Source organism: Electrona antarctica, assembly GCF_951216825.1.
Source record: "Electrona antarctica genome assembly, chromosome: 13".
In the NCBI taxonomy this organism is placed as follows: domain Eukaryota; kingdom Metazoa; phylum Chordata; class Actinopteri; order Myctophiformes; family Myctophidae; genus Electrona; species Electrona antarctica.
Genome location: NC_136794.1, coordinates 40577906 through 40649994, shown reverse-complemented (window position 1 = coordinate 40649994; position 72089 = coordinate 40577906). Strand labels below are relative to the sequence as shown.

Genomic DNA, 72089 nt, shown 5'->3' with positions numbered 1-72089 from the left:
CGAAAATCACTCCGAGACCATGGGCTATAGTCCATTGTCTCGGAGTGATTTTCATCTTTTTTTCAAATCCTCAAAAATGATGAAAAACGGCAAGCTATAGTATGCCGTCCGAGGCCATGGGCTTAACTTGAACCCACGACCTGTGGTTCTAATAGACAGCAGCTTATCACAGAGGCCACCATGCTCTCTGAGAATCTCCTCAGCTTTCCATCTCTTTCCAGTTCTCTTCTGGATGTTATGCTCCAAAACATGCTGCAAAGTGAAAGTAGCAGGAACTCAGCTGGATTTGAACTAACAACCTCTGGCTCACATGGACATCATCTTAACAAGGGTGCCACTGGGATCTCAGTGATTTTTAGGTTGTAAGTTGTTCTTCTTGGTGTCACTTTTCAAATGGGGCCTTGGGATCATGTACAGAGCATTTGAATGGTGCTGTGCATCAAAGGTGTCTTTAGTGCTTTTAAGTGTTATCGTGGATGTTAATCAGATAATACAGAGGAGAAACCATGACAGGACACAGACAGCCTCCCCATTGGTGGATGTGATCCTGGCAGCCAGCCCAGGTGTGTTCTGGTCCTGTTGATTGAGCTGAGAAGGACTGAAGGTTTATAGGTCATGCTCAGCTCAATCAACAGGACCAGAACACACACTTGTTACTTTTCTTCCAGTTTATTATACTCGTCGTTTTATAGCCCATGGTCTCGGAGTGATTTTCGTCTTTTTTACAAATCCTCAAAAATGATGAAAAACGGCATGCTATAGTATGCTGTCCGAGGCCATGGGCTATAGCCCATGGTCTCGGAGTGTTTTTCATCATTTTTGAGGATTTGAAAAAAAGACGAAAATCACTCCGAGACCATGGGCTATAGTCCATTGTCTCGGAGGGATTTTCATCTTTTTTTCAAATCCTCAAAAATGATGAAAAACGGCATGCTATAGTATGCCGTCCGAGGCCATGGGCTATAGCCCATGGTCTTGGAGGGTTTTTCATCATTTTTGAGGATTTGAAAAAAAGACGAAAATCACTCCGAGACCATGGGCTATAGTCCATTGTCTCGGAGTGATTTTCGTCTTTTTTTCAAATCCTCAAAAATGATGAAAAACGGCATGCTATAGTATGCCGTCCGAGGCCATGGGCTATAGCCCATGGTCTCGGAGTGTTTTTCATCATTTTTGAGGATTTGAAAAAAAGACGAAAATCACTCCGAGACCATGGGCTATAGTCCATTGTCTCGGAGTGATTTTCATCTTTTTTTCAAATCCTCAAAAATGATGAAAAACGGCATGCTATAGTATGCCGTCCGAGGCCATGGGCTATAGCCCATGGTCTCGGAGTGTTTTTCATCATTTTTGAGGATTTGAAAAAAAGACGAAAATCACTCCGAGACCATGGGCTATAGCCCATTGTCTCGGAGGGATTTTCATCTTTTTTTCAAATCCTCAAAAATGATGAAAAACGTCATGCTATAGTATGCCGTCCGAGGCCATGGGCTATAGCCCATGGTCTCGGAGGGTTTTTCATCATTTTTGAGGATTTGAAAAAAAGACGAAAATCACTCCGAGACCATGGGCTATAGTCCATTGTCTCGGAGTGATTTTCATATTTTTTTCAAATCCTCAAAAATGATGAAAAATGGCATGCTATAGTATGCCGTCCGAGGCCATGGGATATAGCCCATGGTCTCGGATTGTTTTTCATCATTTTTGAGGATTTGAAAAAAGACGAAAATCACTCCGAGACCATGGGCTATAGTCCATTGTCTCGGAGTGATTTTCATCTTTTTTTCAAATCCTCAAAAATGATGAAAAATGGCATGCTATAGTATGCCGTCTGAGGCCATGGGCTTAACTTGAACCCACGACCTGTGGTTCTAATAGACAGCAGCTTATGACAGAGGCCACCATGCTCTCTGAGAATCTCCTCAGCTTTCCATCTCTTTCCAGTTCTCTTCTGGATGTTATTCTCCAAAACATGCTGCAAAGTGAAAGTAGCAGGAAATCAGCTGGATTTGAACTCACAACCTCTGACTCACATGGACATCATCTTAACAAGGGTGCCACTGAGCTCTCAGAGATTTTTAGGTTGTAAGTTTTTCTTGTTGGTGTCACTTTTCAAATGGGGCCTTGGGATCATGTACAGAGCATTTGAATGGTGCTGTGCATCAAAGGTGTCTTTAGTGCTTTTAAGTGTTATCGTGGATGTTAATCAGATAATACAGAGGAGAAACCATGACAGGACACAGACAGCCTCCCCATTGGTGGATGTGATCCTGGCAGCCAGCCCAGGTGTGTTCTGGTCCTGTTGATTGAGCTGAGAAGGACTTATAAACCTTGAAGGTTTATAGGTCCTGCTCAGCTCAATCAACAGGACCAGAACACACACTTGTTACTTTTCTTCCAGTTTATTATACTCATCGTTTTATAGCCCATGGTCTCGGAGTGATTTTCGTCTTTTTTTCAAATCCTCAAAAATGATGAAAAACGGCATGCTATAGTATGCCGTCCGAGGCCATGGGCTATAGCCCATGGTCTCGGAGGGTTTTTCATCATTTTTGAGGATTTGAAAAAAAGACGAAAATCACTCCGAGACCATGGGCTATAGTCCATTGTCTCGGAGTAATTTTCATCTTTTTTTCAAATCCTCAAAAATGATGAAAAACGGCATGCTATAGTATGCCGTCCGAGGCCATGGGCTATAGCCCATGGTCTTGGAGGGTTTTTCAACATTTTTGAGGATTTGAAAAAAAGACGAAAATCACTCCGAGACCATGGGCTATAGTCCATTGTCTCGGAGTGATTTTCGTCTTTTTTTCAAATCCTCAAAAATGATGAAAAACGGCATGCTATAGTATGCCGTCCGAGGCCATGGGCTATAGCCCATGGTCTCGGAGTGTTTTTCATCATTTTTGAGGATTTGAAAAAAAGACGAAAATCACTCCGAGACCATGGGCTATAGTCCATGGTCTCGGAGTGATTTTCGTCTTTTTTTCAAATCCTCAAAAATGATGAAAAACGGCATGCTATAGTATGCCGTCCGAGGCCATGGGCTATAGCCCATGGTCTCGGAGGGTTTTTCATCATTTTTGAGGATTTGAAAAAAAGACGAAAATCACTCCGAGACCATGGGCTATAGTCCATTGTCTCGGAGTGATTTTCATCTTTTTTTCAAATCCTCAAAAATGATGAAAAACGGCATGCTATAGTATGCCGTCCGAGGCCATGGGCTATAGCCCATGGTCTTGGAGGGTTTTTCAACATTTTTGAGGATTTGAAAAAAAGACGAAAATCACTCCGAGACCATGGGCTATAGTCCATTGTCTCGGAGTGATTTTCGTCTTTTTTTCAAATCCTCAAAAATGATGAAAAACGGCATGCTATAGTATGCCGTCCGAGGCCATGGGCTATAGCCCATGGTCTCGGAGTGTTTTTCATCATTTTTGAGGATTTGAAAAAAAGACGAAAATCACTCCGAGACCATGGGCTATAGTCCATTGTCTCGGAGGGATTTTCATCTTTTTTTCAAATCCTCAAAAATGATGAAAAACGGCATGCTATAGTATGCCGTCCGAGGCCATGGGCTATAGCCCATGGTCTCGGAGTGTTTTTCATCATTTTTGAGGATTTGAAAAAAAGACGAAAATCACTCCGAGACCATGGGCTATAGTCCATTGTCTCGGAGGGATTTTCATCTTTTTTTCAAATCCTCAAAAATTATGAAAAACGGCATGCTATAGTATGCCGTCCGAGGCCATGGGATATAGCCCATGGTCTCGGATTGTTTTTCATCATTTTTGAGGATTTGAAAAAAAGACGAAAATCACTCCGAGACCATGGGCTATAGTCCATTGTCTCGGAGCGATTTTCATCTTTTTTTCAAATCCTCAAAAATGATGAAAAATGGCATGCTATAGTATGCCGTCTGAGGCCATGGGCTTAACTTGAACCCACGACCTGTGGTTCTAATAGACAGCAGCTTATGACAGAGGCCACCATGCTCTCTGAGAATCTCCTCAGCTTACCATCTCTTTCCAGTTCTCTTCTGGATGTTATTCTCCAAAACATGCTGCAAAGTGAAAGTAGCAGGAACTCAGCTGGATTTGAACTCACAACCTCTGACTCACATGGACATCATCTTAACAAGGGTGCCACTGAGCTCTCAGTGATTTTTAGGTTGTAAGTTGTTCTTGTTGGTGTCACTTTTCAAATGGGGCCTTGGGATCATGTACAGAGCATTTGAATGGTGCTGTGCATCAAAGGTGTCTTTAGTGCTTTTAAGTGTTATCGTGGATGTTAATCAGATAATACAGAGGAGAAACCATGACAGGACACAGACAGCCTCCCCATTGGTGGATGTGATCCTGGCAGCCAGCCCAGGTGTGTTCTGGTCCTGTTGATTGAGCTGAGACGGACTGAAGGTTTATAGGTCATGCTCAGCTCAATCAACAGGACCAGAACACACACTTGTTACTTTTCTTCCAGTTTATTATACTCGTCGTTTTATAGCCCATGGTCTCGGAGTGATTTTCGTCTTTTTTACAAATCCTCAAAAATGATGAAAAACGGCATGCTATAGTATGCCGTCCGAGGCCATGGGCTATAGCCCATGGTCTCGGAGTGTTTTTCATCATTTTTGAGGATTTGAAAAAAAGACGAAAATCACTCCGAGACCATGGGCTATAGTCCATTGTCTCGGAGTGATTTTCGTCTTTTTTTCAAATCCTCAAAAATGATGAAAAACGGCATGCTATAGTATGCCGTCCGAGGCCATGGGCTATAGCCCATGGTCTCGGAGTGTTTTTCATCATTTTTGAGGATTTGAAAAAAAGACGAAAATCACTCCGAGACCATGGGCTATAGTCCATTGTCTCGGAGGGATTTTCATCTTTTTTTCAAATCCTCAAAAATGATGAAAAACGGCATGCTATAGTATGCCGTCCGAGGCCATGGGCTATAGCCCATGGTCTCGGAGAGTTTTTCATCATTTTTGAGGATTTGAAAAAAATACGAAAATCACTCCGAGACCATGGGCTATAGTCCATTCTCTCGGAGGGATTTTCATCTTTTTTTCAAATCCTCAAAAATGATGAAAAACGGCATGCTATAGTATGCCGTCCGAGGCCATGGGCTATAGCCCATGGTCTCGGAGTGTTTTTCATCATTTTTGAGGATTTGAAAAAAAGACGAAAATCACTCCGAGACCATGGGCTATAGTCCATTGTCTCTGAGGGATTTTCATCTTTTTTTCAAATCCTCAAAAATGATGAAAAACGGCATGCTATAGTATGCCGTCCGAGGCCATGGGAGGGTTTTTCATCATTTTTGAGGATTTGAAAAAAAGACGAAAATCACTCCGAGACCATGGGCTATAGTCCATTGTCTCGGAGGGATTTTCATCTTTTTTTCAAATCCTCAAAAATGATGAAAAACGGCATGCTATAGTATGCCGTCCGAGGCCATGGGATATAGCCCATGGTCTCGGATTGTTTTTCATCATTTTTGAGGATTTGAAAAAAAGACGAAAATCACTCCGAGACCATGGGCTATAGTCCATTGTCTCGGAGTGATTTTCATCTTTTTTTCAAATCCTCAAAAATGATGAAAAATGGCATGCTATAGTATGCCGTCTGAGGCCATGGGCTTAACTTGAACCCACGACCTGTGGTTCTAATAGACAGCAGCTTATGACAGAGGCCACCATGCTCTCTGAGAATCTCCTCAGCTTTCCATCTCTTTCCAGTTCTCTTCTGGATGTTATTCTCCAAAACATGCTGCAAAGTGAAAGTAGCAGGAAATCAGCTGGATTTGAACTCACAACCTCTGACTCACATGGACATCATCTTAACAAGGGTGCCACTGAGCTCTCAGAGATTTTTAGGTTGTAAGTTTTTCTTGTTGGTGTCACTTTTCAAATGGGGCCTTGGGATCATGTACAGAGCATTTGAATGGTGCTGTGCATCAAAGGTGTCTTTAGTGCTTTTAAGTGTTATCGTGGATGTTAATCAGATAATACAGAGGAGAAACCATGACAGGACACAGACAGCCTCCCCATTGGTGGATGTGATCCTGGCAGCCAGCCCAGGTGTGTTCTGGTCCTGTTGATTGAGCTGAGAAGGACTGAAGGTTTATAGGTCATGCTCAGCTCAATCAACAGGACCAGAACACACACTTGTTACTTTTCTTCCAGTTTATTATACTCGTCGTTTTATAGCCCATGGTCTCGGAGTGATTTTCGTCTTTTTTACAAATCCTCAAAAATGATGAAAAACGGCATGCTATAGTATGCCGTCCGAGGCCATGGGCTATAGCCCATGGTCTCGGAGTGTTTTTCATCATTTTTGAGGATTTGAAAAAAAGACGAAAATCACTCCGAGACCATGGGCTATAGTCCATTGTCTCGGAGTGATTTTCGTCTTTTTTTCAAATCCTCAAAAATGATGAAAAACGGCATGCTATAGTATGCCGTCCGAGGCCATGGGCTATAGCCCATGGTCTCGGAGTGTTTTTCATCATTTTTGAGGATTTGAAAAAAAGACGAAAATCACTCCGAGACCATGGGCTATAGTCCATTGTCTCGGAGGGATTTTCATCTTTTTTTCAAATCCTCAAAAATGATGAAAAACGGCATGCTATAGTATGCCGTCCGAGGCCATGGGCTATAGCCCATGGTCTCGGAGAGTTTTTCATCATTTTTGAGGATTTGAAAAAAATACGAAAATCACTCCGAGACCATGGGCTATAGTCCATTCTCTCGGAGGGATTTTCATCTTTTTTTCAAATCCTCAAAAATGATGAAAAACGGCATGCTATAGTATGCCGTCCGAGGCCATGGGCTATAGCCCATGGTCTCGGAGTGTTTTTCATCATTTTTGAGGATTTGAAAAAAAGACGAAAATCACTCCGAGACCATGGGCTATAGTCCATTGTCTCTGAGGGATTTTCATCTTTTTTTCAAATCCTCAAAAATGATGAAAAACGGCATGCTATAGTATGCCGTCCGAGGCCATGGGAGGGTTTTTCATCATTTTTGAGGATTTGAAAAAAAGACGAAAATCACTCCGAGACCATGGGCTATAGTCCATTGTCTCGGAGGGATTTTCATCTTTTTTTCAAATCCTCAAAAATGATGAAAAACGGCATGCTATAGTATGCCGTCCGAGGCCATGGGATATAGCCCATGGTCTCGGATTGTTTTTCATCATTTTTGAGGATTTGAAAAAAAGACGAAAATCACTCCGAGACCATGGGCTATAGTCCATTGTCTCGGAGTGATTTTCATCTTTTTTTCAAATCCTCAAAAATGATGAAAAATGGCATGCTATAGTATGCCGTCTGAGGCCATGGGCTTAACTTGAACCCACGACCTGTGGTTCTAATAGACAGCAGCTTATGACAGAGGCCACCATGCTCTCTGAGAATCTCCTCAGCTTTCCATCTCTTTCCAGTTCTCTTCTGGATGTTATTCTCCAAAACATGCTGCAAAGTGAAAGTAGCAGGAAATCAGCTGGATTTGAACTCACAACCTCTGACTCACATGGACATCATCTTAACAAGGGTGCCACTGAGCTCTCAGAGATTTTTAGGTTGTAAGTTTTTCTTGTTGGTGTCACTTTTCAAATGGGGCCTTGGGATCATGTACAGAGCATTTGAATGGTGCTGTGCATCAAAGGTGTCTTTAGTGCTTTTAAGTGTTATCGTGGATGTTAATCAGATAATACAGAGGAGAAACCATGACAGGACACAGACAGCCTCCCCATTGGTGGATGTGATCCTGGCAGCCAGCCCAGGTGTGTTCTGGTCCTGTTGATTGAGCTGAGAAGGACTGAAGGTTTATAGGTCATGCTCAGCTCAATCAACAGGACCAGAACACACACTTGTTACTTTTCTTCCAGTTTATTATACTCGTCGTTTTATAGCCCATGGTCTCGGAGTGATTTTCGTCTTTTTTTCAAATCCTCAAAAATGATGAAACACGGCATGCTATAGTATGCCGTCCGAGACCATGGGCTATAGCCCATGGTCTCGGAGGGTTTTTCATCATTTTTGAGGATTTGAAAAAAAGACGAAAATCACTCCGAGACCATGGGCTATAGTCCATTGTCTCGGAGTGATTTTCATCTTTTTTACAAATCCTAAAAAATGATGAAAAACGGCATGCTATAGTATGCCGTCCGAGGCCATGGGCTATAGCCCATGGTCTCGGAGGGTTTTTCATCATTTTTGAGGATTTGAAAAAAAGACGAAAATCACTCCGAGACCATGGGCTATAGTCCATTGTCTCGGAGTGATTTTCGTCTTTTTTTCAAATCCTCAAAAATGATGAAAAACGGCATGCTATAGTATGCCGTCCGAGGCCATGGGCTATAGCCCATGGTCTCGGAGTGTTTTTCATCATTTTTGAGGATTTGAAAAAAAGACGAAAATCACTCCGAGACCATGGGCTATAGTCCATTGTCTCGGAGTGATTTTCATCTTTTTTTCAAATCCTCAAAAATGATGAAAAACGGCATGCTATAGTATGCCGTCCGAGGCCATGGGATATAGCCCATGGTCTCGGATTGTTTTTCATCATTTTTGAGGATTTGAAAAAAAGACGAAAATCACTCCGAGACCATGGGCTATAGTCCATTGTCTCGGAGGGATTTTCATCTTTTTTTCAAATCCTCAAAAATGATGAAAAACGGCATGCTATAGTATGCCGTCCGAGGCCATGGGATATAGCCCATGGTCTCGGATTGTTTTTCATCATTTTTGAGGATTTGAAAAAAAGACGAAAATCACTCCGAGACCATGGGCTATAGTCCATTGTCTCGGAGTGATTTTCATCTTTTTTTCAAATCCTCAAAAATGATGAAAAATGGCATGCTATAGTATGCCGTCTGAGGCCATGGGCTTAACTTGAACCCACGACCTGTGGTTCTAATAGACAGCAGCTTATGACAGAGGCCACCATGCTCTCTGAGAATCTCCTCAGCTTTCCATCTCTTTCCAGTTCTCTTCTGGATGTTATTCTCCAAAACATGCTGCAAAGTGAAAGTAGCAGGAAATCAGCTGGATTTGAACTCACAACCTCTGACTCACATGGACATCATCTTAACAAGGGTGCCACTGAGCTCTCAGAGATTTTTAGGTTGTAAGTTTTACTTGTTGGTGTCACTTTTCAAATGGGGCCTTGGGATCATGTACAGAGCATTTGAATGGTGCTGTGCATCAAAGGTGTCTTTAGTGCTTTTAAGTGTTATCGTGGATGTTAATCAGATAATACAGAGGAGAAACCATGACAGGACACAGACAGCCTCCCCATTGGTGGATGTGATCCTGGCAGCCAGCCCAGGTGTGTTCTGGTCCTGTTGATTGAGCTGAGAAGGACTGAAGGTTTATAGGTCATGCTCAGCTCAATCAACAGGACCAGAACACACACTTGTTACTTTTCTTCCAGTTTATTATACTCGTCGTTTTATAGCCCATGGTCTCGGAGTGATTTTCGTCTTTTTTTCAAATCCTCAAAAATGATGAAACACGGCATGCTATAGTATGCCGTCCGAGACCATGGGCTATAGCCCATGGTCTCGGAGGGTTTTTCATCATTTTTGAGGATTTGAAAAAAAGACGAAAATCACTCCGAGACCATGGGCTATAGTCCATTGTCTCGGAGTGATTTTCATCTTTTTTACAAATCCTAAAAAATGATGAAAAACGGCATGCTATAGTATGCCGTCCGAGGCCATGGGCTATAGCCCATGGTCTCGGAGGGTTTTTCATCATTTTTGAGGATTTGAAAAAAAGACGAAAATCACTCCGAGACCATGGGCTATAGTCCATTGTCTCGGAGTGATTTTCGTCTTTTTTTCAAATCCTCAAAAATGATGAAAAACGGCATGCTATAGTATGCCGTCCGAGGCCATGGGCTATAGCCCATGGTCTCGGAGTGTTTTTCATCATTTTTGAGGATTTGAAAAAAAGACGAAAATCACTCCGAGACCATGGGCTATAGTCCATGGTCTCGGAGTGATTTTCGTCTTTTTTTCAAATCCTCAAAAATGATGAAAAACGGCATGCTATAGTATGCCGTCCGAGGCCATGGGCTATAGCCCATGGTCTCGGAGTGTTTTTCATCATTTTTGAGGATTTGAAAAAAAGACGAAAATCACTCCGAGACCATGGGCTATAGTCCATTGTCTCGGAGTGATTTTCATCTTTTTTTCAAATCCTCAAAAATGATGAAAAACGGCATGCTATAGTATGCCGTCCGAGGCCATGGGATATAGCCCATGGTCTCGGATTGTTTTTCATCATTTTTGAGGATTTGAAAAAAAGACGAAAATCACTCCGAGACCATGGGCTATAGTCCATTGTCTCGGAGGGATTTTCATCTTTTTTTCAAATCCTCAAAAATGATGAAAAACGGCATGCTATAGTATGCCGTCCGAGGCCATGGGCTATAGCCCATGGTCTCGGAGTGTTTTTCATCATTTTTGAGGATTTGAAAAAAAGACGAAAATCACTCCGAGACCATGGGCTATAGTCCATTGTCTCGGAGTGATTTTCGTCTTTTTTTCAAATCCTCAAAAATGATGAAAAACGGCATGCTATAGTATGCCGTCCGAGGCCATGGGCTATAGCCCATGGTCTCGGAGTGTTTTTCATCATTTTTGAGGATTTGAAAAAAAGACGAAAATCACTCCGAGACCATGGGCTATAGTCCATTGTCTCGGAGGGATTTTCATCTTTTTTTCAAATCCTCAAAAATGATGAAAAACGGCATGCTATAGTATGCCGTCCGAGGCCATGGGCTATAGCCCATGGTCTCGGAGAGTTTTTCATCATTTTTGAGGATTTGAAAAAAATACGAAAATCACTCCGAGACCATGGGCTATAGTCCATTCTCTCGGAGGGATTTTCATCTTTTTTTCAAATCCTCAAAAATGATGAAAAACGGCATGCTATAGTATGCCGTCCGAGGCCATGGGCTATAGCCCATGGTCTCGGAGTGTTTTTCATCATTTTTGAGGATTTGAAAAAAAGACGAAAATCACTCCGAGACCATGGGCTATAGTCCATTGTCTCTGAGGGATTTTCATCTTTTTTTCAAATCCTCAAAAATGATGAAAAACGGCATGCTATAGTATGCCGTCCGAGGCCATGGGAGGGTTTTTCATCATTTTTGAGGATTTGAAAAAAAGACGAAAATCACTCCGAGACCATGGGCTATAGTCCATTGTCTCGGAGGGATTTTCATCTTTTTTTCAAATCCTCAAAAATGATGAAAAACGGCATGCTATAGTATGCCGTCCGAGGCCATGGGATATAGCCCATGGTCTCGGATTGTTTTTCATCATTTTTGAGGATTTGAAAAAAAGACGAAAATCACTCCGAGACCATGGGCTATAGTCCATTGTCTCGGAGTGATTTTCATCTTTTTTTCAAATCCTCAAAAATGATGAAAAATGGCATGCTATAGTATGCCGTCTGAGGCCATGGGCTTAACTTGAACCCACGACCTGTGGTTCTAATAGACAGCAGCTTATGACAGAGGCCACCATGCTCTCTGAGAATCTCCTCAGCTTTCCATCTCTTTCCAGTTCTCTTCTGGATGTTATTCTCCAAAACATGCTGCAAAGTGAAAGTAGCAGGAAATCAGCTGGATTTGAACTCACAACCTCTGACTCACATGGACATCATCTTAACAAGGGTGCCACTGAGCTCTCAGAGATTATTAGGTTGTAAGTTTTTCTTGTTGGTGTCACTTTTCAAATGGGGCCTTGGGATCATGTACAGAGCATTTGAATGGTGCTGTGCATCAAAGGTGTCTTTAGTGCTTTTAAGTGTTATCGTGGATGTTAATCAGATAATACAGAGGAGAAACCATGACAGGACACAGACAGCCTCCCCATTGGTGGATGTGATCCTGGCAGCCAGCCCAGGTGTGTTCTGGTCCTGTTGATTGAGCTGAGAAGGACTTATAAACCTTGAAGGTTTATAGGTCCTGCTCAGCTCAATCAACAGGACCAGAACACACACTTGTTACTTTTCTTCCAGTTTATTATACTCGTCGTTTTATAGCCCATGGTCTCGGAGTGATTTTCGTCTTTTTTTCAAATCCTCAAAAATGATGAAACACGGCATGCTATAGTATGCCGTCCGAGACCATGGGCTATAGCCCATGGTCTCGGAGGGTTTTTCATCATTTTTGAGGATTTGAAAAAAAGACGAAAATCACTCCGAGACCATGGGCTATAGTCCATTGTCTCGGAGTGATTTTCATCTTTTTTACAAATCCTAAAAAATGATGAAAAACGGCATGCTATAGTATGCCGTCCGAGGCCATGGGCTATAGCCCATGGTCTCGGAGGGTTTTTCATCATTTTTGAGGATTTGAAAAAAAGACGAAAATCACTCCGAGACCATGGGCTATAGTCCATTGTCTCGGAGTGATTTTCATCTTTTTTTCAAATCCTCAAAAATGATGAAAAATGGCATGCTATAGTATGCCGTCTGAGGCCATGGGCTTAACTTGAACCCACGACCTGTGGTTCTAATAGACAGCAGCTTATGACAGAGGCCACCATGCTCTCTGAGAATCTCCTCAGCTTTCCATCTCTTTCCAGTTCTCTTCTGGATGTTATTCTCCAAAACATGCTGCAAAGTGAAAGTAGCAGGAAATCAGCTGGATTTGAACTCACAACCTCTGACTCACATGGACATCATCTTAACAAGGGTGCCACTGAGCTCTCAGAGATTATTAGGTTGTAAGTTTTTCTTGTTGGTGTCACTTTTCAAATGGGGCCTTGGGATCATGTACAGAGCATTTGAATGGTGCTGTGCATCAAAGGTGTCTTTAGTGCTTTTAAGTGTTATCGTGGATGTTAATCAGATAATACAGAGGAGAAACCATGACAGGACACAGACAGCCTCCCCATTGGTGGATGTGATCCTGGCAGCCAGCCCAGGTGTGTTCTGGTCCTGTTGATTGAGCTGAGAAGGACTTATAAACCTTGAAGGTTTATAGGTCCTGCTCAGCTCAATCAACAGGACCAGAACACACACTTGTTACTTTTCTTCCAGTTTATTATACTCGTCGTTTTATAGCCCATGGTCTCGGAGTGATTTTCGTCTTTTTTTCAAATCCTCAAAAATGATGAAACACGGCATGCTATAGTATGCCGTCCGAGACCATGGGCTATAGCCCATGGTCTCGGAGGGTTTTTCATCATTTTTGAGGATTTGAAAAAAAGACGAAAATCACTCCGAGACCATGGGCTATAGTCCATTGTCTCGGAGTGATTTTCATCTTTTTTACAAATCCTAAAAAATGATGAAAAACGGCATGCTATAGTATGCCGTCCGAGGCCATGGGCTATAGCCCATGGTCTCGGAGGGTTTTTCATCATTTTTGAGGATTTGAAAAAAAGACGAAAATCACTCCGAGACCATGGGCTATAGTCCATTGTCTCGGAGTGATTTTCGTCTTTTTTTCAAATCCTCAAAAATGATGAAAAACGGCATGCTATAGTATGCCGTCCGAGGCCATGGGCTATAGCCCATGGTCTCGGAGGGTTTTTCATCATTTTTGAGGATTTGAAAAAAAGACGAAAATCACTCCGAGACCATGGGCTATAGTCCATTGTCTCGGAGTGATTTTCATCTTTTTTTCAAATCCTCAAAAATGATGAAAAACGGCAAGCTATAGTATGCCGTCCGAGGCCATGGGCTTAACTTGAACCCACGACCTGTGGTTCTAATAGACAGCAGCTTATCACAGAGGCCACCATGCTCTCTGAGAATCTCCTCAGCTTTCCATCTCTTTCCAGTTCTCTTCTGGATGTTATGCTCCAAAACATGCTGCAAAGTGAAAGTAGCAGGAACTCAGCTGGATTTGAACTAACAACCTCTGGCTCACATGGACATCATCTTAACAAGGGTGCCACTGAGATCTCAGTGATTTTTAGGTTGTAAGTTGTTCTTCTTGGTGTCACTTTTCAAATGGGGCCTTGGGATCATGTACAGAGCATTTGAATGGTGCTGTGCATCAAAGGTGTCTTTAGTGCTTTTAAGTGTTATCGTGGATGTTAATCAGATAATACAGAGGAGAAACCATGACAGGACACAGACAGCCTCCCCATTGGTGGATGTGATCCTGGCAGCCAGCCCAGGTGTGTTCTGTTCCTGTTGATTGAGCTGAGAAGGACTGAAGGTTTATAGGTCATGCTCAGCTCAATCAACAGGACCAGAACACACACTTGTTACTTTTCTTCCAGTTTATTATACTCGTCGTTTTATAGCCCATGGTCTCGGAGTGATTTTCGTCTTTTTTACAAATCCTCAAAAATGATGAAAAACGGCATGCTATAGTATGCTGTCCGAGGCCATGGGCTATAGCCCATGGTCTCGGAGTGTTTTTCATCATTTTTGAGGATTTGAAAAAAAGACGAAAATCACTCCGAGACCATGGGCTATAGTCCATTGTCTCGGAGGGATTTTCATCTTTTTTACAAATCCTCAAAAATGATGAAAAACGGCATGCTATAGTATGCCGTCCGAGGCCATGGGCTATAGCCCATGGTCTCGGAGTGTTTTTCATCATTTTTGAGGATTTGAAAAAAAGACGAAAATCACTCCGAGACCATGGGCTATAGTCCATTGTCTCGGAGTGATTTTCATCTTTTTTACAAATCCTCAAAAATGATGAAAAACGGCATGCTATAGTATGCCGTCCGAGGCCATGGGCTATAGCCCATGGTCTCGGATTGTTTTTCATCATTTTTGAGGATTTGAAAAAAAGACGAAAATCACTCTGAGACCATGGGCTATAGTCCATTGTCTCGGAGTGATTTTCATCTTTTTTTCAAATCCTCAAAAATGATGAAAAATGGCATGCTATAGTATGCCGTCTGAGGCCATGGGCTTAACTTTAACCCACGACCTGTGGTTCTAATAGACAGCAGCTTATGACAGAGGCCACCATGCTCTCTGAGAATCTCCTCAGCTTTCCATCTCTTTCCAGTTCTCTTCTGGATGTTATTCTCCAAAACATGCTGCAAAGTGAAAGTAGCAGGAATTCAGCTGGATTTGAACTCACAACCTCTGACTCACATGGACATCATCTTAACAAGGGTGCAACTGAGCTCTCAGGGATTTTTAGGTTGTAAGTTGTTCTTGTTGGTATCACTTTTCAAATGGGGCCTTGGGATCATGTACAGAGCATTTGAATTGTGCTGTGCATCAAAGGTGTCTTTAGTGCTTTTAAGTGTTATCGTGGATGTTAATCAGATAATACAGAGGAGAAACCATGACAGGACACAGACAGCCTCCCCATTGGTGGATGTGATCCTGGCAGCCAGCCCAGGTGTGTTCTGGTCCTGTAGATTGAGCTGAGACGGACTGAAGGTTTATAGGTCATGCTCAGCTCAATCAACAGGACCAGAACACACACTTGTTACTTTTCTTCCAGTTTATTATACTCGTCGTTTTATAGCCCATGGTCTCGGAGTGATTTTCGTCTTTTTTACAAATCCTCAAAAATGATGAAAAACGGCATGCTATAGTATGCCGTCCGAGGCCATGGGCTATAGCCCATGGTCTCGGAGTGTTTTTCATCATTTTTGAGGATTTGAAAAAAAGACGAAAATCACTCCGAGACCATGGGCTATAGTCCATTGTCTCGGAGGGATTTTCATCTTTTTTACAAATCCTCAAAAATGATGAAAAACGGCATGCTATAGTATGCCGTCCGAGGCCATGGGCTATAGCCCATGGTCTCGGAGTGTTTTTCATCATTTTTGAGGATTTGAAAAAAAGACGAAAATCACTCCGAGACCATGGGCTATAGTCCATTGTCTCGGAGTGATTTTCATCTTTTTTACAAATCCTCAAAAATGATGAAAAACGGCATGCTATAGTATGCCGTCCGAGGCCATGGGCTATAGCCCATGGTCTCGGATTGTTTTTCATCATTTTTGAGGATTTGAAAAAAAGACGAAAATCACTCTGAGACCATGGGCTATAGTCCATTGTCTCGGAGTGATTTTCATCTTTTTTTCAAATCCTCAAAAATGATGAAAAATGGCATGCTATAGTATGCCGTCTGAGGCCATGGGCTTAACTTTAACCCACGACCTGTGGTTCTAATAGACAGCAGCTTATGACAGAGGCCACCATGCTCTCTGAGAATCTCCTCAGCTTTCCATCTCTTTCCAGTTCTCTTCTGGATGTTATTCTCCAAAACATGCTGCAAAGTGAAAGTAGCAGGAATTCAGCTGGATTTGAACTCACAACCTCTGACTCACATGGACATCATCTTAACAAGGGTGCAACTGAGCTCTCAGGGATTTTTAGGTTGTAAGTTGTTCTTGTTGGTATCACTTTTCAAATGGGGCCTTGGGATCATGTACAGAGCATTTGAATTGTGCTGTGCATCAAAGGTGTCTTTAGTGCTTTTAAGTGTTATCGTGGATGTTAATCAGATAATACAGAGGAGAAACCATGACAGGACACAGACAGCCTCCCCATTGGTGGATGTGATCCTGGCAGCCAGCCCAGGTGTGTTCTGGTCCTGTTGATTGAGCTGAGACGGACTGAAGGTTTATAGGTCATGCTCAGCTCAATCAACAGGACCAGAACACACACTTGTTACTTTTCTTCCAGTTTATTATACTCATCGTTTTATAGCCCATGGTCTCGGAGTGATTTTCGTCTTTTTTACAAATCCTCAAAAATGATGAAAAACGGCATGCTATAGTATGCCGTCCGAGGCCATGGGCTATAGCCCATGGTCTCGGAGTGTTTTTCATCATTTTTGAGGATTTGAAAAAAAGACGAAAATCACTCCGAGACCATGGGCTATAGTCCATTGTCTCGGAGTGATTTTCGTCTTTTTTTCAAATCCTCAAAAATGATGAAAAACGGCATGCTATAGTATGCCGTCCGAGGCCATGGGCTATAGCCCATGGTCTCGGAGTGTTTTTCATCATTTTTGAGGATTTGAAAAAAAGACGAAAATCACTCCGAGACCATGGGCTATAGTCCATTGTCTCGGAGGGATTTTCATCTTTTTTTCAAATCCTCAAAAATGATGAAAAACGGCATGCTATAGTATGCCGTCCGAGGCCATGGGCTATAGCCCATGGTCTCGGAGAGTTTTTCATCATTTTTGAGGATTTGAAAAAAAAAAGAAAAACACTCCGAGACCATGGGCTATAGTCCATTCTCTCGGAGGGATTTTCATCTTTTTTTCAAATCCTCAAAAATGATGAAAAACGGCATGCTATAGTATGCCGTCCGAGGCCATGGGCTATAGCCCATGGTCTCGGAGTGTTTTTCATCATTTTTGAGGATTTGAAAAAAAGACGAAAATCACTCCGAGACCATGGGCTATAGTCCATTGTCTCTGAGGGATTTTCATCTTTTTTTCAAATCCTCAAAAATGATGAAAAACGGCATGCTATAGTATGCCGTCCGAGGCCATGGGAGGGTTTTTCATCATTTTTGAGGATTTGAAAAAAAGACGAAAATCACTCCGAGACCATGGGCTATAGTCCATTGTCTCGGAGGGATTTTCATCTTTTTTTCAAATCCTCAAAAATGATGAAAAACGGCATGCTATAGTATGCCGTCCGAGGCCATGGGATATAGCCCATGGTCTCGGATTGTTTTTCATCATTTTTGAGGATTTGAAAAAAAGACGAAAATCACTCCGAGACCATGGGCTATAGTCCATTGTCTCGGAGTGATTTTCATCTTTTTTTCAAATCCTCAAAAATGATGAAAAATGGCATGCTATAGTATGCCGTCTGAGGCCATGGGCTTAACTTGAACCCACGACCTGTGGTTCTAATAGACAGCAGCTTATGACAGAGGCCACCATGCTCTCTGAGAATCTCCTCAGCTTTCCATCTCTTTCCAGTTCTCTTCTGGATGTTATTCTCCAAAACATGCTGCAAAGTGAAAGTAGCAGGAAATCAGCTGGATTTGAACTCACAACCTCTGACTCACATGGACATCATCTTAACAAGGGTGCCACTGAGCTCTCAGAGATTATTAGGTTGTAAGTTTTTCTTGTTGGTGTCACTTTTCAAATGGGGCCTTGGGATCATGTACAGAGCATTTGAATGGTGCTGTGCATCAAAGGTGTCTTTAGTGCTTTTAAGTGTTATCGTGGATGTTAATCAGATAATACAGAGGAGAAACCATGACAGGACACAGACAGCCTCCCCATTGGTGGATGTGATCCTGGCAGCCAGCCCAGGTGTGTTCTGGTCCTGTTGATTGAGCTGAGAAGGACTTATAAACCTTGAAGGTTTATAGGTCCTGCTCAGCTCAATCAACAGGACCAGAACACACACTTGTTACTTTTCTTCCAGTTTATTATACTCGTCGTTTTATAGCCCATGGTCTTGGAGTGATTTTCGTCTTTTTTTCAAATCCTCAAAAATGATGAAACACGGCATGCTATAGTATGCCGTCCGAGACCATGGGCTATAGCCCATGGTCTCGGAGGGTTTTTCATCATTTTTGAGGATTTGAAAAAAAGACGAAAATCACTCCGAGACCATGGGCTATAGTCCATTGTCTCGGAGTGATTTTCATCTTTTTTACAAATCCTAAAAAATGATGAAAAACGGCATGCTATAGTATGCCGTCCGAGGCCATGGGCTATAGCCCATGGTCTCGGAGGGTTTTTCATCATTTTTGAGGATTTGAAAAAAAGACGAAAATCACTCCGAGACCATGGGCTATAGTCCATTGTCTCGGAGTGATTTTCATCTTTTTTTCAAATCCTCAAAAATGATGAAAAATGGCATGCTATAGTATGCCGTCTGAGGCCATGGGCTTAACTTGAACCCACGACCTGTGGTTCTAATAGACAGCAGCTTATGACAGAGGCCACCATGCTCTCTGAGAATCTCCTCAGCTTTCCATCTCTTTCCAGTTCTCTTCTGGATGTTATTCTCCAAAACATGCTGCAAAGTGAAAGTAGCAGGAAATCAGCTGGATTTGAACTCACAACCTCTGACTCACATGGACATCATCTTAACAAGGGTGCCACTGAGCTCTCAGAGATTATTAGGTTGTAAGTTTTTCTTGTTGGTGTCACTTTTCAAATGGGGCCTTGGGATCATGTACAGAGCATTTGAATGGTGCTGTGCATCAAAGGTGTCTTTAGTGCTTTTAAGTGTTATCGTGGATGTTAATCAGATAATACAGAGGAGAAACCATGACAGGACACAGACAGCCTCCCCATTGGTGGATGTGATCCTGGCAGCCAGCCCAGGTGTGTTCTGGTCCTGTTGATTGAGCTGAGAAGGACTTATAAACCTTGAAGGTTTATAGGTCCTGCTCAGCTCAATCAACAGGACCAGAACACACACTTGTTACTTTTCTTCCAGTTTATTATACTCGTCGTTTTATAGCCCATGGTCTCGGAGTGATTTTCGTCTTTTTTTCAAATCCTCAAAAATGATGAAACACGGCATGCTATAGTATGCCGTCCGAGACCATGGGCTATAGCCCATGGTCTCGGAGGGTTTTTCATCATTTTTGAGGATTTGAAAAAAAGACGAAAATCACTCCGAGACCATGGGCTATAGTCCATTGTCTCGGAGTGATTTTCATCTTTTTTACAAATCCTAAAAAATGATGAAAAACGGCATGCTATAGTATGCCGTCCGAGGCCATGGGCTATAGCCCATGGTCTCGGAGGGTTTTTCATCATTTTTGAGGATTTGAAAAAAAGACGAAAATCACTCCGAGACCATGGGCTATAGTCCATTGTCTCGGAGTGATTTTCGTCTTTTTTTCAAATCCTCAAAAATGATGAAAAACGGCATGCTATAGTATGCCGTCCGAGGCCATGGGCTATAGCCCATGGTCTCGGAGGGTTTTTCATCATTTTTGAGGATTTGAAAAAAAGACGAAAATCACTCCGAGACCATGGGCTATAGTCCATTGTCTCGGAGTGATTTTCATCTTTTTTTCAAATCCTCAAAAATGATGAAAAACGGCAAGCTATAGTATGCCGTCCGAGGCCATGGGCTTAACTTGAACCCACGACCTGTGGTTCTAATAGACAGCAGCTTATCACAGAGGCCACCATGCTCTCTGAGAATCTCCTCAGCTTTCCATCTCTTTCCAGTTCTCTTCTGGATGTTATGCTCCAAAACATGCTGCAAAGTGAAAGTAGCAGGAACTCAGCTGGATTTGAACTAACAACCTCTGGCTCACATGGACATCATCTTAACAAGGGTGCCACTGAGATCTCAGTGATTTTTAGGTTGTAAGTTGTTCTTCTTGGTGTCACTTTTCAAATGGGGCCTTGGGATCATGTACAGAGCATTTGAATGGTGCTGTGCATCAAAGGTGTCTTTAGTGCTTTTAAGTGTTATCGTGGATGTTAATCAGATAATACAGAGGAGAAACCATGACAGGACACAGACAGCCTCCCCATTGGTGGATGTGATCCTGGCAGCCAGCCCAGGTGTGTTCTGTTCCTGTTGATTGAGCTGAGAAGGACTGAAGGTTTATAGGTCATGCTCAGCTCAATCAACAGGACCAGAACACACACTTGTTACTTTTCTTCCAGTTTATTATACTCGTCGTTTTATAGCCCATGGTCTCGGAGTGATTTTCGTCTTTTTTACAAATCCTCAAAAATGATGAAAAACGGCATGCTATAGTATGCTGTCCGAGGCCATGGGCTATAGCCCATGGTCTCGGAGTGTTTTTCATCATTTTTGAGGATTTGAAAAAAAGACGAAAATCACTCCGAGACCATGGGCTATAGTCCATTGTCTCGGAGGGATTTTCATCTTTTTTACAAATCCTCAAAAATGATGAAAAACGGCATGCTATAGTATGCCGTCCGAGGCCATGGGCTATAGCCCATGGTCTCGGAGTGTTTTTCATCATTTTTGAGGATTTGAAAAAAAGACGAAAATCACTCCGAGACCATGGGCTATAGTCCATTGTCTCGGAGTGATTTTCATCTTTTTTACAAATCCTCAAAAATGATGAAAAACGGCATGCTATAGTATGCCGTCCGAGGCCATGGGCTATAGCCCATGGTCTCGGATTGTTTTTCATCATTTTTGAGGATTTGAAAAAAAGACGAAAATCACTCTGAGACCATGGGCTATAGTCCATTGTCTCGGAGTGATTTTCATCTTTTTTTCAAATCCTCAAAAATGATGAAAAATGGCATGCTATAGTATGCCGTCTGAGGCCATGGGCTTAACTTTAACCCACGACCTGTGGTTCTAATAGACAGCAGCTTATGACAGAGGCCACCATGCTCTCTGAGAATCTCCTCAGCTTTCCATCTCTTTCCAGTTCTCTTCTGGATGTTATTCTCCAAAACATGCTGCAAAGTGAAAGTAGCAGGAATTCAGCTGGATTTGAACTCACAACCTCTGACTCACATGGACATCATCTTAACAAGGGTGCAACTGAGCTCTCAGGGATTTTTAGGTTGTAAGTTGTTCTTGTTGGTATCACTTTTCAAATGGGGCCTTGGGATCATGTACAGAGCATTTGAATTGTGCTGTGCATCAAAGGTGTCTTTAGTGCTTTTAAGTGTTATCGTGGATGTTAATCAGATAATACAGAGGAGAAACCATGACAGGACACAGACAGCCTCCCCATTGGTGGATGTGATCCTGGCAGCCAGCCCAGGTGTGTTCTGGTCCTGTTGATTGAGCTGAGACGGACTGAAGGTTTATAGGTCATGCTCAGCTCAATCAACAGGACCAGAACACACACTTGTTACTTTTCTTCCAGTTTATTATACTCGTCGTTTTATAGCCCATGGTCTCGGAGTGATTTTCGTCTTTTTTACAAATCCTCAAAAATGATGAAAAACGGCATGCTATAGTATGCCGTCCGAGGCCATGGGCTATAGCCCATGGTCTCGGAGTGTTTTTCATCATTTTTGAGGATTTGAAAAAAAGACGAAAATCACTCCGAGACCATGGGCTATAGTCCATTGTCTCGGAGGGATTTTCATCTTTTTTACAAATCCTCAAAAATGATGAAAAACGGCATGCTATAGTATGCCGTCCGAGGCCATGGGCTATAGCCCATGGTCTCGGAGTGTTTTTCATCATTTTTGAGGATTTGAAAAAAAGACGAAAATCACTCCGAGACCATGGGCTATAGTCCATTGTCTCGGAGTGATTTTCATCTTTTTTACAAATCCTCAAAAATGATGAAAAACGGCATGCTATAGTATGCCGTCCGAGGCCATGGGCTATAGCCCATGGTCTCGGATTGTTTTTCATCATTTTTGAGGATTTGAAAAAAAGACGAAAATCACCCTGAGACCATGGGCTATAGTCCATTGTCTCGGAGTGATTTTCATCTTTTTTTCAAATCCTCAAAAATGATGAAAAATGGCATGCTATAGTATGCCGTCTGAGGCCATGGGCTTAACTTTAACCCACGACCTGTGGTTCTAATAGACAGCAGCTTATGACAGAGGCCACCATGCTCTCTGAGAATCTCCTCAGCTTTCCATCTCTTTCCAGTTCTCTTCTGGATGTTATTCTCCAAAACATGCTGCAAAGTGAAAGTAGCAGGAATTCAGCTGGATTTGAACTCACAACCTCTGACTCACATGGACATCATCTTAACAAGGGTGCAACTGAGCTCTCAGGGATTTTTAGGTTGTAAGTTGTTCTTGTTGGTATCACTTTTCAAATGGGGCCTTGGGATCATGTACAGAGCATTTGAATTGTGCTGTGCATCAAAGGTGTCTTTAGTGCTTTTAAGTGTTATCGTGGATGTTAATCAGATAATACAGAGGAGAAACCATGACAGGACACAGACAGCCTCCCCATTGGTGGATGTGATCCTGGCAGCCAGCCCAGGTGTGTTCTGGTCCTGTTGATTGAGCTGAGACGGACTGAAGGTTTATAGGTCATGCTCAGCTCAATCAACAGGACCAGAACACACACTTGTTACTTTTCTTCCAGTTTATTATACTCGTCGTTTTATAGCCCATGGTCTCGGAGTGATTTTCGTCTTTTTTACAAATCCTCAAAAATGATGAAAAACGGCATGCTATAGTATGCCGTCCGAGGCCATGGGCTATAGCCCATGGTCTCGGAGTGTTTTTCATCATTTTTGAGGATTTGAAAAAAAGACGAAAATCACTCCGAGACCATGGGCTATAGTCCATTGTCTCGGAGTGATTTTCGTCTTTTTTTCAAATCCTCAAAAATGATGAAAAACGGCATGCTATAGTATGCCGTCCGAGGCCATGGGCTATAGCCCATGGTCTCGGAGTGTTTTTCATCATTTTTGAGGATTTGAAAAAAAGACGAAAATCACTCCGAGACCATGGGCTATAGTCCATTGTCTCGGAGGGATTTTCATCTTTTTTTCAAATCCTCAAAAATGATGAAAAATGGCATGCTATAGTATGCCGTCTGAGGCCATGGGCTTAACTTGAACCCACGACCTGTGGTTCTAATAGACAGCAGCTTATGACAGAGGCCACCATGCTCTCTGAGAATCTCCTCAGCTTTCCATCTCTTTCCAGTTCTCTTCTGGATGTTATTCTCCAAAACATGCTGCAAAGTGAAAGTAGCAGGAAATCAGCTGGATTTGAACTCACAACCTCTGACTCACATGGACATCATCTTAACAAGGGTGCCACTGAGCTCTCAGAGATTATTAGGTTGTAAGTTTTTCTTGTTGGTGTCACTTTTCAAATGGGGCCTTGGGATCATGTACAGAGCATTTGAATGGTGCTGTGCATCAAAGGTGTCTTTAGTGCTTTTAAGTGTTATCGTGGATGTTAATCAGATAATACAGAGGAGAAACCATGACAGGACACAGACAGCCTCCCCATTGGTGGATGTGATCCTGGCAGCCAGCCCAGGTGTGTTCTGGTCCTGTTGATTGAGCTGAGAAGGACTTATAAACCTTGAAGGTTTATAGGTCCTGCTCAGCTCAATCAACAGGACCAGAACACACACTTGTTACTTTTCTTCCAGTTTATTATACTCGTCGTTTTATAGCCCATGGTCTCGGAGTGATTTTCGTCTTTTTTTCAAATCCTCAAAAATGATGAAACACGGCATGCTATAGTATGCCGTCCGAGACCATGGGCTATAGTATGCCGTCCGAGGCCATGGGCTATAGCCCATGGTCTCGGAGAGTTTTTCATCATTTTTGAGGATTTGAAAAAAAAAAGAAAAACACTCCGAGACCATGGGCTATAGTCCATTCTCTCGGAGGGATTTTCATCTTTTTTTCAAATCCTCAAAAATGATGAAAAACGGCATGCTATAGTATGCCGTCCGAGGCCATGGGCTATAGCCCATGGTCTCGGAGTGTTTTTCATCATTTTTGAGGATTTGAAAAAAAGACGAAAATCACTCCGAGACCATGGGCTATAGTCCATTGTCTCTGAGGGATTTTCATCTTTTTTTCAAATCCTCAAAAATGATGAAAAACGGCATGCTATAGTATGCCGTCCGAGGCCATGGGAGGGTTTTTCATCATTTTTGAGGATTTGAAAAAAAGACGAAAATCACTCCGAGACCATGGGCTATAGTCCATTGTCTCGGAGGGATTTTCATCTTTTTTTCAAATCCTCAAAAATGATGAAAAACGGCATGCTATAGTATGCCGTCCGAGGCCATGGGATATAGCCCATGGTCTCGGATTGTTTTTCATCATTTTTGAGGATTTGAAAAAAAGACGAAAATCACTCCGAGACCATGGGCTATAGTCCATTGTCTCGGAGTGATTTTCATCTTTTTTTCAAATCCTCAAAAATGATGAAAAATGGCATGCTATAGTATGCCGTCTGAGGCCATGGGCTTAACTTGAACCCACGACCTGTGGTTCTAATAGACAGCAGCTTATGACAGAGGCCACCATGCTCTCTGAGAATCTCCTCAGCTTTCCATCTCTTTCCAGTTCTCTTCTGGATGTTATTCTCCAAAACATGCTGCAAAGTGAAAGTAGCAGGAAATCAGCTGGATTTGAACTCACAACCTCTGACTCACATGGACATCATCTTAACAAGGGTGCCACTGAGCTCTCAGAGATTATTAGGTTGTAAGTTTTTCTTGTTGGTGTCACTTTTCAAATGGGGCCTTGGGATCATGTACAGAGCATTTGAATGGTGCTGTGCATCAAAGGTGTCTTTAGTGCTTTTAAGTGTTATCGTGGATGTTAATCAGATAATACAGAGGAGAAACCATGACAGGACACAGACAGCCTCCCCATTGGTGGATGTGATCCTGGCAGCCAGCCCAGGTGTGTTCTGGTCCTGTTGATTGAGCTGAGAAGGACTTATAAACCTTGAAGGTTTATAGGTCCTGCTCAGCTCAATCAACAGGACCAGAACACACACTTGTTACTTTTCTTCCAGTTTATTATACTCGTCGTTTTATAGCCCATGGTCTCGGAGTGATTTTCGTCTTTTTTTCAAATCCTCAAAAATGATGAAACACGGCATGCTATAGTATGCCGTCCGAGACCATGGGCTATAGCCCATGGTCTCGGAGGGTTTTTCATCATTTTTGAGGATTTGAAAAAAAGACGAAAATCACTCCGAGACCATGGGCTATAGTCCATTGTCTCGGAGTGATTTTCATCTTTTTTACAAATCCTAAAAAATGATGAAAAACGGCATGCTATAGTATGCCGTCCGAGGCCATGGGCTATAGCCCATGGTCTCGGAGGGTTTTTCATCATTTTTGAGGATTTGAAAAAAAGACGAAAATCACTCCGAGACCATGGGCTATAGTCCATTGTCTCGGAGTGATTTTCATCTTTTTTTCAAATCCTCAAAAATGATGAAAAATGGCATGCTATAGTATGCCGTCTGAGGCCATGGGCTTAACTTGAACCCACGACCTGTGGTTCTAATAGACAGCAGCTTATGACAGAGGCCACCATGCTCTCTGAGAATCTCCTCAGCTTTCCATCTCTTTCCAGTTCTCTTCTGGATGTTATTCTCCAAAACATGCTGCAAAGTGAAAGTAGCAGGAAATCAGCTGGATTTGAACTCACAACCTCTGACTCACATGGACATCATCTTAACAAGGGTGCCACTGAGCTCTCAGAGATTATTAGGTTGTAAGTTTTTCTTGTTGGTGTCACTTTTCAAATGGGGCCTTGGGATCATGTACAGAGCATTTGAATGGTGCTGTGCATCAAAGGTGTCTTTAGTGCTTTTAAGTGTTATCGTGGATGTTAATCAGATAATACAGAGGAGAAACCATGACAGGACACAGACAGCCTCCCCATTGGTGGATGTGATCCTGGCAGCCAGCCCAGGTGTGTTCTGGTCCTGTTGATTGAGCTGAGAAGGACTTATAAACCTTGAAGGTTTATAGGTCCTGCTCAGCTCAATCAACAGGACCAGAACACACACTTGTTACTTTTCTTCCAGTTTATTATACTCGTCGTTTTATAGCCCATGGTCTCGGAGTGATTTTCGTCTTTTTTTCAAATCCTCAAAAATGATGAAACACGGCATGCTATAGTATGCCGTCCGAGACCATGGGCTATAGCCCATGGTCTCGGAGGGTTTTTCATCATTTTTGAGGATTTGAAAAAAAGACGAAAATCACTCCGAGACCATGGGCTATAGTCCATTGTCTCGGAGTGATTTTCGTCTTTTTTTCAAATCCTCAAAAATGATGAAAAACGGCATGCTATAGTATGCCGTCCGAGGCCATGGGCTATAGCCCATGGTCTCGGAGGGTTTTTCATCATTTTTGAGGATTTGAAAAAAAGACGAAAATCACTCCGAGACCATGGGCTATAGTCCATTGTCTCGGAGTGATTTTCATCTTTTTTTCAAATCCTCAAAAATGATGAAAAACGGCAAGCTATAGTATGCCGTCCGAGGCCATGGGCTTAACTTGAACCCACGACCTGTGGTTCTAATAGACAGCAGCTTATCACAGAGGCCACCATGCTCTCTGAGAATCTCCTCAGCTTTCCATCTCTTTCCAGTTCTCTTCTGGATGTTATGCTCCAAAACATGCTGCAAAGTGAAAGTAGCAGGAACTCAGCTGGATTTGAACTAACAACCTCTGGCTCACATGGACATCATCTTAACAAGGGTGCCACTGAGATCTCAGTGATTTTTAGGTTGTAAGTTGTTCTTCTTGGTGTCACTTTTCAAATGGGGCCTTGGGATCATGTACAGAGCATTTGAATGGTGCTGTGCATCAAAGGTGTCTTTAGTGCTTTTAAGTGTTATCGTGGATGTTAATCAGATAATACAGAGGAGAAACCATGACAGGACACAGACAGCCTCCCCATTGGTGGATGTGATCCTGGCAGCCAGCCCAGGTGTGTTCTGTTCCTGTTGATTGAGCTGAGAAGGACTGAAGGTTTATAGGTCATGCTCAGCTCAATCAACAGGACCAGAACACACACTTGTTACTTTTCTTCCAGTTTATTATACTCGTCGTTTTATAGCCCATGGTCTCGGAGTGATTTTCGTCTTTTTTACAAATCCTCAAAAATGATGAAAAACGGCATGCTATAGTATGCTGTCCGAGGCCATGGGCTATAGCCCATGGTCTCGGAGTGTTTTTCATCATTTTTGAGGATTTGAAAAAAAGACGAAAATCACTCCGAGACCATGGGCTATAGTCCATTGTCTCGGAGGGATTTTCATCTTTTTTTCAAATCCTCAAAAATGATGAAAAACGGCATGCTATAGTATGCCGTCCGAGGCCATGGGCTATAGCCCATGGTCTTGGAGGGTTTTTCATCATTTTTGAGGATTTGAAAAAAAGACGAAAATCACTCCGAGACCATGGGCTATAGTCCATTGTCTCGGAGTGATTTTCGTCTTTTTTTCAAATCCTCAAAAATGATGAAAAACGGCATGCTATAGTATGCCGTCCGAGGCCATGGGCTATAGCCCATGGTCTCGGAGTGTTTTTCATCATTTTTGAGGATTTGAAAAAAAGACGAAAATCACTCCGAGACCATGGGCTATAGTCCATTGTCTCGGAGTGATTTTCATCTTTTTTTCAAATCCTCAAAAATGATGAAAAACGGCATGCTATAGTATGCCGTCCGAGGCCATGGGCTATAGCCCATGGTCTCGGAGTGTTTTTCATCATTTTTGAGGATTTGAAAAAAAGACGAAAATCACTCCGAGACCATGGGCTATAGCCCATTGTCTCGGAGGGATTTTCATCTTTTTTTCAAATCCTCAAAAATGATGAAAAACGTCATGCTATAGTATGCCGTCCGAGGCCATGGGCTATAGCCCATGGTCTCGGAGGGTTTTTCATCATTTTTGAGGATTTGAAAAAAAGACGAAAATCACTCCGAGACAATGGACTATAGCCCATGGTCTCGGAGTGATTTTCGTCTTTTTTTCAAATCCTCAAAAATGATGAAAAACCCTCCGAGACCATGGGCTATAGCCCATTGTCTCGGAGGGATTTTCATCTTTTTTTCAAATCCTCAAAAATGATGAAAAACGGCATGCTATAGTATGCCGTCCGAGGCCATGGGCTATAGCCCATGGTCTCGGAGGGTTTTTCATCATTTTTGAGGATTTGAAAAAAAGACGAAAATCACTCCGAGACCATGGGCTATAGTCCATTGTCTCGGAGGAATTTTCATCTTTTTTTCAAATCCTCAAAAATGATGAAAAACGGCATGCTATAGTATGCCGTCCGAGGCCATGGGATATAGCCCATGGTCTCGGATTGTTTTTCATCATTTTTGAGGATTTGAAAAAAAGACGAAAATCACTCCGAGACCATGGGCTATAGTCCATTGTCTCGGAGTGATTTTCATCTTTTTTTCAAATCCTCAAAAATGATGAAAAATGGCATGCTATAGTATGCCGTCTGAGGCCATGGGCTTAACTTGAACCCACGACCTGTGGTTCTAATAGACAGCAGCTTATGACAGAGGCCACCATGCTCTCTGAGAATCTCCTCAGCTTTCCATCTCTTTCCAGTTCTCTTCTGGATGTTATTCTCCAAAACATGCTGCAAAGTGAAAGTAGCAGGAACTCAGCTGGATTTGAACTCACAACCTCTGACTCACATGGACATCATCTTAACAAGGGTGCCACTGAGCTCTCAGAGATTTTTAGGTTGTAAGTTGTTCTTGTTGGTGTCACTTTTCAAATGGGGCCTTGGGATCATGTACAGAGCATTTTAATTGTGCTGTGCATCAAAGGTGTCTTTAGTGCTTTTAAGTGTTATCGTGGATGTTAATCAGATAATACAGAGGAGAAACCATGACAGGACACAGACAGCCTCCCCATTGGTGGATGTGATCCTGGCAGCCAGCCCAGGTGTGTTCTGGTCCTGTTGATTGAGCTGAGACGGACTGAAGGTTTATAGGTCATGCTCAGCTCAATCAACAGTACCAGAACACACACTTGTTACTTTTCTTCCAGTTTATTATACTCGTCGTTTTATAGCCCATGGTCTCGGAGTGATTTTCGTCTTTTTTACAAATCCTCAAAAATGATGAAAAACGGCATGCTATAGTATGCCGTCCGAGGCCATGGGCTATAGCCCATGGTCTCGGAGTGTTTTTCATCATTTTTGAGGATTTGAAAAAAAGACGAAAATCACTCCGAGACCATGGGCTATAGTCCATTGTCTCGGAGTGATTTTCGTCTTTTTTTCAAATCCTCAAAAATGATGAAAAACGGCATGCTATAGTATGCCGTCCGAGGCCATGGGCTATAGCCCATGGTCTCGGAGTGTTTTTCATCATTTTTGAGGATTTGAAAAAAAGACGAAAATCACTCCGAGACCATGGGCTATAGTCCATTGTCTCGGAGGGATTTTCATCTTTTTTTCAAATCCTCAAAAATGATGAAAAACGGCATGCTATAGTATGCCGTCCGAGGCCATGGGCTATAGCCCATGGTCTCGGAGTGTTTTTCATCATTTTTGAGGATTTGAAAAAAAGACGAAAATCACTCCGAGACCATGGGCTATAGTCCATTCTCTCGGAGGGATTTTCATCTTTTTTTCAAATCCTCAAAAATGATGAAAAACGGCATGCTATAGTATGCCGTCCGAGGCCATGGGCTATAGCCCATGGTCTTGGAGGGTTTTTCATCATTTTTGAGGATTTGAAAAAAAGACGAAAATCACTCCGAGACCATGGGCTATAGTCCATTGTCTCGGAGTGATTTTCGTCTTTTTTTCAAATCCTCAAAAATGATGAAAAACGGCATGCTATAGTATGCCGTCCGAGGCCATGGGCTATAGCCCATGGTCTCGGAGTGTTTTTCATCATTTTTGAGGATTTGAAAAAAAGACGAAAATCACTCCGAGACCATGGGCTATAGTCCATTGTCTCGGAGGGATTTTCATCTTTTTTTCAAATCCTCAAAAATGATGAAAAACGGCATGCTATAGTATGCCGTCCGAGGCCATGGGCTATAGCCCATGGTCTCGGAGTGTTTTTCATCATTTTTGAGGATTTGAAAAAAAGACGAAAATCACTCCGAGACCATGGGCTATAGTCCATTGTCTCGGAGGGATTTTCATATTTTTTTCAAATCCTCAAAAATGATGAAAAACGGCATGCTATAGTATGCCGTCCAAGGCCATGGGCTATAGCCCATGGTCTCGGAGTGTTTTTCATCATTTTTGAGGATTTGAAAAAAAGACGAAAATCACTCCGAGACCATGGGCTATAGTCCATTGTCTCGGAGGGATTTTCATCTTTTTTTCAAATCCTCAAAAATGATGAAAAACGGCATGCTATAGTATGCCGTCCGAGGCCATGGGCTATAGCCCATGGTCTCGGAGTGTTTTTCATCATTTTTGAGGATTTGAAAAAAAGACGAAAATCACTCCGAGACCATGGGCTATAGTCCATTGTCTCGGAGTGATTTTCATCTTTTTTTCAAATCCTCAAAAATGATGAAAAACGGCATGCTATAGTATGCCATCCGAGGCCATGGGCTTAACTTGAACCCACGACCTGTGGTTCTAATAGACAGCAGCTTATGACAGAGGCCACCATGCTCTCTGAGAATCTCCTCAGCTTTCCATCTCTTTCCAGTTCTCTTCTGGATGTTATTCTCCAAAACATGCTGCAAAGTGAAAGTAGCAGGAAATCAGCTGGATTTGAACTCACAACCTCTGACTCACATGGACATCATCTTAACAAGGGTGCCACTGAGCTCTCAGAGATTTTTAGGTTGTAAGTTTTTCTTGTTGGTGTCACTTTTCAAATGGGGCCTTGGGATCATGTACAGAGCATTTGAATGGTGCTGTGCATCAAAGGTGTCTTTAGTGCTTTTAAGTGTTATCGTGGATGTTAATCAGATAATACAGAGGAGAAACCATGACAGGACACAGACAGCCTCCCCATTGGTGGATGTGATCCTGGCAGCCAGCCCAGGTGTGTTCTGGTCCTGTTGATTGAGCTGAGAAGGACTTATAAACCTTGAAGGTTTATAGGTCCTGCTCAGCTCAATCAACAGGACCAGAACACACACTTGTTACTTTTCTTCCAGTTTATTATACTCGTCGTTTTATAGCCCATGGTCTCGGAGTGATTTTCGTCTTTTTTTCAAATCCTCAAAAATGATGAAAAACGGCATGCTATAGTATGCCGTCCGAGGCCATGGGCTATAGCCCATGGTCTCGGAGGGTTTTTCATCATTTTTGAGGATTTGAAAAAAAGACGAAAATCACTCCGAGACCATGGGCTATAGTCCATTGTCTCGGAGTGATTTTCGTCTTTTTTTCAAATCCTCAAAAATGATGAAAAACGGCATGCTATAGTATGCCGTCCGAGGCCATGGGCTATAGCCCATGGTCTCGGATTGTTTTTCATCATTTTTGAGGATTTGAAAAAAAGACGAAAATCACTCCGAGACCATGGGCTATAGTCCATTGTCTCGGAGGGATTTTCATCTTTTTTTCAAATCCTCAAAAATGATGAAAAACGGCATGCTATAGTATGCCGTCCGAGGCCATGGGCTATAGCCCATGGTCTTGGAGGGTTTTTCAACATTTTTGAGGATTTGAAAAAAAGACGAAAATCACTCCGAGACCATGGGCTATAGTCCATTGTCTCGGAGTGATTTTCGTCTTTTTTTCAAATCCTCAAAAATGATGAAAAACGGCATGCTATAGTATGCCGTCCGAGGCCATGGGCTATAGCCCATGGTCTCGGAGTGTTTTTCATCATTTTTGAGGATTTGAAAAAAAGTCGAAAATCACTCCGAGACCATGGGCTATAGTCCATTGTCTCGGAGTGATTTTCGTCTTTTTTTTCAAATCCTCAAAAATGATGAAAAACGGCATGCTATAGTATGCCGTCCGAGGCCATGGGCTATAGCCCATGGTCTCGGAGTGTTTTTCATCATTTTTGAGGATTTGAAAAAAAGACGAAAATCACTCCGAGACCATGGGCTATAGTCCATTGTCTCGGAGGGATTTTCATCTTTTTTTCAAATCCTCAAAAATGATGAAAAACGGCATGCTATAGTATGCCGTCCGAGGCCATGGGCTATAGCCCATGGTCTCGGAGTGTTTTTCATCATTTTTGAGGATTTGAAAAAAAGACGAAAATCACTCCGAGACCATGGGCTATAGTCCATTGTCTCGGAGGGATTTTCATCTTTTTTTCAAATCCTCAAAAATGATGAAAAACGGCATGCTATAGTATGCCATCCGAGGCCATGGGCTATAGCCCATGGTCTCGGAGGGTTTTTCATCATTTTTGAGGATTTGAAAAAAAGACGAAAATCACTCCGAGACCATGGGCTATAGTCCATTGTCTCGGAGGGATTTTCATCTTTTTTTCAAATCCTCAAAAATGATGAAAAACGGCATGCTATAGTATGCCGTCCGAGGCCATGGGCTATAGCCCATGGTCTTGGAGGGTTTTTCAACATTTTTGAGGATTTGAAAAAAAGACGAAAATCACTCCGAGACCATGGGCTATAGTCCATTGTCTCGGAGTGATTTTCGTCTTTTTTTCAAATCCTCAAAAATGATGAAAAACGGCATGCTATAGTATGCCGTCCGAGGCCATGGGCTATAGCCCATGGTCTCGGAGTGTTTTTCATCATTTTTGAGGATTTGAAAAAAAGTCGAAAATCACTCCGAGACCATGGGCTATAGTCCATTGTCTCGGAGTGATTTTCGTCTTTTTTTTCAAATCCTCAAAAATGATGAAAAACGGCATGCTATAGTATGCCGTCCGAGGCCATGGGCTATAGCCCATGGTCTCGGAGTGTTTTTCATCATTTTTGAGGATTTGAAAAAAAGACGAAAATCACTCCGAGACCATGGGCTATAGTCCATTGTCTCGGAGGGATTTTCATCTTTTTTTCAAATCCTCAAAAATGATGAAAAACGGCATGCTATAGTATGCCGTCCGAGGCCATGGGCTATAGCCCATGGTCTCGGAGTGTTTTTCATCATTTTTGAGGATTTGAAAAAAAGACGAAAATCACTCCGAGACCATGGGCTATAGTCCATTGTCTCGGAGGGATTTTCATCTTTTTTTCAAATCCTCAAAAATGATGAAAAACGGCATGCTATAGTATGCCATCCGAGGCCATGGGCTATAGCCCATGGTCTCGGAGGGTTTTTCATCATTTTTGAGGATTTGAAAAAAAGACGAAAATCACTCCGAGACCATGGGCTATAGTCCATTGTCTCGGAGGGATTTTCATCTTTTTTTCAAATCCTCAAAAATGATGAAAAACGGCATGCTATAGTATGCCGTCCGAGGCCATGGGATATAGCCCATGGTCTCGGATTGTTTTTCATCATTTTTGAGGATTTGAAAAAAAGACGAAAATCACTCCGAGACCATGGGCTATAGTCCATTGTCTCGGAGTGATTTTCATCTTTTTTTCAAATCCTCAAAAATGATGAAAAATGGCATGCTATAGTATGCCGTCTGAGGCCATGGGCTTAACTTGAACCCACGACCTGTGGTTCTAATAGACAGCAGCTTATGACAGAGGCCACCATGCTCTCTGAGAATCTCCTCAGCTTTCCATCTCTTTCCAGTTCTCTTCTGGATGTTATTCTCCAAAACATGCTGCAAAGTTAAAGTAGCAGGAACTCAGCTGGATTTGAACTCACAACCTCTGACTCACATGGACATCATCTTAACAAGGGTGCCACTGAGCTCTCAGGGATTTTTAGGTTGTAAGTTGTTCTTGTTGTTGTCACTTTTCAAATGGGGCCTTGGGATCATGTACAGAGCATTTTAATTGTGCTGTGCATCAAAGGTGTCTTTAGTGCTTTTAAGTGTTATCGTGGATGTTAATCAGATAATACAGAGGAGAAACCATGACAGGACACAGACAGCCTCCCCATTGGTGGATGTGATCCTGGCAGCCAGCCCAGGTGTGTTCTGGTCCTGTTGATTGAGCTGAGACGGACTGAAGGTTTATAGGTCATGCTCAGCTCAATCAACAGTACCAGAACACACACTTGTTACTTTTCTTCCAGTTTATTATACTCGTCGTTTTATAGCCCATGGTCTCGGAGTGATTTTCGTCTTTTTTACAAATCCTCAAAAATGATGAAAAACGGCATGCTATAGTATGCCGTCCGAGGCCATGGGCTATAGCCCATGGTCTCGGAGTGTTTTTCATCATTTTTGAGGATTTGAAAAAAAGACGAAAATCACTCCGAGACCATGGGCTATAGTCCATTGTCTCGGAGGGATTTTCATCTTTTTTTCAAATCCTCAAAAATGATGAAAAACGGCATGCTATAGTATGCCGTCCGAGGCCATGGGCTATAGCCCATGGTCTCGGAGTGTTTTTCATCATTTTTGAGGATTTGAAAAAAAGTCGAAAATCACTCCGAGACCATGGGCTATAGTCCATTGTCTCGGAGTGATTTTCGTCTTTTTTTTCAAATCCTCAAAAATGATGAAAAACGGCATGCTATAGTATGCCGTCCGAGGCCATGGGCTATAGCCCATGGTCTCGGAGTGTTTTTCATCATTTTTGAGGATTTGAAAAAAAGACGAAAATCACTCCGAGACCATGGGCTATAGTCCATTGTCTCGGAGGGATTTTCATCTTTTTTTCAAATCCTCAAAAATGATGAAAAACGGCATGCTATAGTATGCCATCCGAGGCCATGGGCTATAGCCCATGGTCTCGGAGGGTTTTTCATCATTTTTGAGGATTTGAAAAAAAGACGAAAATCACTCCGAGACCATGGGCTATAGTCCATTGTCTCGGAGGGATTTTCATCTTTTTTTCAAATCCTCAAAAATGATGAAAAACGGCATGCTATAGTATGCCGTCCGAGGCCATGGGATATAGCCCATGGTCTCGGATTGTTTTTCATCATTTTTGAGGATTTGAAAAAAAGACGAAAATCACTCCGAGACCATGGGCTATAGTCCATTGTCTCGGAGTGATTTTCATCTTTTTTTCAAATCCTCAAAAATGATGAAAAATGGCATGCTATAGTATGCCGTCTGAGGCCATGGGCTTAACTTGAACCCACGACCTGTGGTTCTAATAGACAGCAGCTTATGACAGAGGCCACCATGCTCTCTGAGAATCTCCTCAGCTTTCCATCTCTTTCCAGTTCTCTTCTGGATGTTATTCTCCAAAACATGCTGCAAAGTTAAAGTAGCAGGAACTCAGCTGGATTTGAACTCACAACCTCTGACTCACATGGACATCATCTTAACAAGGGTGCCACTGAGCTCTCAGGGATTTTTAGGTTGTAAGTTGTTCTTGTTGGTGTCACTTTTCAAATGGGGCCTTGGGATCATGTACAGAGCATTTTAATTGTGCTGTGCATCAAAGGTGTCTTTAGTGCTTTTAAGTGTTATCGTGGATGTTAATCAGATAATACAGAGGAGAAACCATGACAGGACACAGACAGCCTCCCCATTGGTGGATGTGATCCTGGCAGCCAGCCCAGGTGTGTTCTGGTCCTGTTGATTGAGCTGAGACGGACTGAAGGTTTATAGGTCATGCTCAGCTCAATCAACAGTACCAGAACACACACTTGTTACTTTTCTTCCAGTTTATTATACTCGTCGTTTTATAGCCCATGGTCTCGGAGTGATTTTCGTCTTTTTTACAAATCCTCAAAAATGATGAAAAACGGCATGCTATAGTATGCCGTCCGAGGCCATGGGCTATAGCCCATGGTCTCGGAGTGTTTTTCATCATTTTTGAGGATTTGAAAAAAAGACGAAAATCACTCCGAGACCATGGGCTATAGTCCATTGTCTCGGAGGGATTTTCATCTTTTTTACAAATCCTCAAAAATGATGAAAAACGGCATGCTATAGTATGCCGTCCGAGGCCATGGGCTATAGCCCATGGTCTCGGAGTGTTTTTCATCATTTTTGAGGATTTGAAAAAAAGACGAAAATCACTCCGAGACCATGGGCTATAGTCCATTGTCTCGGAGTGATTTTCATCTTTTTTACAAATCCTCAAAAATGATGAAAAACGGCATGCTATAGTATGCCGTCCGAGGCCATGGGCTATAGCCCATGGTCTCGGATTGTTTTTCATCATTTTTGAGGATTTGAAAAAAAGACGAAAATCACTCCGAGACCATGGGCTATAGTCCATTGTCTCGGAGTGATTTTCATCTTTTTTTCAAATCCTCAAAAATGATGAAAAATGGCATGCTATAGTATGCCGTCTGAGGCCATGGGCTTAACTTGAACCCACGACCTGTGGTTCTAATAGACAGCAGCTTATGACAGAGGCCACCATGCTCTCTGAGAATCTCCTCAGCTTTCCATCTCTTTCCAGTTCTCTTCTGGATGTTATTCTCCAAAACATGCTGCAAAGTGAAAGTAGCAGGAATTCAGCTGGATTTGAACTCACAACCTCTGACTCACATGGACATCATCTTAACAAGGGTGCAACTGAGCTCTCAGGGATTTTTAGGTTGTAAGTTGTTCTTGTTGGTATCACTTTTCAAATGGGGCCTTGGGATCATGTACAGAGCATTTGAATTGTGCTGTGCATCAAAGGTGTCTTTAGTGCTTTTAAGTGTTATCGTGGATGTTAATCAGATAATACAGAGGAGAAACCATGACAGGACACAGACAGCCTCCCCATTGGTGGATGTGATCCTGGCAGCCAGCCCAGGTGTGTTCTGGTCCTGTTGATTGAGCTGAGACGGACTGAAGGTTTATAGGTCATGCTCAGCTCAATCAACAGGACCAGAACACACACTTGTTACTTTTCTTCCAGTTTATTATACTCGTCGTTTTATAGCCCATGGTCTCGGAGTGATTTTCGTCTTTTTTACAAATCCTCAAAAATGATGAAAAACGGCATGCTATAGTATGCCGTCCGAGGCCATGGGCTATAGCCCATGGTCTCGGAGTGTTTTTCATCATTTTTGAGGATTTGAAAAAAAGACGAAAATCACTCCGAGACCATGGGCTATAGTCCATGGTCTCGGAGTGATTTTCGTCTTTTTTTCAAATCCTCAAAAATGATGAAAAACGGCATGCTATAGTATGCCGTCCGAGGCCATGGGCTATAGCCCATGGTCTCGGAGTGTTTTTCATCATTTTTGAGGATTTGAAAAAAAGACGAAAATCACTCCGAGACCATGGGCTATAGTCCATTGTCTCGGAGGGATTTTCATCTTTTTTTCAAATCCTCAAAAATGATGAAAAACGGCATGCTACAGTATGCCGTCCGAGGCCATGGGCTATAGCCCATGGTCTCGGAGTGTTTTTCATCATTTTTGAGGATTTGAAAAAAAGACGAAAATCCCTCCGAGAGAATGGACAGTCCATTCTCTCGGAGGGATTTTCGTCTTTTTTTCAAATCCTCAAAAATGATGAAAAACACTCCGAGACCATGGGCTATAGCCCATGGTCTCGGAGTGATTTTCGTATTTTTTTCAAATCCTCAAAAATGATGAAAAACCCTCCGAGACCATGGGCTATAGCCCATGGCCTCGGACGGCATACTATAGCATGCCGTTTTTCATCATTTTTGAGGATTTGTAAAAAAGATGAAAATCACTCCGATCAACAGGACCAGAACACACCTGGGCTGGCTGCCAGGATCACATCCACCAATGGGGAGGCTGTCTGTGTCCTGTCATGGTTTCTCCTCTGTATTATCTGATTAACATCCACGATAACACTTAAAAGCACTAAAGACACCTTTGATGCACAGCACCATTCAAATGCTCTGTACATGATCCCAAGGCCCCATTTGAAAAGTGACACCAAGAAGAACAACTTACAACCTAAAAATCACTGAGAGCTCAGTGGCACCCTTGTTAAGCTGATGTCCATGTGAGCCAGAGGTTGTGAGTTCAAATCCAGCTGAGTTCCTGCTACTTTCACTTTGCAGCATGTTTTGGAGCATAACATCCAGAAGAGAACTGGAAAGAGATGGAAAGCTGAGGAGATTCTCAGAGAGCATGGTGGCCTCTGTGATAAGCTGCTGTCTATTAGAACCACAGGTCGTGGGTTCAAGTTCAGCCCATGGCCTCGGACGGCATACTATAGCATGCCGTTTTTCATCATTTTTGAGGATTTGTAAAAAATATGAAAATCACTCCGAGACAATGGACTATAGCCCATGGTCTCGGAGTGATTTTCGTCTCTTTTTCAAATCCTAGTTTTTCATCATGTTTGACCATGGGCTATAGCCCATCTCAGACGGCATACTATAGCATGCCATTTTTCATCATTTTTGAGGATTCGAAAAAAAGACGAAAATCACTCGAGACAATGGACTATAGCCCATGGTCTCGGAGTGATTTTCGTCTTTTTTTCAATTCCTCGTTTTTCATCATTTTTGACCTTGGGCTGTAGCCCATCTCAGACGGCATACTATAGCACGCCGTTTTTCATCATTTTTGAGGATTCGAAAAAAAGACGAAAATCACTCGAGACAATGGGCTATAGTCCATTGTCTCGGAGGGATTTTCATCTTTTTTTCAAATCCTCAAAAATGATGAAAAACGGCATGCTATAGTATGTCGTCCGAGGCCATGGGCTATAGCCCATGGTCTCGGAGTGTTTTTCATCATTTTTGAGGATTTGAAAAAAAGACGAAAATCACTCCGAGACCATGGGCTATAGTCCATTCTCTCGGAGGGATTTTCATCTTTTTTTCAAATCCTCAAAAATGATGAAAAACGGCATGCTATAGTATGCCGTCCGAGGCCATGGGCTATAGCCCATGGTCTCGGAGTGTTTTTCATCATTTTTGAGGATTTGAAAAAAAGACGAAAATCACTCCGAGACCATGGGCTATAGTCCATTGTCTCGGAGGGATTTTCATCTTTTTTTCAAATCCTCAAAAATGATGAAAAACGGCATGCTACAGTATGCCGTCCGAGGCCATGGGCTATAGCCCATGGTCTCGGAGTGTTTTTCATAATTTTTGAGGATTTGAAAAAAAGACGAAAATCACTCCGAGACCATGGGCTATAGTCCATTCTCTCGGAGGGATTTTCATCTTTTTTTCAAATCCTCAAAAATGATGAAAAACGGCATGCTATAGTATGCCGTCCGAGGCCATGGGCTATAGCCCATGGTCTCGGAGTGTTTTTCATCATTTTTGAGGATTTGAAAATAAGACGAAAATCACTCCGAGACCATGGGCTATAGTCCATTCTCTCGGAGGGATTTTCATCTTTTTTTCAAATCCTCAAAAATGATGAAAAACGGCATGCTATAGTATGCCGTCCGAGGCCATGGGCTATAGCCCATGGTCTCGGAGTGTTTTTCATCATTTTTGAGGATTTGAAAAAAAGACGAAAATCCCTCCGAGAGAATGGACTATAGTCCATTCTCTCGGAGGGATTTTCATCTTTTTTTCAAATCCTCAAATATGATGAAAAACACTCCGAGACCATGGGCTATAGCCCATGGTCTCGGAGTGATTTTCGTCTTTTTTTCAAATCCTCAAAAATGATGAAAAACCCTCCGAGACCATGGGCTATAGCCCATGGCCTCGGACGGCATACTATAGCATGCCGTTTTTCATCATTTTTGAGGATTTGTAAAAAAGATGAAAATCACTCCGATCAACAGGACCAGAACACACCTGGGCTGGCTGCCAGGATCACATCCACCAATGGGGAGGCTGTCTGTGTCCTGTCATGGTTTCTCCTCTGTATTATCTGATTAACATCCACGATAACACTTAAAAGCACTAAAGACACCTTTGATGCACAGCACCATTCAAATGCTCTGTACATGATCCCAAGGCCCCATTTGAAAAGTGACACCAAGAAGAACAACTTACAACCTAAAAATCACTGAGAGCTCAGTGGCACCCTTGTTAAGATGATGTCCATGTGAGCCAGAGGTTGTGAGTTCAAATCCAGCTGAGTTCCTGCTACTTTCACTTTGCAGCATGTTTTGGAGCATAACATCCAGAAGAGAACTGGAAAGAGATGGAAAGCTGAGGAGATTCTCAGAGAGCATGGTGGCCTCTGTGATAAGCTGCTGTCTATTAGAACCACAGGTCGTGGGTTCAAGTTCAGCCCATGGCCTCGGACGGCATACTATAGCATGCCGTTTTTCATCATTTTTGAGGATTTGTAAAAAATATGAAAATCACTCCGAGACAATGGACTATAGCCCATGGTCTCGGAGTGATTTTCGTCTCTTTTTCAAATCCTAGTTTTTCATCATGTTTGACCATGGGCTATAGCCCATCTCAGACGGCATACTATAGCATGCCATTTTTCATCATTTTTGAGGATTCGAAAAAAAGACGAAAATCACTCGAGACAATGGACTATAGCCCATGGTCTCGGAGTGATTTTCGTCTTTTTTTCAATTCCTCGTTTTTCATCATTTTTGACCATGGGCTGTAGCCCATCTCAGACGGCATACTATAGCACGCCGTTTTTCATCATTTTTGAGGATTCGAAAAAAAGACGAAAATCACTCGAGACAATGGACTATAGCCCATGGTCTTGGAGTGATTTTCGTCTTTTTTTCAAACCCTCGTTTTTCATAATTTTTGATGGCCCACGGTCTCGGGCGGCATACTATAGCATGCCGTTTTTCATCATTTTTGAGGATTTGAAAAGAATTACGAAAATCACTCCGAGACCATGGTCTCAGAGTGACCATGGTCATCATAATACACATAAGTAAAACAGTAAATAAATAACGATACTAACTCTAAAAGTTTTAAAAAGTTTAAAAGAACTCAGATCAGTATACAAGGCTGTAATACCATGATAATGTTCAATGTTCATTTCGGCTTGTTAAGCAGTCTTACAGCCTGGGGGAGAAAACAGTTCTTCAGTCTGCTTGTGTTGGCTTTGATACTCTGGTACCTCTTCCCCGAGGGCAGCAGCCTGAAAAAAACTGTTCTTCAGTCTGCTTGTGTTGGCTTTGATACTCCGGTACCTCTTCCCCGAGGGCAGCAGCCTGAAAAAAACTGTATAGGGGTGTGTGGGGGATAGCGTGACGAAAAAGCGTGATGTAAAAGCAATACTAAAGAGGTGTGTCTTAAGATTTAGTTTAAAAATGTCCACAGATTCAGAGAACCGTACATCCCTTGGCAGGCTGTTCCACAGCACAGGGGGATAGTAGCTAAAGGCTGAAAGTAAAGACTTGAGTGGGGTTTGAAAAGCGTGACGAAAAAGCGGGACGTAAAAGCAATACTAAAGAGGTGTGTCTTAAGATTTAGTTTAAAAATGTCCACAGATTCAGAGAACCGTACATCCCTTTGCAGGCTGTTCCACAGCACAGGGGGATAGTAGCTAAAGGCTGAAAGTAAAGACTTGAGTGGGGTTTGAACCCACCATCTCCCAATCACCATCTCCCGATCCCGATCCCGATGTGGCCAGCCTCCTAACACACTGAGCCACTGGTACCTAGGCTAGGTTCCCCTAGCGGTGGGTCCGGCACAAAAATAATTGTCAAAGTTTTACAATGTAGGCCTACTGAAAAATATCTTGATGTAATAAAGGAAGTTTGCTGGTTGTACATACACCCCAGTGTGCCTATTAGAGCACCAGGACCAGACCGGCTTGACGTGATGAGGGTTAGGGTTAGGTGATGGACAAGATGGAAGTGATGATGAATGATGATTTTAACTGACAAGAAAGGAAACGGGTAACAATCAGTAGTGCAAAAAAACCAAAGGCATAATCAGACTTATAAGCAAAACGAAGGTCTTAGGCATAACAAAGAAATTGAAAATCATGAAAAAACGACATGCTATAGTTCATGGTTTCGGAAGACAGACTATAGTCTGTCGTTTGTCATGATTGGAGGATTTAAAAAAAAATCTAATCATGAAAAATTGACATGCTATAGATCATGGTTTTGGAAGACAGACTATAGTCTGTCGTTTTTTTTAATACGACATGCTATAGTTCATGGTTTCGGAAGGCAGACTATAGTCTGTCGTTTTTCATGATTTGGGAGGATTTCAAAAATTAAAAAAAATCATGAAAAAACAACATGCTATAGTTCATGGTTTCGGAAATCCTTGACAATGTATGCCTACTGAAAAATATCTACACCAGTGTGTCTTAGAGCACCAGACCGGCTTGAAGTTTCACAGCAGTTTATTCATGTAGTTTACTAGAATTTCGCCGCCCTTCGGGCGGCGAATCCTAGTTCCGTTGGCAGCGCAATGGGAAGAAGGAAATAGCGGGATTTGACAGACTCCACTCCAGTATTGTGCCCTTGACATGTAGTAACGGATGGGTATTATTATGATTTGTTGTATTTTCACATCAAAGGAAATTAATGTAAATGAAAATAAGCAGACATGAAACTGCTGTTTACTGTTTTGGTTTGCTTACAATAAATTACTGTTTTTGGAAACCAAAAGCTGTTGAGAATGGAGCAGAACATACTGTAGTATATTTTTTGGGGGACCTTGACTGCATGATAGTAGGGCTACAATATTTTGGATTGCGGATTGCAGTGAGCCTACATTGTTTGTTCGGGAACAATATTTGTAGTTACAATGAGGGCTACATGAGCCGAAGGGAGAGAAACACTTCGCCTCTCTCCAGTCCGTGCATATGGTGCTGGTACGGATCGCATCGCTGACTGACATAAACACACCGTTACAATTCAGAGGCACTTCAATAAGAAAACGCAACTAATAACGCTTGTGTGTGTTAATCTGGCCGGTGCTGACGTTAGTATATAATGTTTAGATTGTTTTCCTGGCTGAATAACAACGGATCGCCTCGCTGACTGACATAAACACTCCAATTCAGAGGCACCCCGCACGCACACACACAGAATCCATGCGACTCGGTGCGTCGCAGTTGTCATGTTTCCATGAATAAAACGGGTCGCGCAATTGTCGTGTTTACATTAATGAAACTGGTGGTGCAATTGTCGTGTTTGCATGAATTAAACGGTGTATTTATGTAATCGCGCCGCTGTCCATCCAAGTCCGAATCAGTGTGTGTGTGTCTGTGTGGGACTGTGTGTGTTGTGGAAGACGGGGAACAATGTTGCCAGGGTCGTGAATTGTAAGCGAGTTGTAGTGTGTGTAAGTTGCGTGGTGAAAGGCTTTGTTTCTGGGTCTGTTTGCTTTTTTCTGGGCCTGTTTTCATAGACCTGGCAACAGTGGCCCGTGTGTGTGTGTGTGTGTGTGTGTGTAGTGTTGTGTTCGTGTTGTTCTTCTAATGTGTGTGTGTGTAGCGTGTAACTTCCGGTGTTGCAGAAACCTAAAAGCTCTCGTGGGTCACGTGGTTGGCTTTGAGCGAATGGGAGAGGGGATGTAGTGTTGGCAGGTCCGCGTATTGTAAGCGAGTGGTAGTGTGTGTAAGTAGCGTGTTGAATGGCATTGTTTCTGTACTTGTTTTCATAGACGTGGCAACAAATTAGGCGGGGGTGTCGGTGCTTGTGGCGTGTGTGTGTTTATTATTGATATTGATATTGTTTGTGAGTCTGGACCGGAGCCGGCTGTAGTGTCAGTGTGATGACAATTTTTACGCGTGTGGTGTTGAGTGTGAGCGTGCTGCGCAACATGAGGAGATAGCCGTGGATCGACGCGGAGGGTAAGTCTGTGACGTGTTAGTGTGTTTAGTGGGTTATTGCAGTGTGTGTTGCAGTGTGTCAGACACTCTTGGAGTGACGTAGTAGCTGGTGCCTTTTTTTCCTGGGTTGGGAACAGCGTTTTGGGCACACCTTTTCAATTGTATAATAGATACAGGTGATTTGAACATGGTGAGAATGATGATGATGGACAAGATGGAAGTGATTATGAATGATAATTTTAACTGACAAGAAAGGAAACGGGTAACAATCAGTAGTGCAAAAAAAAAAAGGCATAATCAGACTTATAAGCAAAACGAAGGTCTTAGGCATAACAATTCAAACTATAAACAAACTTAAACAAATAAAATACTAAAAAGGACATTCAGGTAAACAGCACCTCTCCAGTGAGAAAAGCAAATGTTTGTGTGGCTCCTACTAGGCTTATATAGCCCCAGGTGTGCCAAATTAGTATTAGCTCCACCCACCACCAAACAAGGCAAACAAGGCAATCTGCTCTCACAGATTCACACCACCACTCTCAGCTAAAGAGTGGTGGGGTTTTCTACAAATATCTACTGTATTTGATAACACGACACAGAAAACAACCAAAAACAAATTGCCACTGTCCCATGTCGATTTGGGGCTGGCTATACTTAGGGATGTCAATGTCTATCCTTAGCCCCCCCATGAGAGCTCACAACCCTGGTCTGGTGGCAGAGCCACCTCGGATGAAGGTCTGGGGGCCGACCAGGGGGTTGGATCCAGTCAGGGAACCGGTGTTGGTGGGGGAGTTAAGGACCACGGCTGCTGCAGAGGAGGTGCTGGGTGTGTGCAGCGATGGGGATGTCACTGGGTGCGTCTGGACGTGCAGCAGCGATGGGGGTGGTGCAGGGTGCGCTCAGGGGAGGCGTGGTATGAGCCTGGAAAGGAGCTGGTGCTGGACAGGGCTCTGGTTGAGCAGGCACTACTTGGAGGGGAGGCATAGGGGGCACTTTGAGTGGAGGCATGGGAATGCCTGGAGACTAACCGCTGGGTAGAGAGGTGACGGAGGATGCACTGGGTACGGCTTGGCTTTAAGTCGGGCTGGGGGCTGGGCCGGGTACCGCTGGACTGGAGGCTGATGGGCTGCGTACTGGAGGGCTGTTGTCTGGGAGGAGGCCAGCTGCTGGGGCAAGGTTTTGGAGGAGGAGACCGGCGGCTGCTGGGAGGCGTAGGAGGAGGAGACCGACGGCTGCCCATGGGAGGTGTAGGAGGAGGAGACCGGCGGCTGCTGGGAGGTGTAGGAGGAGGAGACCGGCGGCTGCTGGGAGGCGTAGGAGGAGGAGACCGACGGCTGCTGGGAGGTGTAGGAGGAGGAGACCGACGGCTGCTGGGAGGTGTAGGAGGAGGAAGCCGGTGGCTGCTGGGAGGCGTAGGAGGAGGCCGGTGGCTGCTGGGAGGTGTAGGAGGAGGAGACCGGCGGCTGCTGGGAGGCGTAGGAGGAGGAGACCGGCGGCTGCTGGGAGGTGTAGGAGGAGGAGACCGGCGGCTGCTGGGAGGTGTAGGAGGAGGAGACCGGCGGCTGCTGGGAGGTGTAGGAGGAGGAGGCCGGTGGCTGCTGGGAGGTGTAGGAGGAGGAGGCCGGTGGCTGCTGGGAGGCGTAGGAGGAGGAAGCCGGCGGCTGCTGGGAGGTGTAGGAGGAGGAAGGTCCCAGGTTCAATTCCCGCCGGGGATGCTGGTGGCATGTTCCCCTGTCAGGAGAAAAGAAGCAGCTTGCTCTCACACTCTCTCACACACACACACACACACACACACACACACACACACACACACACACCTCGTAAAGGGTCTCTTCGCGTTTCGAGCTTGTCGATCTGCTACTTGTGATGCTTTCTGTGTGACGCTGTAGTTAAAAATCATCAATCAATCAATCAAACCAATTCCACATTTTAGAAGCAGAGCGGTAGAATGACAACTTTCACATGTTTGTTCTAGGGTGGTAGCAGATCACGGTCTCTCTCACTGGTGTTTTTCTTAAACTTGCTGCACCCTTAATATTTGAACAAATAACCCATATATTTAAACTCTCTACTATCAGGCACATTCCCCATCTCCTGGAAAACGGCCCATGTAACCCCCCTGCATAAAGGAGGAGATAGAGGGGATTTAAACAACTACAGACCAATCTCCAAGCTATCCTGTTAAAATTATGGAATCCCTGGTAAACAACCAGGTTACATTTCTCTCAGAACACTCTGGATTTATGGAGACAGACATGCAGCAGCATCGCTTAAATCCCTAGACTTACCACTCATCGATTTGATTTATTACGGGTGACAGCTATGGTACTCCTTATATAACAAGGTTGGATGATCCTCCCTGACAGAGACGAGAACTACATTGGCACCTGCGTTCTTGTATTAAGCCATGCTTGGAGACTGTCCTAAATACATCTCATCTTTCCAGAAAAGGGACTCTGAACCCTACCACACCCGGTCAAGTAATTTTCCCAAATTCAAGGTACCAAAAGTTAACTCGGAACTTGGTAGATCTTTTTGCTTCTGTGGCACTAATACATGGAATGACCTGCAAACGACATTAAAATTGACCATGACATTGGTACCCTGGAGTAGTTTTAAAACCTTGGTTAGCATACAAACCCCCACAATATGTAACCGTTTTCAGATAGTTTTGAAATTGGTCTTAACTTATATGCATGTTATGCTCAATCACATTCCTGGTGCCATCTTTTTTTTTGTTTACTCTTTTTAAATGTCATCCGATACGTATCCCATACCACCAAAACCTCAAATGTCCTTTTGAACATAGTCCAATCCACTCACACAATAGTCCACATTTTAACTCAAGCATGGTGGCACAATGGATAAACCTTTGAGAGAACTTTGAATGGAACCAAATTAATCGGTATACACTATTCGCAAATGAGTGAAATACCCATTAAATGATCACCTTAGCCAATCCTAGAAAAACCCTTTGAACACAATACAGGCAATGGATAAAACACCTTGGTAAAAGACCCTTAAAAAGTAATTGGAAGACGCAGGAATTCAGACCACACCGAATTATAAAGTTTAGGGGAATTTATATAAATTGATTCTCAGTGAAAAGATGTTACAGATCCTGGCTTGACATAGCGTTATTCCATGACTGAATCACAACATTATTCCACAGTTTTACAATTTAATATAGCAGGGACAGAGACCAGGGGGTTAATCTGGCGACATAAATATCATGAGTGATAGTCCCTGAAATATTTGTTATGCATAACAGGATGGGGACAACACAAACGGGGCTTCTTTATCAGAGTCCACTTTTGTGGCACTTAAAGCAGAGAGAGGTACTCACCCATCTCTTCCAAACAAGTCAATGAGATACTGCACTTTCACAAAGTCCTTTGTGAACAGTTCAAGTGGCATGACTGAGGTACCGATGCATTTCCATTGTTGACACAGCAAAGGCCAGGTCTGGGTTGGGGTCAGTGGGAGTGAGTGAATTTACATCATATCTTCTGCAGATCAGCTTCCACCAACATGGAAGGAAGTGGTGTTAGGATGTGTTAGGAGGTGGTGTTAGAAGAAGGTGGTATTAGGAGGTGGTATTAGAAGTTGGTGGAAGCTGATCTGCTGATCTACTTGCACCTGCCATATATACAGGGGACTTCAATTCCCAACAAAAGGTTTGGGGTTACAGCCAAACATCATCAAATGAAGATGATGCCTCTAGCACCAACACTACCGTTTGACCCAAAAGAGCCCCAAGCTTCTTCTCTGCACAATGGAACACCCATACCAACCCAGACCTGGCCTTTGACGTGGGTCAGCAATGGAAATATGTCAGCACCTCAGTCATGCCTCTTGAGCTATTCACAAAAGAAGTCTCATACATGCTGAAGGGTGAAAAAGTGCAGTATCTTGTCGACTTGTTTTGGAAGAGATGGGCGAGTACCTGTCTCTGCTTCAAGAGCCACAAAAATACACTCGGATTAAGAAGAACCTGGTAACAGCAGACGTTATGATTATGGACGATTCAGTGCCAGAGAGCTTGTGGGTGTCGGGAAGAGCCAAGCAGATGATACCTGATGCAAAGGGAAGAGTCACATACCTAAGCCGTACCTAATACCTACGTAATGCCTGCTACAAGCGAGGATATTCACCAACATGTTGCCACAATGATGTCAGATTATATGAAGTGGTATAATAATGTTAAGATAGCAGTCCATGGTCATGCTCTGTGAAGAGGCCGGGTCCAGTCACTGTTGATGGGCTCAGTGAAGGCTCCGTGAAGAAGCCTGGTCCACGGTCACTCTTGATAGCCAGCTGGGTCCATAATACAAGTCCATGGAACTGCAGAGTGGGAGACAAAAATAAACTCTGGGGAGTGGCTCCCCGGATGTTGAGTTAGTGGCAGGCCTTACTGGACCATGAGTCTACAGTGTTAATAACAATCACACTGATGGGAAACAAGGGGAGGAGAAGAGGAGAGGGGAAGAGAAAAGGGATGAGGGGATGGCGAGGGGAAGGGGGAGACAGAGGGCCTGAAAATTAAGGCCCAGACCTACCCTACCCCAACTGGGCCGGCCCAGTTGCTAGTTTCTCTGAAACTAATGTGCTCTCCGTGGTTTTGAACTGATCGGTGATGTTCAATTAATAAAAATTACCATAATGTTAGGAGACTATCTAATATACTAATATACTGTATGTGAGAGAACACATATCGCCGAAATAAAGGATTTATGTAACTTACATTGGCTGTTAACACATCGAGCTAAAATGAGGTCCATCCTTGCTCTAGAAAACACCAATGTTCCCATCGCGCTCACCGAATAATCAGAAAAGGCCTCTGAACATCGCTGATCAGTTAAAAACCACGGACAGCGCAATAGAGAAAAAAGCATGCAAAAGCCACGACTAAAATGTGGTTGGTCATACAGACACGGTGCGGGTGGGGCCCTAGCAACGGTGCACAGCAACCGGAGCGTTTAAAAAAAAAAAAAGGAAAATACCAAGACAATGTTATAGCGATAAACACCTAAAGATTTCCAAAACTAGTCAACAAGCACTTTTTCACCCTTCAGTGTGTATGAGTCTTTTGTGAACAGTTCAAGTGGCATGACTGAGGTACTGACGCATTTCCATTGCTGACCCACGGCAAAGGCCAGGTTTGGGTTGGTATGGGTGTTCCATTGTGCAGAGAGGACGCTTCTTTTGTGTCAAACAGTAGTGTGTTGGCGTTAGAGGCCCATTGGCTCCGTTACTCCATTTGATGATTTGCTGTAACCCCAATCCATCGAGAACCATTCTCTAACCGAACCTAAACATAACCGCAAGCGTGGGAGCAACACAGTTTGAGCGGTAGTCTGACCGTTGTTCCTGCATGTCGGACTAATGCTCCGAATGGATCCCGTCTTCTGCAGATCAGCTTCCACCAACATGGAAGGAGGTGGTGTTAGGACGTGTTAGGAGGTGGTATTAGAAGAAGTTGGTGAAGCTGACCTGCAGAATACATGATATTGTAAATTCCTTCACTCCTGCTGGTATTTGCACCTGCCATATATACAGGGGACTTCAATTCCCAACACAAGGTTTGGGGTTACAACTAAACATCATCAAATGGAGAGACACAGCCAATGGGCCTCTAGCACCAACTCACTGCTGTTTGACACAAAAGAGCCCCCAAGCTTCTTCTCTGCACGATGGAACACCAATACCAACACAGACCTGGCCTTTGCCGTGGGTCAACAATGGAAATATGTCAGCACCTCAGTCATGCCACTTGAGCTGTTCACAAAAGAAGACTCATATACATGCTGAAGGGTGAAAGTGTTGTTGACTTGTTTTGGAAGAGATGGGCCAGTACCCGTCTCTGCTTCAAGAGCCACAAAAATCACTCTGATTAAAGGAGCATTCAGTGATTTGGAACCCCCCCCAGTCCGCCACGGTAACATGTGCACATGCACATGCTCTACGTGCAACAGGCCAACAGCATGTGGACCAAGGTGCTCCCCCGCTCGATCATGATTGGAGGAAGGCCCCTCTCATCCTGATTGGATGAAGGCTGGGCCCTATAGCCAAAAACAAAACCTAAGGTGTTTTGACCCCAGGGGTTAACAGGGGACAGGGAGGAACTCCTTATATGGTCAGTGCACTCTATAGTAGGGAGGATTAAATCACAAAAAAATGAGATATTTGAATTAAGTGAAATCAATGAATATACCTTTAAGTAGAACCTGGCAACAGCAGACATTATGATTATGGATGATTCAGTGCCACAGAGCTTGTGGGTATCGGGAAGAGTCAAGCAGATGATACCTGATGCAAAGGGAAGAGTCACATAGATATACCTGATTTAAGGGGCTTGTCAGATGTGTGCAGGACAAGACGAAGACAAACACACTGGAAAGACCTGTGGACAAGCTATGCCTCATCTGTGAGACGCACACTTACGTTTATTGTTTTAATGATAAAGTTTCACCCACGTGTCGCCACAAACATATGCATGTTACACGCAAAACATTCAAGTTTACCCACGTGTCGTCATAAACCTATTCCAGTGCAAGCCATTACATTCACACACATACCTAAGCAGTTACATGCAATGACATTCACTCACGTGTCACCATATACCTATGCCGCTGCACGCCATTACATAACTATAACTAATAACTAATGAGGGGCGCCTAACTTCGTTTCCAGGTGGGGGAGCACAGATTTGGACTCATGCGCGCGCGTAGCGCGCGCGCAAAAATGCGCGTGCATGTGCCTCGTGCACGCGCGTTTTCGCGCATTTTCACAAGGAAAAGTGGCTTTTACTTTCCCTCTCCACACGCAAGTTATATGAACAAACTGACAAAATGCATCATAAAAAGGCATAGGCCTATTTAGGCTACACATGACATTGGCAAGGCGCCGATATCAAAACAAAACATATAAATTATAGCCCTATTATACAACAGACGAGCTGACAGCGCAGCGCGCTTGGGCTCGGCGACCCCGGTGTTGTATCGTCATCATTCATCATAGATCCCTCCCCGTCAGAATCTAATATCTAACATTAAATTGCAGCAGCATTCAGCAGTTCAGTTGGCACGGCGGCCATAGTAATTAGTAAATACTATATTATTTCTCACTGCAATAGTGACTATTAGAGAAATAATATAGTTAAATTGTAAATGCTTTACCTTAAACCCCAAATGTGCTCTTGCGCTCCGGGGTGGTTAATTCCCTCATCATGGCATTTACTGTATATCCAACGTGAGTTACGTGTCCAGAATGTCATTATGTAGGCTACGTGAGATGGACACTGCTGCTTGCGCTGCTGCTGCTGCTGCTGCTGTTGTTTTTATTATTGTCCTCCTTCTCCTCCAACAACGTTAGCACTCGTTCCCTGCTGAACACTGCTGCTGGTGCCCATGAAGGCCAAGGGTTCATTAACTAGACTTGATTTGGGCTTGGACCCACCAAATAAATCACTCATTCTCTTCTGAGCCATGTTGACAACAACAACACACACATTCAGGCTGACCGGAGAAATTCAAATCCGTGCGCCCCGTGCGTAAAGGTAACCGGAAATAGCGTCAGCAGCAGAGCAGTAGCCTCGGAAACCCAGTGTGCCGCGCTCACACTGTCACACACATAGACAAACACCCTCTCCTCCTCTCTCTCTCTCTCTCTCTCTCTCTCTCTCTCTCTCGCTGTCGCGCACCGTGCGCTTCGAGCGTGGCGGCGGCCGGGGGTGATAAATAGTGGTGTCGCGTTGCGACACCACTATTTCAAATGGTGCCGCAGCTGCTCCGTTTGCTCCATGGCTCAGGCGCGCCTGGATGGTGGGTATAAAGATAAATGAATTGACGGCGTATAAACCAGAACATTTACCAGATTCGGATGAGGAGCTCAATGAGTGAGTGAAAACCAATGAAATGAGTCTGAAACAGGGATTAAAAGTTAACTGAAAAATTATTATTAAACTTCAGAGAAAATAAAGAGCTTTGAACATTCATGAAAAACAACAAACAAATGGGGGCCACTTTAAGTAGTAGATTACCACATTTGTGGGGGGAAGGGGGGTTCAAAGTTCCGGGTCAGTCTGCCAGGTCTGGGTACCATCCGGTACCAGAACCATCCATGGAAGGGAATCCTTTCAGGACAAAAAAAACCTGACCTGAAAGGCCAGGTGTCCAAATCAGTCCGTTTCAAAATCAATGTTGTACAACATCAAATAAACTATCAATTCATGAGTAAAGAACTTGATTTGATCAGGACCAAGTTCTTTATACATGTTTCCCACTAAACAAATCAGTTTCTAGCATTGTTACGGCCCTTTAAACTTGGCTCAACCAAGGGCTAATAAAAAGGACACAAAGTCAGATCAAAAGTTTACAAAAATATTACACATTTATTTAAAATCCTGCATTGCAAAACAGGGACTGATGGAAAGCCAAAAGAATACTTACGACCAGCCCATCTGAAACGTATCTAATAACAGCAACAAAAAGGGAACACAACTGTTCAGTTTGGGTGTTTGGGAGACAATGAGCTGCTGGCCACAGCTCTTATATATGTGATGGGAATTTTCATTGGCTCATAAAACCTTAATTTCTTCACTTCAAAAAAACGTACTATACTTTCCCATGTCCATATAGGTCCAAAGTTCATGTGTAGAACATTTCATGCATTTTGATCAAAGATCCTGGGAGGAGATGCATTTTAATTGATTGTCATATAATTCAAAATGGCGGGTGATCTAGAGGTCAGAGGTCAAAAGTAAGAGCACAAAACTTGTTCAGTATGAGGAGACGCATATGTGTGTCGAGGTTTCATTGCCGACGGTCAAGCGGTTCATGAGCTATGCGCATTCAAAGTTTGCATTTTCAATTGAGTGCTATCGCACTGATGGGAAACGAACCCACACAACCAATGGGAGGAGGAGAAGAGGAGAGGGGAGGAGAAAAGGAAGGAGGGGAGACGGCGACAGAGTTCTCAACAGGCCTGATAATTATAGCCTGGCTAATAAGCCAGACTAATATCACACAACACTGTCGCGGTATGGTAGGCAACTTTTTTTTGCCAACGGTTGATTCGGTCTGGTTTATTAACCAGGCTATGATAATTAAGGCCCGGCCCTGCCCTACCCTACCCTACAGGGCCAGCCCGAGGCTCGGCCCGACCATAACAATTACCATAATGTTAGGCCACTAGATGGTTCAATATACTGAGTGCGTGAGAGAACGGACTTATCGCCGAAAATGGATTATTGTAACTCACGTTGGCCGTTAACATAATGAGTGCCGTCTGCTGGACAAAAGTGGTATGGCACTTGGGTGCTGGTGATTTCAGGCTATTCTACTATGACACGCGTCCGCTTTTGGCTTCCATCTTGGATTCTAAAGCATAGCATCAACGCTAGAGAGCTAAAATGAGGTCCATCCTTGCTCTAGAAAACACCAATGTTCCCATCGCGCTCACCAGATAATCAGAAAAGACCTTGACCATCGCCGATCAGTTCAAAACCACGGAGAGCGCATTAGTTTCAGAGAAACTAGCAACGGTGCACAGCAACCGGAGGAGTTAAAAATGGAAAATAGCAAGACAATGTTATAGCGATATCAAACGCCTCAAGACTTCCAAAACAAGTCAACAAGATACTGCACTTGACTGAGGTACTGACGCATTGCTGACACACTGCAAAGGCCACGTCTGGGTTGCTATGGGTGTTCCATTGTGCAGAGAGGAAGCTTCTTTTGGGTCAAAAAACAGTAGTGTGTTGCCATTAGAGGCCAATTGGCTCTGTGTCACTCCTGTGTCATTTGATGATGTTTGTCTGTAACTCCAATCCTTGTATTGGGAATTGAAGTCCCCTGCATAGAAGGCAGACGCAGGTACCAGGGGGAGTGAGTGAATGTCTTCTGCAGATCAGCTTCCACAAACATGGAAGGAGGTGGTGTTAGGAGGTGGTGTTAGGATGTGTTAGAAGGAGGTGGTATTAGGAGGTGGTATTAGGAGAAGTTGGTGGAAGCTGATCTGCAGTAAGGCATTAAAGAGTTGAGATTTTTCTCAGTCGACTTGTCAGACAGTAAAGTCGAAGTTGAGTCGATGCGTCGTTTTATGACGGGGGGAGCTCACTTTAACATGGGGCGGGTGGGGGTGCACGATCGTGCTCAAATACAGAGCTTGTCAAACAGGGCCACTCCAATATGGCCTCTCCAATATGGCACAGAAACCCATTAGAAAAGACATACACTAGCTAGGCAACACACAGTATAGTAAACACTAAACAGTGGAGGCACACGCCACACGCACATTGGCACAGAGACCAGAAAAGATAACGCAACAGATATGGGGCATAATTGGCACACAGTGCAGCAGCGGCCAACCATAAGAACACAATACAAAATATAACATTAACACTAGGGGAACAGCAGCGACCGTCAGAAAACAATATAAGACATAGGTAATAGCAGCCAGCAACAGTTGACACATCAGAATACAATCTGCTATTACCTTCCACATTCACGACGTGAACAACATGTCTTCGTTCTCCTCCGACAACAACACGTTAACGTCCTTTTCTTTTCTGAGCCATGCAGTACATAAACAACCCGAACTGACCGTAGGAGAGATTCATGCGTCCCGCACGTAAAGCTAAATCAGAAACAGGACAGTCACTGTCAGCACAGGGGGTGGGAGGATAAAGTTAATTCTCCTCCGTGTCATCAGTGCCCATACCCGAGGCGGGGTTGGCGAAAGGGCCTTTCTGTGTGGAGTTTGCATGTTCTCCCCGTCTCCCCTAGGGTAGGTACCCCCTACCCTCACAAAAACATGCCGTAATCCTGGTCTCTAAACTACCTCCCCCTGTCAGGTGAAAAGAAGCAACTTGGACTCCTCATGCAACCCCCCAGGTTGGCAGAGGAAGTGTAGTGCCCAGGATTACATTAGATAATTGACACTGGGTGAAAAAATGGGTTACAAAATTGTGGGATAAAAAAAGTTTAAAAAAAACAAAAAAAAACAGATGTACAAGCTCACAAAGTGACATGTGAGCTTGTAGATCGGCTATTTTCAAATAGCCAACGTATATAGGGCTGAAGTGGTTAAATGCATGTCAACAGTTCAAACCGTTCAGGCCGTGACCCTAATTGAACTGGTACTTTTACTTAAGTAAAACATCTGAGTACTTAATTCTTCCACCACTGAATATAAAACATGATGCTGGGTGTTTGTGCACAGTTAGAGAGAGCAGGGGGTACAGAGTTGTACTCACTGATGTTTCTCCATCCATCCTGGGTCGTCCATCCTGTCTGCGCAGTGGGTCCTTGGTGCTGTTTGCGCAGTGTGTCGGTGCAGGAGTAGCGAAGACCATAAACTGTTCCCTACACACGTACAAAAAAAGAAAGAAAAAGTTAAAAGATACTGATAAGTGATAACGCATTCACCTTGAACTCTTCTGTTGAATAATGCTAACATTTTTGATTGGCAAGTTAGAATTGATTAGGTAAACGCTGGCAAAGCCTGGCATGTACGCATGTTCTAAAATAAATGATACATGGAAGAGTTCCTTTCGATGAGGGCTAGGTGTAAAAGAATAGATAAACTAAAGGATTGCAATTATGCAGGTGTATTCATCTTCGTGCAAGGAATTTCAATGTTCAAAACATAATGTTTTTGTAGCAGGGGCAGGGCTAATTATTATACGAGATAATGACTACACCACCCTCACAGATGGCAGTGAGGGATCCTACAAACACATTAAACATACATTGTATTTATATTCGACAAACTGAACAAAGGTAAGGTACCCCCAAATAGGTTAAGTGTTCAGAATGAACAGAACCAGAGGCTGAAGTACCAAAAGGTCAAGTTTATTGAAGCATAAAAAGGAAGTCATGTTAAAATACCAAGGGAAGGACGGGTTATTATAATTATTTAAAAAATGGGACTAAGCCCACAAGGGGCAAATGGGTGAAGGCTTCAGGGCCTACTGGGGCCTCTAAACACCACACACACACACACACACACACACACAGTGAGGCAAGAGTTTATAATTAGCTCTCCTAGGGAAGGGGGGGGGGGGGGGGGGGGGGGGTCGGCCCGTGCACAGTTAACATTCAAATCGGTATGAGCCGTCTGCCCCGCTCTTTATCAAATATTCACTATTACCCATTGACAAAGTAAACGTTTTTCAGACCCGTTTATTTATGTTTAAATTAAAAAAATGCAAACAAGACATTCCCTCTTCTTTTCACAATTTTGTCCGTGTTACTTCTGACATTCACTCCTACCCCACAAGGCAAAGAGATGATTTTGAATTACCTTTTTGTCAATCTTTCCTCAAATTTAGAGGCCCTCATCTACGGAATTCCCTAGATGCTTCACTTAAATCCTCATTATCCTTGTCAATATTCAAAATATCTTATTTCTTCCTCTCTGTAGATTACATGATTTACTTTGATGTGTTATATTCTCTTTTGTGTGTTTGTTGTTTGTATTGTTTTTCCCTTTTTTGTGCAGTCTGTGTTTTGTATTTCTTTATTGCACATCTGCCCCCCTTTGCCAAACTTGTAGACTTTTGTATTGTTCTTAATTGAACTTTTAATCTCTTTTAAATCAATGACCTCTTCCATACAGGAAAGGATTCCAAATAAGCCAGCTGGCTTCTTCCTTTCCTTGCATTGTATTTTTGTTTTTTGATATGTATTGTCTATATTTTGTACTACATGCTAAATAAATAAACCTAAAACCTAAAAACTCTGGGGAAAGAAAATGGGACAGGCCTAGCACCAAAAACTCAAGCAAAACAATACAATCAATACAAAAACAGGCAGTGCAAAGGGGTTAACATACACACCAATAAAGCCCTTTAGTGCCACAGTGCAGTCCCAAGGAGAGTCATGTGCAGCAGGGCAGACCAGGCCACTGTAACAGATGGGAGAGAAAATAATTAAAACAAGCCAGTATGAAAACAGATTCAGATTCAAACAAACAAAACAAAACAAAAAGGGTAAAATAACAGTGGAAAACTGTGGCTGGACTGGTCCCTTTAAGGAAACAAACACATTAGTTGCCAGCCCTAGTAGTAAAACATAAGCAAACACTGCATTCAAATCATTATTAAAAAGGAACAAACAATAAAACCTACTTTGATTTGCAGTGAATATACAACAGCACAATCAATGCGAGGGCGAGGGCATGCGGGGACATCAACAACACCACAGCTAAAAGAAAAGACAGTAGTGTTACAAAACTAAAACTGGATTGAAATACAGATGCATACAGTGCATAAAATGTACACTGTTTAACCAGTATCTCAAAGTCTCTAGACACAGCAGGAGAGCACTTTGAAGCAATTTGAAGACTGAAATAAACAAATACAAAAATGAACAATATGGCCAACAGTGGCATGTGCTCGGCTCAACCAAACAAAAGCCATTAGCAGCATTAGCCGCAACAAACAAGGCCGACCATGTGCTTTCTCCTACACTCTGCATGATAGTGGAACACCATTTCCTGCAGCAGAGTCAAAATGGCTGTCTGCTAGGAGGAACAAGACTTTTGTACTTCCTGCTGGTCATGTGACTAGGTCAGGTGCAGTAGGTGCACCATTCACCTGGATTCCAACATACATTTTGACCATTATTTGAGCTTGTACAGCTGCTATTTTCAAAAGGTTTTTATACATTTGAAAACTTGAAATGGGACATTCTGCACAATGATGAATTGAACAAGGTGGACCCTCTTGTAAACAAGTGTAATGCTTAATTGGGTCGTCCACTCACAGTTAACAGTCTTTGTATTGAGTTTGTGCTTGAAATGTACTGTAATTCTGTAAAACTGTTAATAGATATTTCAATCAATCAATCAATGAGTACTTTTACTTTTGGTACTTAGCCTACGTACTTTTTTATGCCGATACTTTTGTACTTTTACTCAAATACATTTTTAATTCCGGACTTTTACTTGTAGTTTTACTTAAGTAAAACATTTGAGTAGCCTACTTTTTCCTCCACTGCCTATGACCGGTGTAAGTCATGGTAAAGCCACGCTGGGTAAGACCTACGCTGTAGAGGCTATCATTTGTTTGGGCGGGAGTTGTGGGATTTCAGCGGAAGTATCGCCCAAGGAAATGACGTTGATGCTTTACAAGTCAGTTTACATTCTCCACGAAAGTGTTGTAATTGGTCGGGAAAATATCGTATCCGGGGGAAATACATCTGACGGATGTTCCGGACGATACAACCGCCGATAGCTTCTCTGCCTTACGTTGTGACCAGGTTTTTCTTTTCGCAGATAAGTAAGCCTGGGACCGAGGCTATGGTAAAGCCATGGTTGTTTTGCAAGACTGTTGGTCTACAGCTGTCACACATCTCCACTCCACTCCACGCTCGTGCAGAGGGGGTGGCTTTTGGGGCTTGAGGCCCAAATTAAATAAATAAATGGCAGATTGTAAAGAAAATCTGTGGCCCTGATCAATATTATATATGTTAATGTTTACATTGTAATGTGTCTGAGAACATATTGCTAATTTTACTGTCCAATGACATGGGCCAAGTTATTGTGGAGCATCTTTGCTCAATAAGCATATACGACAGTATCCAATGTAGGCCCGCTACATTTCTGGTGTGAAATGGCACGAGGGACGGTATACCCATGCACAGAAAGACCACCCCCAGTTCCCCCTGCAGGGCCCTGTTCCACTTTGTGGTCAACAGTTGACTTCTGTGTCCTCAGCTCAGGTCCTCAGAGAGGATTGGCTAGGCAATATCAGGTGAGTGGGTCATGAAAAAAAAAATCACACCTGTGTGAACTGAGTGGTGCAACTCCCCCCCCCCCCCCCCCTCCCCCTCCCCTCTCTCTCTGTCTCTCATTAGCAGGCAGCAGTGCAGCACTATCTCTCTCTCTCTGTTTCTGGCACAACAGCGACACTTTTGGTAGTCATTGGTACTCGTGCTCATAGTGACATAGTAACATAGGTGGGTGGGTGAACAGTACACATAGGTGGTGAACACGGACATTGCTGTTTCTTGGAGTGGTTGCACCACTCAAAAGGAAAAAAAGAAAACAAGCTGGGCATTGCCACTCCATACCTGTTCACTTTACGTATTAAATTAGGTTGGACAACATTTCTCTCTCTCTCCCTCCCTCCCCTCCCTCCCCTAAGTGGCAGCGGTGGCCGAACGGATTGCGGAGCGGTCTTGATACCGGAAGGTTGCCAGTTCGAATCAGCGGTCCGACACGTTAAAATTACCACCGCTGAAGTGCCCTTGAACAAGGTATTGAACCACTACGATGAAATGTTCTATGAGCAGGGCCTGGCTGGAAACAAGTTCTTGAGCTTAGCCCAGATACCCTGGGTAAATATAGTAATCATTTCATTTCATTTCCCCCTGTCTCTGTCATCTGGCCTCTTCTCCGAGCAAACATGAGGATCTCCGTGGTTGTCATGGTGACGCTGTATGCGGTGCAAGCAGATGTACAGCCCCCGCAAGATTTCAACCTACAGAGGGTAGGACGCAAAAAACATTACACACAGTCAGTGTCACTGAACCACTACCTATCTGCTAGAGCGTCCCCCCTCAAAGGCAAAAACTTCTAGGAACTCGATCAGATTAGCTAGTCTAGATGCTGCAGCTGTGATACTGATGTCCACAAGGTGTCATTGTGGAGCTGCTGTGAGCTTTTGGAGGAAACAAGCTGAAAACCTGAAACGAAATTTTGGTTCATATTTTCACATAATATAGTTATTTATATAATATTTATATTTAATTGTGTTGCCTTTCTTCAAGCTTCACCAACAAAATTATTATTTTCTAGACACATACACATTATGAACATGAAATTAAAGTACTTTATGCACTATTTATTGTAATGTCTCTTTTAAGTCTATTTCTCTATATTCTCCCTCTGTAACATGATTTGAGTATAACTAACAATACCCACCCCCTAAAGCTGAGGAGCCTCCAACCTGCAGGAGGCTACAGGAGAAAGACGACAGCTGCCAGTATCTGACTCACGCACATGACTGAAAGACAGACGGGTATACAACAAACACAATCATTAGTTAATTAGTTAACACAACATTAATTTACAACATCATATAATTAAAAGATAAGAGACAGTAAACACACTGACTTACTGGAAACACATAATGACAAGGAAGGTACTGGAGGTGTGGCCCAACAACCGGTGTTGCCATGTTCATTTTGACCGTAGTGACCGGAGGAGTATGGTCTGTACTCCAGTCCGTACTCCTCTGCAACTCACCTTAGCCCTGCTCGCACACTAGCTTCACTGTTTCAATGACACTTAAATTATCCTTTTGCAGCTGCAACACACAGGTCAAAGCCATGTATTAACACAATGGGATTTCGACCATTAATTGTGCTTGCAGCAACAATCCTGCGGGTTCTCCCAAAATGTGTCATATCATGTTAGAAACATACAATCATCTCTGGCTTCTCTAGCGAAGTGGAACAGAGAGACAACAAGCGGCGGGCTGGCCTTTGACCATTTGAAAGAGGGGATGCAGAGACTATTCCACCTTCCTGCTGTTGTATAACTCTGACCACCAACATCCTTCTCTTGTGCATAATTATGAAACTTGATGACACTGTATGGGTATGTTTAATTTCCCCTCGCTCAGATCACAACTTACTGCTGCCCATTGGATCGGTGCTGGGAGGTGTCACTGTCCTCTTCATCAGCACGGTTGTCTTCTACTATATTTTTAAGATCGACATTGTGCTGTGGTTCGGAAGTGCGTTTCCTGTGTTGTACAAGAACAAGAGAAAGATTTAGCACTGTGTAAGATTTCACAGTGCTGTGTAATCAAAATGAAGACACGCATGTGTGTATGCGCACGCACGCGCGCGCACACACACACACACACACACACACACACACACACACACACACACACACACACACACACACACACACACACACACACACACACACACACACACACACACACACACACACACACACACACACACTGATCTGGCCACACATGTAGGTTATGAGTGCAATCAAATAAAAGTATCATCCACAAGATGTGGCCTATGTGCAAAACACTGCTCACTCTTGTTTTTACATGATCATTGATGGGACTGAATGCAAAGAAATCAGATTTCACTCTGACTAACTAACTGAATCTTTTAACCTAGATTTTGATGCGGTCAAACAAAGGGCATGGGAACTACGCACAAAAAAGATGATTCAGAATCTACCGTACTTTACACTAATGCTGTGTTCTCTGTTAAAAGTCTGATGCCCCCGGCCGGGGGCACGGTGGCACAGTTGGCAGTGCTGTCGCCTCACAGCTAGAAGGTCCTGGGTTCGATTCCCGCTGGGGACACTGTGGGTGCTGTCGGCGTGTTCTCTCCTCCACATCATCAGTGCCCATACCCGAGGCGGGGTTGGCGAAAGGGCCTTTCTGTGTGGAGTTTGCATGTTCTCCCCGTGTCTCCTAGGGTAGGTACCCTAACAAAAAACATGCAGTAATCCTGGTCTCTAAACTGCCTCCCCCTGACCAGCCGGGGCGCCTGATGGACGGGAAAGGAATAACGTGTTCCTTCCACGCGCTACATCCAACCAACTCCCCCCTGTCAGGTGTAAAGGAGCAACTTGGACACTCATGCATGAAGGAAGCATGAGTCCGTTGCTCTCCCCAGGTTGGCGGAGGGTGTGTAGAGCCCAGGATCACATTAGATAATTGACACAGGGGTGAGAAATGGGTTACAAAATTGTGGGATAAAATAATTATATTAAAAAGAAAAGTCTGATGGTAAACGCTACAATGCCTACATAGCGTACCCACGGTGCTTTGGGACTGGAGGCAGTGGAGAAGTGGGGATGTTTGCTCTCCACACACTGCCTCAGGTGTTGGAGAGGACCTGGGGCTACAAGCTGTTTATAGCCGGCCGTGACAGCCTGCCTGGACAAGGTACGCTATCTTACGGAACAAAAGTACAACTGCACAAAGTCTGCGGAATAAACAAGGAGCTGTGTGCTGATGGAAGAACCGAGGCTGGGGGGCACGGTTGCCGGGGATAATGGAAGGCGATGAGGAAAATGGAGGACAGGTCACCGTCCTCCAGATTTTGGAAGGAGGTTATGTACCTGTGAGGGGTAAAAGGGCCGGGCATCCAGAGAATAATTATGTCGCTGTTGGCCTTGTGATGAGGGTCATAATAATGTGGCTAACAGTTGTTTCAACTGACAGCAGCTGTTTCCCAAAACTTAGTGTAAAGGAACATGTCTGCGACAGAGGAGAAAGGGGAAGAATGACTTGCTCAAGCGCAAAATCACAATCACAATCACAAGAACACATTCTGACTGCAATGTATGCCTGGTTTTGCTGCTGGTGGAATTGGGCCCAGCAACCTAACCTTCCAGTTGTGTGTATACAACTCTGGAATTAAATAGATAATGAAAATGAAAGATTAATCAATCAGTGTACAGCTGTAATGTAAATATGGGAAATGACTTGTAGAATAGTGGCTCAGGGGTAGAATGGCCGGGAGAGCGGCCGCCGGCCGGATGGCAATCGTGAGGTTCCCCGTTCGATCCCAGGCTCCCCCAGAGTTGGTGTCAAAGTGTCCTTGAGCAAGATTCTGAACCCCTAATTGCTCCCGATGTGCAGGTTGGTGCCTTGCATCATGGTTTCCTCCAACATCGGTGTGTGAATGGGTGGGTGAATGGGTGAATGTAAATGCACAATGTAAAGTGCCTTGGATAAAATCGCTATATAAATGCACCGTGGGTGTGTCAACTGTTCAGCAACCTGACTGCCTGTGGATGTAAACTGTTACGGATACAGGTGGTGTGTGATTTGATATTCCCTTAGATGGAAGCAGTGAGAACAAAACACGAGCCAGTCGGCTAGAGTCCTAACAATGATTTTTGCTGCGGCCTTTACAGTCAGCTTCCCAGCAGTCTGCAGCCCAGAGCAGTCATGTTGCCAAACCTGTGACACAGCCTCTCAAACACGCTCAAATGGTACATTGACTGAAGTTAACAGAAGCCTCAGGGGTAAACAAAAAAACACTTGTCTTGAGACCCCTCAGAAAGTACTGAATCTGCTATAAACCCCTTCCTTTTTCCCCATCCTGTACATGAATTTTGTTGTTATTTTTCATGTCATGATTATGAATTAATACCCAGGACCTGGATGGAAACAAGACTGCAAAGATATATATCCTTTTAAACTAAGTGTTTGACTGTACTTTCTGCTGTTTACCGATACATTTCTGCAATAAAGTATTCAATCAATCAATCAATGCTGTGCTTTCTTGAGGATTTAGTTGGTATTACTGTTGAGAGACCACACGAGGGTGTCTGAGACACACACCAGCCGAGAGACGCAAAGTACACAAAGCTACGCAGAAGATTAAAACACATACTTGCTAAAAAACTTAAAACAATTATCAAAACTTTCAACAGGAGACTCATTGATGGAAATATGATTTCCTTTGATCTTTCTGAAGTCAACAATGAATAGTTTTGTCTTATTTAGAGAAAAATCACACAGAAAAGCACAAAGAAAAATAAATTAGCTTTGGGTTTTCCTTGGCACCATAATTAATAATTATGGTTACTCGCCACTGTTGCTCATGAGTCAAATCACTGGTGTTTATTACCTGCAAGTGTTATGTTGCAGTCCTGTGTAAGCAGACAATACAACAGTATTAATAACAGCAGCCTTGTGTTGTCCTAGTATACACTTGGGCAGTGGTTCCCAAACTGGGGTCCCCAAATGATTTTGGGAGGTCCCCAGATGATTAGATTAATGTGCAACATTGTTTTCTTACTTGCAGTAAACAAACAAACATACAGTATACTGTAAGTGTAGGGTTAACTATCTGCACATTTCTGAAGGTACAATTCAAGGACTTTTAACACATTTTTAATACCAAATTGTCAAATATTAGGCACTTAAGAAGCTTGTAATTCGACTTTATCTGTAGAACCGAGTCAAACTAAATGTAATGCCTAGTAAATTCCAAGTGCTTGTCAGGGTGGGGGGTCCCCACTTCAAATATGATTATGTTGGTTCTGGTGACTCATACTGCATTCCTAACGTGATGTGAGGAGGCCATGTTTTCTTTTTTCTTTTCTTTTGATTAACTGTATCAGTCACCAGAACCAAGGACGGGTGTTTTCAATGAATCTTTAGAGTTTGTATAGGAGGGGGCGTATGATAAAATGAATATCACATATCGAAATACTGAATCAAGCAACTTAAAAACTGCCGGGTGCTCACAAAAGCCTGTGTAGACGTTAAAATGACCGTTATAGTGAAATATCCCTTAAGATGTATATGAATGAATGAATGAATGAATGAATATTTTATTTTCGTGTCCAGACAAATTGACCCATCCCACATGGGATTATCAGACACAGCAATTCAAAAACAGCAAAACAAAACAATAACATTCAATAACAGCCGTATGTCCAGAATACAATTAGTTATAAGTCACCCTTCGCCTCCTATCCCATGCCCTATAAAGATACTCTGAGAAGGCAAAAGAAATACAGAATTTTAAAATATATTTCATAAGTCTATAAAATATACCACATATCTTTTTAACTAATGGGTGTAAGTAAGCCTTGCCAAGCCATGAGGCTCATAGGTGTAGTGTGGGTAAAAATGTAAAATAATGACTCTTAAAGGGCTTGATATAGCCTATAATTTGCTGGTATGTCATGCACTGAGTAGCCTATCTACAATTATTCATATTTTAAACATGAAACATGTGTTATGCCTTCGAATGTAGCCCGCTAGTCAATATGTGGTGGTGCCAGACTGCCAGTCACTCATTATCATTATGATAATGATAATGAAATATATTGTAAGGCCAATGCTGTGATATTTACTTAGTTTAAGTCATTTGTTCATTGTGTTGAGAGAGAGATGTTTCATGGAACAGGTGAAAGCACATCTCATCATGTGGAAACGTTTTATAGGTCAAGACAAAACGCAACTCTGCAGTATAGTGGTTAATTGTGTGCATAGTGCATACCGGAAAATTCACAGCAAAGGTGTTCTGTATGAATCACACACACACCGACAGAAGGCTACTCTTTCAAGTCTAATCGGTAAGTTTGCTCTTATCTGCTCTAGGTCTAGCCTATAGGCCTACAGTATGAATTTGATTAAATGCCATATTCTATCACAATTTATATATATTAAAATACTTCTAAATTACATAAATGGACAGTGAATATGACTCTCATCTCATTAATAGCTTAATCTGTGGTGAAGTATATTGTGAAATGATAAAAAATGTATTGCAGATATTTTTTCTCATGTTCATCATTGAATTCATTCTCATTTAATTTAATCACATTATGCATTATTATGCAATTACATTTACTCTCAAGATTGTACGACCTCCTTTGAGAATTCCAACCCATGGTCATTAGGTGTTTACGACACTGCATGGGTGGGGAATTTTTTGAGGATTTTCTTGTGTCTAAGTCACTTCCTTATGGAAAGTCACTTTTTAGTTCTATAGTAGGCATAATAATGGTCTCACTTTCAGTATCAGGAAACTCCTCCTTAAGAAGCCTTTCTTCTTCTCGTCGAGGATAAAAAGCACAAACTTTGTATTATTATTATTATTAATCATTTGTTTAATCATGCAGGCACGAGGAAGTATCATGACACTGTTGGGCTCCGGTCTTTACATAATCAGCGCTCTGTTCGTCGCACACGGACACAGTAAGTACCCTAGCGACCAACACCTGATACATTCTGAAATTATCTGGATGATTTAATTATTGGCTACTGCGCGACCTACAAGATCACAACTCATCGCGCTTTGACGCGTTGTGAGCTTGGTCATATTGGTTTGTTCGGGATGTGAGGGGTTCTCAGTTCTCACACTCCGAGTCCACAATCACACATCCTATCTAATCTCTCCCCCTCTCTTTCTCTCTCTCTCTCTCTCTCTCTCTCTCTCACACACGCAAACACACACACACACACACACACACACACACACACACACACACACACGCACGCGCGCAGTTTACATTTTAATCTGTTGTGTGGCTGAGACTAGTTTATGAATGAAGTGGTGGAAGGAATGACATGACAATGACAACGACAATCCAAGCGATATTGGGGAAAAAAGAGGCAATTTATAGAACAAACTTCAACCCCTTAGGTGATTGAACAATGTTATGCTGAGAGACCTGGCTATAACAGTGGTTCCCAAACCTTAGGAATTAGACCTGAATAGTATATTCGCCTAGTCGGTTCGTCCCGTTTGTACCGCGCCGCGCCCGTTCGCGCAATTCTCGTCTTTGCATTGAACTCACTGTCCGGGGCGGGGGGTGGGCCACGTTGCCTGTCCCCTTGTACACATACAGATCAGGCATTCAAATGCTAATCTTGTTTTCACCTGCCAGGTGGGTATGCATACAGTACTGTACAGTGTACTCTGCTTAGGCTACTAATAAGTGTTTAGAACCATGCATAAGATAATATTTTTACGGCTCTAGCAGTGATTCTCAATCCATTTAATTTCAAGGACCCCCCAGTTTGACATGCATTCGTCTACAGACCCCGGCCCCATTTAATGGCATTTCTATCTCTGGGACCCCCGGTTCATATTGTAAAATCAATGTTAATTTAACTCCGAGTGTACAAATGGAACCACCATTTGGTTCCAATACACTCTGAGTTACAGACCCATAAGGGTCCATTTGGTTCCTAACTATCATTTAGCTGGGGACCCCCTGGAACTCCCTCAAGGACGCCTGGGGGTCCCCGGACCCCACTTTGGGAACCCCACTGACCCGGGTTGAAGTCTACGTTAGACAGCAGAGAAACAGAGTTGAATTAGGGTTCACGGCTAAAAAGCTAGCTTTTCTTTAAAAAAAATATTTTAAAAAAATCATTGTTTAGCAGTTTTCTTGTTTCCCCCCCACAGAATCACCAGGATCCTGATAGCTTGATTCTAGGCTTAAAATAATTTATTAAAATTTTTGTGTAGCCTAAATCTCTATGGGAAGAAATGAATGGCCAATGTTTCAGTGGAACCAGAAAACCACGCCCACTGCTGGTAGACTATGGTATTGGGGAGCAGGGAGTTTCCATCTTGAATGCATACAGTGCACATTCTGACCTTTAGCCTGAATGAGGTTGGTTCTTCAAAGTCTGAACTTTGCTTGCCGTGCTGCTTTCATTTCCTGATTCCACTGTCTCGAAGAATTTTTATTTTACGGTACTTCATACTACGGTATTTCCTAAATTCCTAACAAAACTAGAAAAAAAAGTTTCTCCCTGGGTAACCTAATAAGACTAGTGTTGTGCTGTATCTGGGTGATTTGTCACAGGATAATACGCAGAGAGAAGATATTTACCTGGTCAAAGTGTTATTGGCAGCTAGTAAAAAAGCAATTACAAGGCTATGGTACAAACCAGAACCCCCAGTTTATGAGCAGTGGCTGAGCATTGTGGAGGAGATATTTGTAATGGAGAAACTAACTCATATATTGAGACTACAAGAGGAACTATTCATTGAAAAATGGGAGAAATGGACTGAATATAAAGATCAACAAAACGACACCAATGTTAATAATGACGGACATTCATAAATGGACTGGAATATGTATTATATTAATGATGTATCTGAACCTTTGCACTGTAATTATCATTTTATGTTTTTTATTTTTATGTCTACCTGCAAATAAAAATTAAGTAAAAAAATAAAAAAGCGATATAAAATGTATATCGCTGTCTGAACAAAATAATATTAAATACAATATAAACCAAAGTATACTGTATATCCTATACTGTATATCCTAAACAACAGCCATTGCTTTACAGTCAAGGATGACCAGCAACAACATGATAGCCATATAAAAACAGAAATAAAAACAAGCAGAATTAAGTAACTCGCAATAAAACGGATACAAAATAATGTTCAAATTTGTCCCATTGAACCCTAATTAAACTGTCTGCTGCTCCTCAACCTTTAGTTATTTAGTCTTAATACCTTTCTGGTTTCAGTCATGATAAAGAGCTCCTGCTGGGAAGGCTTTGGTCTGTGACACATAAAGTGAAGGTTTAATCTCCCTTTGTCACCGTCACATCCAGGCCACAGGAGGGCAGCACAGCATTATGCGAGTGCTGAACACATGTTCGTGCTGAGGTGTGGGTCCTGTGGGAGCACCGTGGGTGCTCCCACATGCGGGCCCAATGTTACATGGAGCAGAGCGGAGGAGAACCGCACCATGGGCCTCCCATCTGGAACCGAGGTCAGGGATGGGGACCTGTGGTTTTTACCCGTGGACGCTTCTCATCATGGCACTTACACATGTGAAAGAAGGTACAAAGTTTAGTGAACTTGTGTGACTTGTCAACTTGTCAGCAGTGGTGGAAAAAGTAGGCATATATACTCACATTTTCTTTTAACTTAAAGGGGCATTCCACTCATTTTCAACATTTTACTATGTCATTAATATACCTTAGAGCTGTTGTGTGGAAATAATAAAAAAGTCCCCCCATGCTGTGTTTCCTAGAACTGGAGGTCTGAAAAAAATCATTAACATGGTGAAACACATCTTGATGACATCATCAAGATGTGTTTCACCATGTTAATGATTGTTTTCATACTTTTCACACTAGGAAACACAGCATGGGGGGACTTTTTTATTATTTCCACACAACAGCTCTAAGGTATATTAATGACATAGTAAAATGTTGAAAATGAGTGGAATGCCCCTTTAAGGTATTAATACTGCAATGTAGAAATACTGTTACAAGTAAAAGTCAAAAATTCTAAATTTAGGCCTACTTGAGTAAAAGTACAAAACTATTGGCATCAAAATGTACTTAAAGTAGCCTACCAAAGGTAAAAGAATGTCCCATTTCTCAAGTTTTTTAAAATGTATAAAAATCCTTTGAAAATAGCAACGCGTTGTGAACTTGTAGATCGGCTATTTCCAAAGACCCAAAGTGTATAGCGCTGAAGTCGTTAATATATGTTTTGTAATAATAATCCAAATCTGCAAAGTAACAATATTTGGATCCGAGTGGAGTAGAAGTAAAAGTATATTATCTTTTCTGTATTTTGGACGTCGGTATACAGAAAAGGTAACCAAGGGTACCAAAAGGGGTTAATCTCTAATCCAGTGAAGATGGGATGGGGGAGCAGAAGTAAAAGTATTGACAATTGGAAATACTCCAGTAAAGTACAACAATCAGAACCATAAAATTGTACGGTATGTCTGAGTTATATAAAGAACTGAAATAAATAAAGCTCCTGTAATTGCATCAGTAATTATTTATAGTGTAAAAAACTGTATTGCAGACCAAAAGGAAAACACACAAAACTGTTGCTTTTGAAATTAAATTGTAATATTTTTATCTGACTTAAAACTTGATCAAACAAAATAATTAAATTCAACAATGAATAGATTTCACAATACAAATGTCAATGTTCAAACTCCGATATTTTAAGTCCCAGAACGCAAAGTTCATTTAAATGTCTCCAATGAGTATAGTTCCCAAAAAGTAATCCAAAAGTAAACAAACCAAAATGTGTAGATCTTCCATTTTCTTAAAATCAAGTAATCCATAAAGTCAGCAAATAAAAAGGCAATGCATTGCTCAAAAAGGGAAAAGGGTCAGGAGGCCACAGCAGGTTCCCGTTTGTCCAAAAGCTCTGAATGGATTCAGAGCTAAACCCTCATAAATGTTCCTTTACCAAACCTTTCAGATTTCAAAGTTTTCCAGACCCACTACTCTGTGGTTTATCAATGTCTGATTCTGGTTTAGTATTGGCCTTAAAAGAGTCTTGTTGACAATGAGACACCACCGCACCAAACACTCTTTTTAATACCTAAAACGGAACCCCTGTATAGCTGTTCCTGGTACCTCACTTCCTGAAATTATTGCATTTTCCCCACAGCTTCCCCTATAAGCAAAGTAGCAAACCTGTTGAAAACAGAAAATGAATGACCATATTTAACGACACAAAAACAAGTTTTTTCCATACACTAGGCCTACACTTTTGGGTTAATTATTCAACCATATTTTAACCAATATATTCCCTTGTATCACCCAGTTTCATTTTCTTCAGGAAATACATTTCTTCACACATTTATGTGGCAGTGTCAAAAAAGTAAAAAAATACTTCAACATTGTACTTAAGTACAGTTCTTGGGTACATCTACTTAGTTACCTTACACTGCTTGTCATCATGATAAAAGAATGATGAAATAAACAATTTAAGGAGGTAATTGTAGAGCAAGAGTCATCTGTTTCACAAAGATTACACTTGTGTATCTTAGTTCTTACATGCAATGTTAATCGCTATATGACAAAATAATAGCCAAACTTTAAATCAGTACTGCAGAATTTAAACTGCGTACCCTTGTCTGCAGGGACCAGAGAGGAGCATGGGAGATGGAGTTCATGGTGTCAGTGTCTAGTGGACAGTGTCCTCATCCAGCTGAGCGCAGAGTATTCAAACAGGGAACCAGAGATGTTCTGCCCTGCAAACAGATGGACATTCTTGGACTGAATAAAACCACAGCACACGTAAACTGGCTCAAGGTAGGATACTATGCACAGCTGACTCGCCACTCATTAAATGATTAATAAAGAAATGGACAAAGGAGTGAGAGGAATTGATGCAACGAGAGACAATTCAATTACAGTACTAAAATGTTGTTTCACTGCATTACATTGAGTCATTGCAGACAGAGTGACATACACACTTAAAGGAGAATTCCATGCTAGAAGGCTTTTTTACCTTTCTTTGTAGTCGTTACGTCCCCACCAAAGAGGTCCAGGTGTTTTTTTGTGCAAAAACTCCTTATTGGCTATTTCCCCTACCATAAGCCCTCAATGAATTGCATTGAATTGAATGGGAATTGAATGGGGCTAATTTGCTTATTTCCATCGAAATAAGTAGTGAAGTGTGCCGCTTGGGATATTATTTACATTATGAAGAGAGGATATATACAAAAAAATAATAATTTTGAGCGATGGAAATAACAAAATAACACCAGGACCTCTTTGGTGGGGACATAACAACTACAAAGAAAGGTAAGAAAGCCTTCTAGCATGGAATTCTCCTTTAAACACATACACAGTCATTACAACAGTTTTGTGAAATGACTTAAATTCCATCGTTCTGTGTCTGTCTACTGTAGGACTGCAGGCCCCTGGAACGGGATGGAGGGACTATTGAGGTGGACCAGGAGGGCAGACTCAGGCTCTATGGAGCCTCAGAGGACGATGCAGGGGTCTACACCTGTCTGATTAACTTCACCTTGGATGGACAGACCCACACCTCTGCACGCAGCATCCAGCTCTACATTCATAATGGTACATTAAACAATGGGGTATGCGATCTCTGGGGGTATTGTAGATCAGCATAGGTTTTTTAGGCTCGTTTTTTGTTTTTGTTTTTGTTTTGTGGTTAGTAAGCAGGGACTGTTAATTTTCTTCTACATGTTTTCATTTTTGGACGGGGACCTTTTATCCATTTATCCACTCATACTGTATAATGACTAACACTCCAGGACATCTTCGCTTTGTAAGCTGGAATATTAAGGGAATTCATAACCCGGTAAAGCGTAGTAGGGTTTTTGCACATCTAAAATCTCTGGGCTCAGATTTAATGTTTTTACAGGAGACTCATTTGCGTTCAAGTGAACATGCAAAATTAAAAAAAGATTGGATAGGGCAGGTTTTCTGCTCTAGGAATGAGAATAGGACACGAGGCGCGGTTATTCCAATTAGAAAAGGTGTTCCGTTTGTCCCGCTACAGACTATAGCTGACTCTAGAAGGAGATATGTCATTGTAACAGGCAACCTCTATGGCTCTCGTGTGGCATTAGCCAATGTATACGGTCCAAACTGGGACGACCCAACCTTCTTCACTAACTTTATAGCGGCACTCCCTGACCTCAACAGTCACCAACTATATTGGGGGGGGGGGGATTTTAACCTGGTTTTGGAACCACAGCGGGACAGATCGAACCCCAGACCAAATAGTAAGATCTCGAAAGCTGGTGCTGTTATTCAGTCATTCATAGAAACATATGCACTTTTTGATCCGTGGAGGAAAGCCAACCCCTCTGCTAGACAATACTCCTTTTTTTCCCCTGTCCATCACTCGT

General features: G+C 42.8%; 1 protein-coding gene and 1 long non-coding RNA gene across 3 annotated transcripts in view; one reads left to right on the top strand and one right to left on the bottom strand.

The window, feature by feature from the left end:
* Window positions 1-47024: 47024 nt before the first annotated feature.
* Window positions 47025-57452, bottom strand: LOC306935229. Of its 2 annotated transcripts, XR_013791367.1 has the most exons (7): window positions 57425-57452; window positions 57085-57160; window positions 56794-56861; window positions 55210-55318; window positions 51994-52110; window positions 50167-50261; window positions 47025-48323 (listed from the first exon to the last, which is right to left on the bottom strand). It is a non-coding gene; the product is annotated as an uncharacterized lncRNA (long non-coding RNA). The 2 variants fall into 2 exon arrangements; XR_013791368.1 differs by lacking the exon at window positions 51994-52110.
* Window positions 57453-68026: 10574 nt separating this feature from the next.
* The window catches only part of LOC306934976 (interleukin-1 receptor type 1-like), a 12920-nt gene continuing 8857 nt past the window's right edge, over window positions 68027-72089 (top strand). The window contains exons 1-3 of the mRNA XM_079517798.1: window positions 68027-68284; window positions 70308-70515; window positions 71118-71292. Of these exons, the coding sequence (XP_079373924.1) occupies window positions 68094-68284; window positions 70308-70515; window positions 71118-71292 (574 nt within the window). The 5' untranslated portion in view covers window positions 68027-68093. The remainder of the gene's footprint in view (window positions 68285-70307; window positions 70516-71117; window positions 71293-72089) is intronic.